We start from the raw sequence: 72,089 nt of genomic DNA, 5'->3' as shown, positions 1-72,089 counted from the left end.
TCATCATCAAAATCATCATTTTTGTTGTGAACTGACATAGTCTAGAACTAAAAGCTTGTTGCCTCGCATTCAATTCCTGGTTATCTTCATCCATTAATGCCAACTTGTCATACATGATGTTGGGGGCCTTCCTCTTCCGAAGGACCTCAAAAACTTAACTAACATGTTTTTCAGTATAACATAGACTATTACAAGAGGCTTCGGCTTTGAGATGAAGGTGTGCGTGATATGAAGGTGTGGTCTGAAGGAAGGACAAACGAGCACCGAAGCTGCGGCTGAAGGAGCTTCGGCTTAGCACGATGACGATGGTGAAAAATTGAACCCACCTAAAGGAGAAAAGACTGCTTAGTCCTCGATAGCTTGCCTTATGGTTAATAGAAAATGTCAGGGACATGAATGTAATTTTGCCTGAGTTGCGTCCTGTGCCTATAAATAGATGAACAGTAACACCGTATTGTTCACGCTGCGTTGTAATTGCTCCCGTGTCTCCTACATTACCACCTTCTGTCAAGCCGAAGGTATCGATGAAATATAAATATTATGAGCACTTGTTCATGTTCATAAAATGAAATGAGAATGTGAATAATCTATTTCTATGTTGCCATTATTTAGATTCTTATATGTTTCATATTTCTTTATTTATTTATATTCATTTATCGAGATGATGAAGGTACGCCCTTCACGGCCTTCGTCGAAAAATCAATATATCTGAAGGGAAATAATGTTTCGAAGGACGAAGGTCCTTATCCATTAACAATTGTGTTGTCTTGTTCTTGGTGCATAACATTTGAGAGCAAGGACCAACATTGGCACCCACCTCCGGTGAACTCATTCGACCACCTTCGGCAAGCTTCGACCTTCGTCATGCCGCTGAAGAAGATAGCAGCACCAGGGGCTGCACTGCAGCCACTGGATACTAATCAGGAGACGCTACACGAAGCTAGGAGCCAGAAGAGGAAGGCTACCAGCCCAACACCTCAGGAGGAGGAACTCGATCAAGAGATCAGGGACCTGGAAGCTATCCATCAACAGGTGCAGAAGAAGAGAGAAAAGATGCTTTGGCTCGCCGATCTCTAGAGGAAGATCGATGAAGCCGCCGGAGAAATGTGTCACCTCACTCAGGATGACCAAGACCGAAGGCCCCAGCATAGGGAGCTTCGCCAGGAAAATCCATACAATGACGATGAATGGTACGATGACTTTCATCATGGCAATTTTGCTTTTGATGATGCTTCTCCCTTGGTAGCAGAATTACAAGCTACCCCATGGCCGCCATCATACAAACCACCTCAGCTTCCTATGTATGATGGGCATTCAGACCTGAAGCAGTTCCTGATGAGCTACGAAGTAACCATATCTTCATATGGGGGCAATACTGCAGTCATGGCAAAATCCTTCATCATGGCAGTCAAAAGCGTAGCTCAAACTTGGTACTATTCTCTTCGGCCAGGGACAATTACATCATGGCAGAAGCTAAAAGACATGTTGGTCACTAGCTTCCAGGGTTTCCAAACGAAGCCAATCACTGCCCAAGCTTTGTTCCAGTGCACACAGGACCAGGAAGAGTACCTCCAGGCATATGTCCGAAGGTTCCTGCGATTGAGAGCCTAGGCGCCTAAAGTGCCCAATGAGATTGTCATTGAGGCCATGATCAAGGGGCTCAGACCAGGACCAACGACACAATATTTTGCAAGGAAGCCGTCGCAAACCTTGGAGAAGCTTCTCCAGAAAATGGATGAATACATCAGAGCTGACAATGATTTTCGGCAAAGAAGGGAAGAAGCTTACAGATACTCTGAAATGGCTAGGGGCTTCGGAGGAAGATTCCACCCCAGGCATGTCAGGTAAATCCATAGTACCAACCCAAATGATGACAGGGGAAGCCAAACACAAAGGCAACAACATACCTCCCAATCATCAGGGGCGCAACAAAGTTCCTTCAGGCCACCAACTCCAAGAGGCAGAGGGGGTAGAAGCTTTGGAGGAAGATATGGAGATCAGCCCAGGAGAGTGTTTTGTTTGTTCTGCGGTGAAAATATAGGCCACACCACAAGAACATGCCAAGTCACGATTCAGAAATAGAAAGAGATTGCTGAAGCTGAAGCACGACAGAATCAGCCGAAGCAGGTTCTGCATACTGCTTCATGCTTTTCTCCCTATGTCCCAGAGTACGTAGGCATTCAGCAGCCTACTGCCTACATTGCTTCGAAAAGCCATTCTCAAGCTTCTTGGGCATAGCTCCCACCACCACTGCTAGCACCTACTCTGGTCCGGAGCCAGCAGCCAGAAGGGCATCAACACCCTTAGCATCAGTAAGATTTTCGGGAGGCGTCCGAAGCTCGCACAGTCAATAGCACTGTGCCCGAGTCCAAGCACATTTACTAAAGAATATCCTACACTGGCGTATCTTTGTTTTTTTGCCATTTTTACTTTCTTGTAAGAAAAACAATTCATGAAGGATTAAATTCCAATTTCATGTAATAATATCGTGGTCACATCATCGAGTGGAATTCATCCCCTTAACAAGATTCTGAAGTAACAATTCCTAAGGGAGCGCAGAGTAAGTGCCGAAGCCACAAAAGTCGTTCCTAAGAGAGCACAGAGTAAGTCCCGAAGCTCAAAAGTTGTTCCTAAGGGAATGCAGCGCCAAAATACCACCTAAATATAAGGTGAAGAAGCTCCAAAGTCGTTCCTAAGGGGATGCAAAGCTTAAATGCCACCGAAATATAAGGTGAAGAGACTCAAAAGACGTCCCTAAGGGGATGCGGAGTCTGGGAATGTTTTCGTGTGGGTGTATGTCTTCGGCGTAAACATCATGCTGCATCATATCATCGCATCATTCTGCATAGCATTACATCATACATGATGTCGCATCAGCAGCAAAATTATGCGGAAGGAAAGTTGCTTCTTTTAAAATATACGATGAATGAAACAGTGCGCTGGAGCACAAAGCACATCGGCAATGATAATCTTACACGACCAGGAAAATTTTCGTCAACAACAATATCATGCATCTGTACTATAGAAGGGTTTTCTCTTTACGAAGCATGAAAAGAAGGGAAGGTGTTTTTTCGCTGAAGGCTCAAAAATGGTATGTGTCACACCCAATTTTAGAAGGCAAACCGAATGCGAACCATGTACGTGTCAGGATCAGCAATTCACGTACACAGCAGTTACATAACTGGACATCATCACATAGTGCTCAAATAATAACATAAAAGATGGTAATAGTCGATTACATCATGATGTCTGAGACATCCACATAGTCATTATCATTTATTGAAGTGCGGAAAAGAAACGTAGATACACACGGCCTTCATAGGCAGCCGACTGGGGGTTTGCCCCTAACCCACGCCTAGAACTCATCGTACTCATGGAACTCCTAGAAGTCCTCCTCCACGACTTCATCTTCTCCTGAGCAGTGGTTGCAACATGGACAACCTGGGGGGTTTGGTGTGTAAAGCAAGGGTGAGTACACATCAACAAACTCAGCAATTGTCCCGTTTGGCTGTAGTGGACTAGCTTTATATGGGGTTAAGTCAAGCAATTGCTTTTAGTTGGGTAGGTTATTATTTACTAGTAGAGAGCCAGGTTTTAGCATTAACCCAAGTTGTTAACCCAAAAGTACCCTTTCCAAACGAAAAGAATACCAGAAACTTTACCATAAGCATAATCAAACCATCATCCTCGCCACCATCTATAAACCAAACAACTCTGATCAAAGTATGTCTAATCAATGGAGCTCCCTTGGCCGCTCATAACCGCGAGCACGACAAATATATCAGTTTCATAACACTCTGCAGAGGTTGCGCACTTTACCCACAAGCCGTGATTCCCTTTTGCCTCGGACTGATCAAACCCTTAAACACTACCAAGGTGAATAGGCAGGGTTTCACTACGTAGCCTTTACAAAGATTCCCCGAGGTTGTAGCCGCCCGTTAGGTTTCCTAAATGTACCGCACTCCTCCCCAAGGGGCAATCCACCCTCGGCAGAGCAGCCGCATACACCGAGCCCCATTGACGGCACGACGGCGAAGCGAACTACACCCTAGCTCCTCTAATTATCTAGCTAAGGGCCTCTCATTCCACCCTCATGGTTGCACTATTTTCCCAGACGGTCATCAACGAACCAGCCCTTACGGAGAGGCACTCGAGAAACCGCTCGAGTCCCCTTAAATTTCACAAGTATATCATCATAATCAAAAAGGGAAAACAGTGTATCATAAATAATCTCATCATGTTAATTGATTAATCTGAAGCACTAGCATAAAGCTAAACTAGAATAATCCAACCAGAATAGGTAAACAAGGACAAGATAAACAAAAGCTAGTCAATCTTTAGGTATAAACTGTGTAAATGCGGGGAGTGAATTATAAGAATGAGTAGAACATGGATGGGTCAAGGGACACTTGCCTTCACCAACCAGCTGCTGCTCAGGGTCTTCACCTGCAACTCCTTCGGACTCCGCCAACTGATCGTTATCTATACGAGTTCAAACATACATTCCACAAATTTAATATAAAAGAACAGCACACCACGCAGTAAAATATAATAAATAAGCAGACGCTCGGCGCAGAGCTCGCACCTATGACTGAGCGAGAAAGAGAGAGTAACGGTCGAGGCTATGGTCGAAGAGCGATCACGTTACGCGATTATAAATCAAAGTACTCGTCTAAACAGAATAGTATTAATTTGGCCATCACGCTATGTATAGGATAAAGTCATGTTCCGTGTTTAATTCATTATAAACAGACCAAAGAAAATTTAAAAGGATTGTCGTGCGGCGAGACGCGCGACACAACACCTAGACTGAATTGAGAATGAAACGACTCGTTGCGCGACGGAGCGCGTAACGAGACACTTGAATTAATTATGAAAATAACGTCAAACGTTGTGCGACGAAGCGCACGACATCACATTAATAAAATTTGAAATTAAATAAATCGCCGCGCGACGCAACCTATTAGATAATCTGAAAATAGATTGAATCATCGCGCGACGAAACGGGCGACACATCACACTAATAAACCTGAAATTAACTAATTTGTTGTGCGACGAAGCGCGTTAATTAATCTAAACTCAAAACTAATTAAACTGAAACTTGATCACCGCGTGCGCTGGGGCTAGCCACGAGGGGCCACGCGCCAGGTAGGGGCCGCGCGCCGAGGGGCCACGCGCTAGGTTCGGGGCGGGCCACCCTGTCACGCGGGCGGGGAGGCCGGGGCGGGGCCGCGCCACCGCGTCGTGGGCCAGGGCGAGCCGCACCGCCGCGCGCGGTGGACGGGGTGGGGCCAGGACAGGGGATGGGGCCGTGCCGCCGCGTAGGGAGGCCAGGGCGGGGCCGCGCCACCGCGCCGGGGCTAAAGCGAGCTGTGCCGCCGCGCAGGGAATGCGGGGTGGGCCGTGCCGCCGCGCCAGAGAGGCCGGGGCGGGCCGCGCCACCGTGCTAGGGGACCGGGGCGAGCCGCGCGCCGCGCGGTGAAGGCTAGGGCGGGCCGCCAGGGGCCGAGGGCCGGGGCCGCGCAGGGAGGGAAGAGGGAAGGGAGAGGGAGAGAGGGAGAGCTCACCTCGGGGATCCAAATCTAGCGATAACCATAACCGAATCACCTAGGGCACAAGGGGGAAGAGAGGTGGAGGAGAGGGAGTTGCTGCGCGGGAAAATTGAATAAGGGAAAAAGGAGAGAGAAGGGGGCGCATGGGGAGGCAGGGCGCCAGGGGCGCGCCGGGCCGGGTCGGACCGGGCTGGGCAAGGTCGGGTCGGGCTGGGCTGGGTTGCGGGCCAGGACAAAAGCCCACAACACACGTGACCACAAATCGGAATCCAATCGTGAATCGAGATCAGAAATGAGACGAACACGCGATTAAACACGACATCAGACAAATGAATTATGCCTCGGCATGATGCAACACCCATGTCAACTTAGGTTTTTGTTTACACACGATACGGACACCAGTCGTTATACTGCTTTCAAATTGGGAAGAAGGAGCAAAACGGGAAGAGAAAAGAGAGTAACGCCTGAATTTGATGAGTATTAAAGAAGAAAAAAATTTACCCCCAAATTCAGGGCATTATAGTATGTACGCAAATTTCATGCATCGCAAATAAATATATTACATTAATACACATACATATATACAATGTTTAACTTGTGCATGAATATTACATTTCCCAAATGTTACAATTCTCAACTACATGAAAATCTAGTCTTCCTTTAAAATTTTCTCCGCAGCTTCATTCAAAAGTTTGTTGACAGCTTCATCAACAGCTTCTTCGGCTATTCTTATGGTTTCTAGCGCCGCCTTCATGGCTAGATCGGCTTCGGGATCATAAGGCTCAGGTGGCGGTGAAAGTTCAGCTACAGTAGAAGTAATAATTTGTTAATCCGAAGCCAGAAAAATACTGAAGCTATGAAACAATTAAAATACCTATGCGCCTTGCGTGCTCAGCAGCCTCTTCGGCTCGCTTGGCTTCTTCTCGGGCTTCGTGGGATTCTTTCTCGTTCTTCTTTATAGCTTCGTCGGCTAATTCTCGGCCGCCTTTCATCCAAACGTTGGAGTAGAATTTCCTGCCCATCAAAGTAGCCTCAGCCGAAGGGTCCTTCGTGTTTTCTATAGTGAAGACGGCCTCCGTCTGGATTGCAGCTTTAACATGTTCACACCCAGATTTTTCTAAAATTGCTGCAACCCCTCTGGCACTGGCGAAGGCGCAAAAATCACCGCGATCGCTAAGTATTTCATCAAAGGCTTCAGCTTCTTTGCCGATCCACTCAATGATTCCTTCGGGATCGCCTCTAATAAATTTTTGCTCAGATGAGTAAGCACCCACCCTTGCAAAACTATCTTTCAGCTTCTTAGCACAATCCAAGGATTTTTCGTAGTATCTTTCCTTCGATTCCCAAAGCTCATCTACATTTTTTTGTAGTCTTGCGCTAGTCCATTCACTTATTTCTTGTTTAGCTTTAGCTACTTCAAAATCCTCGTTCTTTTCCACAAGCTTTTTCTTTAAGTCTTCAATTTCAGTTCTATGAGCTTCGGACTGTGCAGCAAGATTGCTTCGCTGGCCTTTACCCTGTCTACCAAGGAAAGCAGAACTTTATCCTTCTCTGCGGCTTCATTCCTCAATTTGATAACCTCTGACCGAATGTTACCAAGGGCTATTTGGCAACTTTCATCCTAAGCATTTTTTTGTGCTCTTAAAGCATTGCTCAAAATTAAGCCCTACAAAAAAGGGGGACAAAGGATCAGAACAAGAGTAAAAGACACAAAAATAATCTGCTTATAAGTCAACAACTTCTGTACCTTCAAACTATTGTAAGTGAGGCTGTCTGCGAGGTCATCCTTCGACATAGCAGAGAGGCCAACTTCAAGCTTCGGAAATCCTATGTTTCTTGCCATCTCCCGGCAAACAGATATTTCCTTATTATCTGGGAGGCAGTACATGATCTTCGTTGGTGCCATTATACACCAGGGACCCTTTCGAGTACTTCAGTTTCTCAGGCATAGTGTTTGGCTTCCGCAATTTCCTCTTCCGACAATTTTTTACCCGAAGCGTGTCGAATAATAAAGTCTAGCTCTTCAGTAGACGCTTCGGGAGTCAGAGATTCAACCTTCTCGGGCACGTCTTCTTTCTCCAGCACCAGATCGACGTCTGAAGGTCCTTGTTCAATACTCTGTCCAGTTCCAACAGGTTCTGTTTCAATGGGCACTGAGGGCCCAGCTTCGGCTTCAACACGAGCTGTAGCAGCTTCGGCAGTCTCCTTTGCAGGAGCAGGAGTTGATGCCCTTGTCGATTCTAAGACAGCGTCCAGCACCCTAGCCATCCTCCACTTGGGAGCTTCGGCATAACAACAGAAAAGGGGAACTGACTTAAAAGGGAAAAGGCTATTTAGACTTCGGTGGATTACCTTAAAGTTATTAGCAAATGTAAAGGGCCTAGATGTAATTTTACACGGGCTGTGTCCCGTGCCTATAAATAGGTGAACAGTACCCCCGTACTGTTCACGCTGACTGATACTTGCTTTTGCGTTGCTATTATATTTTTTGCCTTCTGTCAAGCCGAAGGTACTTTTGTAATTCAATATTGTTTCTACCTTTCCATGATGATATAATAAAGTTGAATTAATAATTCTATATAATCATTCATGTTGTCTCTTATATTTCACATGCTTCTCCTTTCTTTAACATATGTTGCGATGATGAAGGTACGTCCTTCATGACCTTCGTCTGAAGAACATTATATCCTAAGGGAAATAATGTTTCAAAGGACGAAGGGCATTAACCTTTAACATTTTTGTGTTGCCTTGTTCTTAATTCATAGCATTTGAGAACAAGTCCCCAACAGTTTCACTTGAGTAAGCTATACTAAGACAATCCAAAATGGTAAGTTTGTATCTCATTCATATGGATTGTAATCTTTGTTTTCTAAATAGCTACTCTTGATGCAGTTTAAAGTTCCCTTATCGTTAAACCTAAAAGTGCATAAGAATGCTTTTTGTTGATATTCATCACATACATATGCACTAACATGGATATGATTTTTAAACTGTAAAAGGTACAATTAGTGATCCATACTCTCTAAATTTTGGAAACCCATATTTTGATATCTTAGAAATTTACTTCAATCGGTATCCATATGCTTCACATTGAATTGGATCACTAAGTTGTAAATTCCATGCATAACTTGTCTTTATGATATGAATGCTTGTGCGACTAACCTAGATAAGCTAGGTGCACCAAAGGTCAAGCTAGGTTCATCATCAAGAAGGCAACACAATGATGTATCAAGAAAAGGAGAAAAGGCTCCTATTCTTAACTCTAGTTTTTATCTGTGTGATTAAATATTGACTTAAAACCACGTAAGATGGTTGTCAAGTATGTGTGGGTGCCTACATAAAGAGAAAGGCCACAATAAGGAATGTGTGGGTACCCAAGGCTCTTACTACTAATCTCAAAGGACCCAATTTAAATTGGGTACCAAGATATGAAGCTTAAACTTGTTTTGCAGGATCACTCCTTCAATGGATCAAACTGGGTGCTCGATAATGGATGTATGAAACATATTTGGAGTTAGTAGCAAGGGTGGTAACAATTGAGTCTCAAGTGCATATTATTTTCAAATCTTATCTCTTTTGTGACTTGTGTAGCCACTAAGTAAGAATAAGCACTTGAGGATATACATCAGTTGTTAATTATGAAATAAAGGTCCAATTGGAAGATAAATGAATATTATCATATGGTCAGCAATATAAAACTGTGTGATGTATTCTCTCTCTAGTTAATTTGGATTTGATTCTTCTATATTAGACACTCACCATAATATGGATTAAGTCAACCCTTTAGACTTCACTGAATAACCAAGCATATTATCCATGTCATTCAAAATATATTGTGCATGAGGGCTTAAGGGGAATTTAGTCCATATTATGAGGTTTCTCTATTTTAGCAACTAGCTTGCCTTCCACATATAAAGGGTTGCTAAATAAGAAACTAGTGCTTGTGCTACTAATGCCATCTCTTGTGTTGAGTTTATCCATAGAAAATCTATGTTAAGAGATGGTGCTTATTATTAAATTGGATAAATCACAAGCTTAAAGGATACTATTCAACTAAAGTAAGATGAAGTTGATAAGAGGCCAAGGTATGAAAATTTCCTCTCCTTCAGTTGTTTTAGTATTCTACCCTTAGTAGGATGTACCATAGTATAGGTTAAATTCCTTGCAATGTAAAATGTTCAATAGTGCATAAAACTTTGACATCAACTATATGTGTGCACTAATGTAAAGGAATTTAGTCTATCCTTTTGGGTTTCGAGAATGATGATTTATTTGCCATCCACATATAAGGATCATCATTTGTGAAACCCTCCCTTGTGTTTTAATGCTCTCTTTTCTAAGTGTTTCAACAAGGTCGTTCCAAGTGCTTTCAAGATGGATTCAAAATCTACAAATATAAGAGTCTTGGTTCTTTGAATCATTGAGTTTCAATTGACCTCATATCAAGTATGATCGAATCAAGAAAAGATGAATGAAGTTCTAGATCACTTGGTTGGATGAAATCATAAAGAGAAAAGAAATCACAGTGAATCAAGAAGGAAGTTGAACTATCCTGTAAACCAAATAATGAAGAAGTAGTGACATAATCATATAATATCCTTCATTATGAGGTTTGAGGTTCATATTAGCATGCTTTACCCTTCAGGATTTCAATTGACATACTTTCAGTTCTTAAACCTTCAATTGGTTTAATTTTCATCATCTATGTAAAGCATGTTATGTTAAACCAAGATATAGTGCAAACATCTCCTTTAACCTCGTATTGTTGATCTGCATAAGTGTACTTTGTGTACTCTTACATGCACAAATTGAGGGAGAGTTTAGCCTATATCATGTGAGACTAATGATTTCTTTCAAGTTCATGTTGTGTAGTCTCACCCCTTGGTGAAAGGAGAACATCAAATGAGGATGAGTGGTTCCAAGGAATTGATCAAATATTTACCACATGTCACCCCATGGATTAGTTCTATTGGGGAATGATATGTGTTCTCTAGCATAAATTCAATTGTTTCAAATATATTATGCCTTGACCAAGATATATGATGAACTCCTCTAAGAATCTTAAGTGAATCAAGTGCATGTTACAAGTAATTCAAGTACATGATGCATACATTTAGGGGGAGCTCATTCTATATCTTGTGTCCTTAAAAACTAACATTTTCGTTTAGTGAATTTGTGTAGTTCTTTGAAGAGAATGAGTTCTGTTGATTTTTGAAGAGGATAAGTTTCTCTTTGGCATGCTAAATTTGATGGGTATGAAAGATTCTTTGCTCCAATAAATGTATCTTTTATACATTTCATAAGAGAATGAGTTTCTCTTTTATATGCTACTCCAACATCATCTAAAATTGGTAAACATGTATCATATTCTTTTGGTTTGCAAATGTCTAAAGTAGCATAACTTATAAATTCTCCTGTCTAGAAATTAATTGATTAAATAAGTGCACATGTTCCTTATGTTACATGATTATGTTCACTTGATATATACTCCTTTTATGCCAATGGTACTTTAAGATGCAAATAAGTACTCTCAATAGGTATCAATTGAATTCATATATATGTCCGCGCTAAAACTTGAGGAGAACTAAGTGTAATATGCAGTTAGTGATATGCTTATCTAACAAATTGTATCAATTGGTGGTTTTCAATTGATATTTTTCGTACATGATCACTAGTTGTAGAATCCATACTTGTGAAATTTTCATGTTGCCTCTTGCTGTGATAAGAAAATGCCAAGTGAAATCTAGACTCCAGGTATCAAGTTTCACCTTTAATTTAGTATGACAATCTTCATTTGATATCTTGGACCTATGTCACAATTATGCCAACAAGAGCTTGCAAATGAATTCTAAATCCAACACAAGTCTGGAAACCCTTGAAAAGGTAAAACGCAAAGGTACATCACTTATGACACTTATCCATTACCTTTGTGCCATCTAAGGATCCTTTTCATGATAGTGTGTTCACATCTCGCTTAATCATAATTTCTACTTTTTATACTATTTGTATCCTTTTTGGAGATTTATGACAAAGGGGGAGAAGTTTTGTATTAAATCTTACCTTTAGTCTTATGTAACTAAGTGTTAGAAGACTTTTAAGAAGGGGAGATATAATTAACAAAAAGGGGGAATCATAAAAAACATAAGGTGTAGAAAGTTGATAAGTACATTCTATGCCATTAGCATCACGTTTATTTTATGACTCACTGCACCCCATGAATAGTATGATATAAGTTGTCTCCATACTTTGACCCAAATATGTGCTTTTGGCATTTGAGTACAAAAGTGTTATTTTCTGAAATGCACATATTTAGGGGGAGGAAACTATATCATAGGATTCAAAATCTTATTTATCAAATCTTATGTAAGCTTTAAATGTGTTGTCATCAATCACCAAAAAGGGGGAGATTGAAAGTGCATTCATCCCTTTTGTGAGTTTTGGTGATTTGGATAACAACACATTTAAAGGCCTAACGAGTTTGCTAAGTGTTGAACAGGAAATTCAGTATAATGAATATACTTCAATAGTGTATAATGAACAGTGAACAAAGGTTCAACACGAGGTTAAATAACCAATGAGACAATGCAAATGGATACAATATGATCTCTATATTGGTTTGAATATATGGACAAGACCTGAGAAATCACTACATACATATGATCAGAATAGAGGATGAAGTGATTAAGAGGATTGGTCAAGCCAAAGTGAATAAGATATGAGAAATCATGAAGTGGCTTGACCATATTACTATCAGTCCATATATTATTCTATGAGAATCAAACTAGAGCTTGATTGATATTAACAGTTATATCTAGAAGACATTCACACAAGGTTCACAATATTGAAGAAATGATTCTCTCAATTGATGCTCAATATGATGTGACTCAAGAATGGCTTGATAGGGTGAAGATAGCAAGGAAAGGGCTTTGAGGAACTAAGCAAAGGTGAAGGCCAAGCAACGGCTTGTGAACCGAGGTACCATAACTAAGGTGAAGAAGAGAGTACTTGCACTAAGTCGATGAACTAATCAGCTATGAAGAGTTATAACATGTTGATGCATCTATACGGTGACTTGAAGCCATGATTTGAACTCATATATGGTGATATGGTACAAGTCACAGGGTTTGATTTGTGTTTGCTTCAAAAGGTGAGATAAAGATGTTTGTGATCCTTATGAAGCAACGCCATGGAGAAATCACAAATGAGACACCAATTACTCAAGGAGTTTACTTAATTATATTTTATTTAACTTGAGTATAGGAATCGTCGTACTATCAAGGGGATCCAAAAATAAGGTTGGTGTTTGCCAAAGCTCAAGCCTCTATATTCAAAAGCTATTTTTGAAAACCCAAAATCTCTTGAACATTCTATGGTTGACCGTGGTTAGGTTTGAGAAACCTAGAGTGTTCTTGTTGAAAAGCAGCTGAACTTGGTCAACTGCAGTTGAGCTTTTCAGCTGAACTAAACTTCAGTTGAGTTGAGCTTTTTCGACTACAGTTGAGCTTTTTAGCTGAGCTGAACTTCAGCTGAGTTGAGCTCTCTCAACTATAGTTGAGCTTTCTCAACTCCAGCTGAACATCAACTTCAGTTGTGAATCTTTTTGACCATACACCAGCTGAACTTGCCTCCGGGCAGTTGAACTGGGGTTTTCTCTCCTAAACTCTCTGGTCAAGACCAGTTGAACTGGTTTTGAGGGGCAGTTTAGCTGGTCTCTGACCCCTCTGACTTCTGACCATCAGTCTGCCAGTCAGTCTGGCAAACAGGTCACTAGATATGTTAGGGGCGGTTCAACCGGTCTGGTCAATCTGGTCAGACTGCTGGTCAATCTGCCTGACATGCCAGGGGGGGGTTCAACCGGTTTTAGACCGGGTTTTGGCTCAAAAGGCTAGTTTTGAAGCCCCACTTATATATACTCGCTCCTACTTCTCTCCCCATACAAGAGAGCACGACCCAAACTCCATTTCTAACTTGAGAAACACCTCCCACTCTCTCTCACACATCTCTTGCCTTTCTCATTTCAAATCTTTAGAGAGGAATCTTTGAGTGAGTTTGAGAGCTATGGTTTTTGGTGTTTCATCTCTAAATCCCCCTTGCTCTTCTTGATTTGAGATTTGGTACTACATTGTGTTCTTTGTGGATTCATTACTCTTGGAGCTTCTAGCACCTAGACGACTAGGTGTCTCTTGTGAGTCTCCAAATCTTGTGGAAGACCACAAGAAAGTTTGTATTACCCGCTAGTTTGAGCAAAGATTATTGTGTGGGCTTGACCTTTGTGGTCGGCGAAGGGAGGATTAGGGTTGAAAGAGACCAGGCTCTTTGTGGGCGCCTCAACGAGGAAGTCGGGCACCTTTTGTGGTGTGACCGAACCTCGGGATAAATCTTGTGTCTCTTGTGTTCTTGTTCATTGTGTTTGTTCGTGTTCTTCGTTCTCTCACCCTTCCGTGGAAGATTTGTTCATATCTTTTTGGTGTGTGGATTTTTTAGAAGTGCCATTCTCAGATCTACTACTTTGAACCCTATGGATCATTTAGAACATCTCATTTTCAAAGTTAACTGAGTGAATTTCGAGATCAATTCAGTTTTATATCTCATCGTTTAGTTGAGCTCGTGCAAACCAGTTGAACCAGTTTTGACACCTGTTGAACTGGTTTTACCCAGTTTGTTTCTAGTTTTTGTTGAAAAAGTTTTAACTTGCCTATTCACCCCCTCTAGGCAACTTTCAGGGTACCTTATCTTTGAGGGACCGAGGACTTCGCTGATAAAGTAAACCGAATGTTGCACTGGGTATGCGTGCCCTTCTTCTGCCCGCTCGACTACCAATGTGGTGCTTACCACGTGAGTCGTGGAGGAAATAAATAGCACCAGACCCTCGGTCGACTAATCGGATGTAGCTCGACTTGGTGGCTTGAGCACTAGTGTTGTGGTCAAGAACTTCTTTAGTGCTTCCAAGGCTTCCTGTGCCTCTGTGGTCCACTGAAATTTGTCCACCTTCTTGAGCAACATATAGAACGGCATTCCTTTCTCGCCTAGCCTTGATATGAATCTACTCAGCGCTGCCATGCATCCAGTGAGCCTTTGTACCTTCTTCTGTGATCATGGTGGCTCCATCCTCATAATGGCCTTAATCTTCTCTAGATTTGCTACTATTCCCCGATGACTGACGATAAACCCAAGTAGCTTTCCAGTCAGCACTCCTAATACGCATTTCTCTGGGTTTAGCTTCCATCGGTAGTGTCTCAAGCTGTTGAAGACCTACTGCAAATTCTCGATGAAGTTTTCTGTCTTGATGACCACATCATCAACATAAGCCTCCACTCGCTTGCCCTAGTGGTCGGCTAAGCATGTCTGGATGGCCCTTTGGTAAGTCGCTCCGGCGTACTTGAGGCCGAACGACATGGAGGTGTAGCAAAAGGCTCCGAACTGTGTGATGAATGCAGTCTTCTCCTCGTCTTCCTTCACCAGACTGATCTGATGATATCAGGAGTAGCCATCTAGGAAGGAGAGCATAGAGCAGCCAGCAGTTGAGTCAACTACATGATCTATCCTAGGGAGTCCGAAGGGATCCTTCGTGCAGTGCTTATTGAGATCGGTATAGTCGACGCACATGCTCCAATCAATTTTATTTTTTTTAGTACAAGAACAGGGTTTGCCAGCCACTCTGGATGCAGTACTTCTCTAATGAATCCTGCCGACACTAGGCAAGCTAACCCTGCACGAATGGCTTCTCTCTTGTTAGGCGTGAAACGAGGGAGGTTATGTCGGATTGGTCTTGCCTGAGGATATATTTTGAGTTTGTGCTCCGCCAGTTCTCTCGGGACTCCCAGCATGTCCGCAGGTTGCCATGCGAATACATCCCGATTGTCTTGCAGAAACCGGACGAGCGTGCTTTCCTATTTGTCGTCGAGGCTGGAGCTGATAATTGCAGTCTTGCGTTCATTAGAGAATCCCAGATTGATCCTTTTAGTTTCATCAGTCGGGCGCATAGAAGTTGCAACCTGACTTCGTTCGAAGGGATCGTGAGATTTTCGTCCTCTAGTCTACTATTGGCCTGTGCGGGAAGGGCTACCGAGGGCCCGACAGTGAGAGCCGTTTGGATGGCGCCCCGAAAGCATTCTGCGGCGCCTTGGAAGTCGGCGTGCATGGTGATAATCTCCTGAGGTCCTGGCATCTTGAGTATCATGTAAGGGTAGTGTGGAATAGCCATAAACTTCGCCAGTCCTGGTGTTCCAATGATGGCGTTGTACCCGCAGTCAAAGCGCGCCACCTCAAACCTCAAGAACTCGGTTCTGTAGTTCTCTGGGGTTCCAAAGGTGATGGACAGGTAGATGTGTCCAAGTAGGTACTCCCCTTCGGCCGTCACGATGCCGAAGAAGGGAGTATCCGACTCGGTGAGGTCTTCGATGGCGACCCCCATGGCCTGGAGTATCCGAGGGAAGGTGACGTTGATGCTGCTTCCCCCATCCACCAACACTTTCTTTACCAGGCTTTCTCGGATCACAGGATCAACGTGTAGCGGATATTTGTTGGGGTGATCGAAGTTAAGCCATTGATCAGCTCGGCTGAAGGTGCGTGTTCTGACCATCAGTAAGGGGCCGGAGCACTAATCGTGGCCACCAGGACCTGCCGATCATTGAGCTTTTTTTGCCTTCTGCTTTCTTGTGCCCCATGGCCTCCGAATATGACGTTGACCTCCCTATCAACAAGCGGGAAAGCTCCACCCCTCCCCTCTTCCTGTTGCTGAGGCTGCCTAAGCTCGCCAAGCTCTCCTCGCGGCGGTGGAGGTGGTAGTGGCTGGAACGGTCGGCCATGCCCGACGAAGTGTTTTAAGTCTCTGCAGTTCCACAGGGTGTGGTGCATGTCCTTGTGATACAGACAATGGGAGTCGAGGATCTCATCCAGTGTTCACGCTCCTCTGCAAGGTGCGTCGTGGGCTCAAGCGGCAGGTGGCCCGGCGGTATGCACCTCCTCGCGGGACCTTTTTCCCAGTGCTTGTTCGGCTGCCTGTTTGTATCCCACCGCGGTGCGGGCGACGTGGATTTTGTGCCTCCGATGAGGTCCTAGGCCAGCTCATCTGCAGTGATGTAGATATCCGCCTCCCTAAACAATTGTTCGGAAGTGGCCGGTGCCTTTGAAGTATGGCTCGGACGAAGGTCGAGTCGTTGGATCCTCGATAGAAGTCTTCAATCACAGTCGCCTCAACGACTTCGAGGATGAGGTTCCTCATCGTTCGAAACCTTTTGAGGAACGATAGGAGAGTCTCATCACTCTAGCGCCTAATGGATTTGAGGTCCCATGGATGTGCCGATTTACTGGAGAGAGAGCAGAAGTTCACGATAAATCGGCGACTGAAGCCATCCCAGTCGTCGATGCAGTGTCGAGGTAGGTGTCGGAGCCACTATAGCGCATCCTGCTCCAGGACAATGGGCAAGTACGCTGTCATCATGTTCTCTGTTGCCCCAATAGCCCAGGCGGCGGTCGTATAAACGACCAACTAGCCTCCCGGGTCCTGCTTAGGCTCGTACTTGTCGACGTTGGAGACCTTGAAGTTAGGAGGCCATTGGATTGCCTAGAGACGAGGAGAAAGTGCGGAGACTCCGTACGTATCCTTTTGCCGATGTTCGCCGTCTGTCCTAGGGAGGGAGTCGGTGCTAGGTCGTCTCGACCGTCCCCGGAATGGACTACTGGTCGAAGCTGCCGTCGACTCAATTCGTGTGGCATGGCTTCGCGCTGGTACACCGTGATCTCGGTCGTACTCCTCCTGGTGCCTTATCTTATTTTCATGCCATCGGTCATGTGAAGCGCTGATGGTGCTTCGTGCATCTCGTTGATTGTTGATGGCGTGAGGCAGGTCGTTCGCGGGATGTGCGAGGTGTAGAAGATGATTGGCTGCCTGAGTAAGCAGCCGTCGGTAGCATGTAACACCCCTGGTGTTACTGTCACTAAAACTTGAGCATAACATCATGAGCATTAGCATATCATGTGTTTGTTACACTTAGAGTGCATTCACTGGGCAAAAAGTTCAAACAAGTTGTATTGGTGTAACCCTAGGGTAGGGTACTTAACCCTAAACTAGGCTTAGGAGTGACAATGAAGCCCAAGCATGAGAAAACTTCAAAACCCATTAGAAATGATCATAAGATATCACATTTAATGGACTTGAGTGGCATCCAAACCCTAAAAGTGCCAAAAATCCTAAAGAGACCCCTAGAAAACCCTAGATTAGAACCCTAGGGGGTTATGTGTAAATTTTGTACACTTTTGGACCAAAGTGTAAAAATCAAGATATTAGGGCACCTCAAATCATATGTTTCACACATTTGAGGATTTTCAAATCAAACCATGAGATTTGGGCTTATTTGCAAAAAGTCACACTATACCTCTCATGTGACTAAGTCCAAAATAAGTTGAATAGGGCTGACTTTGGAGGTCTGTATTTCTAAAAATATAAGGAATTTGCCTAGGGTCAACACATCAAACTTATAGAGCTATCATAGGGGTACAACTTTTCTTATGTGATTAAGCCTTGATCACATGAAAAATTTGGAGTAAAGTGAGCACAAAGTCGGGCTATCAGTCAGCCCTAAGTCTGAATTCTCATTAACAATGAAGTTGGATGAACTTAGAGCTCGATTTTGAGTAAGATCCTGTGACTGTTTGATGGTGGACATTAAAACAAAGTTTGAAAGGGATTATAGGGCAACAATTTTCCTACTGGCCGAAGAACAAGTTGTTCCACAAAAGTTGAAGAACGAAGCACTACAAATTGCTCTATCAGGCGTCTGAATGGAGTCTCATTGTACAGTGAACTGAACATGATCCCAGATTCAGCCCCCCTCACCGTTGGTGATTCTGTGCTGTGATCATCGCCACCATTGCAATTCGTGCTCAAGGAAGTGCAGATAACTATGGTGGGTGAAAAATCTGGCGCTGGGGATGAGCTTGGGGTACTGTTGCGCTTAGCCACTCATCAACCGCACTGGCGACGTGGCCAACCGACCGTCGTCGAGGTAAACGTCGTCGCCGTGATCGTGCCACGATCATAACCCTTTAACCACATCGCTACTAGCCGCAACAGCTCACCAATGACCAACATAGCCCCTCCGCCTTTGAGTGCCACGGTAAACCGCGTCGGTGACTCATCCCTTCTTCCCGGCCGCTAGCGCAATCTCTTCGAATTGGACACCACCGCTCACGGACTCTATAAATTGAGCATGCCATAAGCTCCGTGGGATAATTACCCATCCAAAGCACTAGCACTTGCCTTCAATTGTTCACCAGAGCCTCTGAATTGCTCACTTCCCCCAAATCAGTTTCCCGCCGCCGTGAAAGACCCTCACCGTGGCCAGCGCGTTACAGGTCCATTCCCACCCTCTGTTCCTTTGTTTCAGTGCTCTGATATGTTCTTCAAGCTCATCAGCCCATCCAATTGCACTAGACTAGGGTAGATCACAAGGAACGCTTCATGCTGTCCATTGATCGCGATGTCACCATGGGCAGTGTGATTTAGAGCTCAAATGTTGCAATTAAGTGTGGGGAAATGGTCGTTTAGGGTTGAATTTGGTGTCCAGCAAAGGGAAGGGCTAGCCGTTGCTTATTCTGGCCCGTACAAGCTCGCCTGAGCTCAGCCTGCCACCGTTCGCCGTCGGGGATCGCGGGATGTGAAGAATTAGAAAGTGGAGGGCCTCGGTGTAAATGTCAGTGACACATTGAAATAGTGTGCGGCACTATTAACTAGTTTCTCAAACGACCGAGGACCCTTGCGCAAAGTTGACACCGCAGGTGCGCGCGGACGCGCGTTTTCCCCGTTCTCGGGCCGACTTGGGCCGATTACAGTCCGATACTATTCATCTTTTTCCTTTTTCTTTTTCTGCCAGAATTAGAAAATCCATAGAAAATTCCAGGAAAATGCTAAAAATATGAGACCAATTTTGTTAAACTCCTAAATTTCTATAGTATTTAATAAAAATAGTTTTAAGATTTTTGGTCCAAACAAGGAATTATATAGCATTCAAAAAGGCTTAAACCTATACCTTTGGAATTTTAGAAATTAATTAGTAACTCCAAAAATCACACAACTCTTTGGATAAGCTTAAAACAATATTTAGAAACTTTGGGTGAAGTTTGAGTTGATTTGCACAATGTTTGATACCTAAACCCTAAAACCCTGATCTTCTAAGCAGTGCGTGCCCTATGAAATAAAATACTGACTCCAAAAACCCTAGTTTCCTAGAGTACTATGAAGGAAATTGTATTCAAGACCTAATATGATGTACCCTTATTATCATTGCATTTTCATAAGCATTACATGAGCATTCATGATTATATATGATTCTATATAGAAAACGAAGAAGAAGTAGTGGTTGAAGAAGTTGCACCACCACCACCTGAAGACCCACCTGCCGGGAACTGCTTTTATTTCGATATTTGTGGAGCAGAACCCGACTCTCCTATAACACAAGGCAAGCCCCGGTGAATTTGCCACCTCCTTGCTATTTTAAAATCTGTCTCACTTGCTTGATGCATTAGGTGATAGGAGTTGTGTGCTAAACAATTGATGCATTTCCTTCCTTGGAAGATTGATTACCTTTCCTTGATCACCTGTTTTATGAAAAGGTTTTTCTTATGCTTAGTCTTTCTCTAGAAAAACAAATGTTTTGTTTTGACAAAATATGATGCTTCAAGTGGGATGGGATGTTTTCGAAAATAAAACTTGATGGTGGATCCATCATGGCCGTGATGGGTTCAACATCGGAAATGATGTACCTCTGCCAGGTACCAAACTTTGGGTTTGAAATGATAAAGCTGAGACCGGGCGGGTGACTTGCACGAGAAGAGAGTCTCGGTGTAGTGTCTCTGTCTGAGTCGATTAAGGACCGTCTCGATGTAGGCTTGATGATCAAGGACCTTTTAACTGGTCACATGCCTCATCATGGGTAAGCTTTGCCTCGAGCGGACTAATACCAGAATAAGATAATACGCAATGGGAGTGGAGAGATGGCAAGAGTAGCGTGTACCCTCCGTGGCAAGAGGCTAGACGGTGGTGTATCTGTGCTCTTGGTTGGTGTGAACCTGATATGGTATTAAGAACCCCGGTGGCGAGTTGACATATGCAAGGGTTAAGTGCTACATATGTCGTGTGATTGGAGATCCCTAGCTGGGTATTAATCGATTTGGATCGCCGTTACTTCTCGGACATGAAGACTTGGTCACTGCCCTACACGTAGCATTCCGGTGAACAAGAAGGGTTGATAAAAGGATGGCTAGTATAGGCCAAGTGCTTGAACTAGGGTAGAAAGAACTCTAGAATCAGGTAACGACTTAACTTACTAATAAAACTGGATTTTTAAGGATCCACTATTAGTAAGCATTTTTGCAAACAGAGTCTTGATTCTTGATTCAGCCTTACCTTGACTCCCTCAAGCTAGCATATCCTTGAGAGTCTTTTATTTTGACGGGTAAGACTTGCGAAAGTACACTTCGTACTCAGGGTTTTCGAACCCATGTTGTTGTAGGTGAGGAAGCAGCAAAATTTTGTTGCTTTTGCTCTTAGGTGGTGCCAAAGGAAGAAGCTGAAGAGTGATGTCCCAGGAGGATGTTGTCCTCCTTTTAAAAACTTTACTGTTTAGCGGGAGGGGTTTTCGCCTCCCAGGTTTGTAATAATATTACTTTTGCACTCATATATACTACTGGTCTGTGATAATAACACTCTTCTATATTTTAATGTAAATTAAGTTTCTATAATTGCTTCCGCTAACCGTTCCTCCGATGTGTTGTAATATCTGCGTGACGGGTGAAACGCTCTTGGGAAAGGTAAAGGATACAGATACCGAACTTGTCAAGTGATCAGGTGCCTCTATAGGGTTGTCTGAGGTCCAATGGACAAGGACAACTATAGGTGGGCCTAATGACTTGGGAGGTTCCGTCACATAGCCCTCCGTGTCTAGGGTTCGCGGAAGGTCGTCGGCTATCTGTGCCAGCACCCCTCCAACTTCACTCGGCGTGTTCAGTGCTCGAGCGAAATCAGGGTACAGGTTTCTAGCGAGGAGAGGGTTCTCTCACTGGAGCCTAGCGTCTTGCTCAGCCAGCTCGCGCTCTCGCTCCTGAGCTTATCGGCGATCGTGACGGCGAGAGTTGCGTCTTTCTCGGTGTACTCGTTCGTTGGGAGTTTCCCCCACTTCTGAGGCTTCGTCCCGGGACACGGGCTGCGCCAGATCCCGTTCCCCAGCTTCATGATGTCGTCGGACATTTCGGCGTTTGTTTCTTTGTCGTCGGGCATCACGCTGGGGAGGTTCCTCCCCTTGCATGGTAGGCTCATCGTCGGTGATGGACGCTGACTCCAATCTCCCCTGGATGAAGAGGACGTCAGGGTAGAAAGGAGTCAGCATGATGGTGTTCTTCTTCCCATATTCTTTTGAGGGTGGATGTATTGGAAAGGTGGCTCGGTGTGTTCTCCTTCCCCGACTTGGGACGTTTACTTCCTTCTTCCAAGTGATCCGTGTCCACTCCTTAGTGGGCGAGGTGGACAATGGAGTTCTTCGGGTTAGTGAAGCCCCGACTAATTAGTCTTCCTTCTCCCGAGGGTTCCTAAATCCCGGCTTGCAAGGGACCATCTTCCCCTGAGCTGTGAGCGGGGGCGCTGTCTACAGTCTTGTTTTGGCTTCTCTCGAGATTCCCAAGGAAGGTTTCTTCTCGGGTGGATCCGCTATGTGGTGCAGAGTCCCTTCTACGTACGCTATGCATGAGATGGTTCCGAAGCGAAACATAGCCCCTGGGCTGAGAGTGATCTTGTTCTTGAAGGTGACAACCATTGAGCTAACTTTGATCAACGACACACCCCCTACTTGGCGCGCCAGCTGTCGGTGTCTAATGTCCGACCGCACACCCGGGGTACCCTCGTGGTGCTTTTGGGTAGGACAGTGTCGCTGATTGTAGCTCAATGGTTCGTGTCAAGGGCACGAGAGAGAGAGAAATAGAGTCAGGCGATTTTCTACAGGTTTGGGTCGCTTTGATAGGCGTAATACCCTACTTCCTGGGTTGGCTTTGTATGTGTGGTGTGTTTACAAGTGGTGTTTCTCGGATGGAGAGGTTCTAATGTGATGAAAATGATGGGGGTTCCCCCTAGGCCTTATATACACGACCGCAGGGCACTCCCTATGCACGCGCTGATCACACTCTTCCAGCTTATCTCCTTGCTAATAGTGAACAAACTTTGCTTATCTTAAGGAAAACCTGATGGCTCTGTCCCAATCTATCTCCAGCGTTTGAGGGCATTAGGTGTGAGAAGGACGGATGGCTCCCTCAAGACTACGCCTAATTCGCAAACGATCCGGGCGCGAGCCCATTGCCTTCTTGGGTTAGCCCATCTCAATTGTAGTCTTTGCCCGGCCCACGATGAGATGACCTTGTGGGGCGACTGGTTTGTGGCCCCATGCAAGGGTTTTCACCTTCTAGTGGACCCGGGGGATATCTGTCCCCCACAGCCACCACCAAGCAAAGCCTAACCGTCGATTTCGCCTCACCCGAGGTGAATTTCCCCGTCGGACTTCTCCTTCTCTCTCCCTCATTTTCTCTGTTCCGTCAATTAGCCACCGATGATCACCGGTATCGATACCGCGACGTTGTACCGAGACCTCCCGGCCAACTGCAACTGCCCCGTGCCTTCTCTGCCCGCGTGGAGTCGCTGGCTCTGGCCATGGCGCTCGCGCCGAGCGCGCAGCCGAGGAAGATGGCAACCCTGACAAGGAGGACTCGCTCGTCATCCTCACTTCTTCCCCCCTCTTCTTTCCCCTCTCGTGGCCGCTGACCAGTGGACCCTAGATCCCATGCGTCAGCGCAACACCTAACCCCTCCCCTCTCACTCTGTGTCGTCGCCTGGTGGGCCCCGCCTGTGCTTGCCCCGCGTCGCTGACCAGAGGGCCCGGCCTTGCCGTGGCCCTGCCCGTCAGGCGCTAGCGCCCTGGCACCCAGTCGTCCGCCCGTCCGAGTCGCTGGCCCGTGGACCCCGCATGATAGGCATCTGCACCCGCACGTCCACACGCTCACCCCGCCAGTTCTAATCATGGTCGTCTATCTAAGATCTGACGGTTGGGAACGCCCAATACCTTTTCGGGTTTCCGTTTTGTAAAAAGAACCCCTAGTTCTCGGGTAATAGAACCCGTCATCCCTCAATTTTGCATGCAGGCCCCTGTAATCTTGCAGATTGAACCCTGCACTTCTATTTAATCATAGATTTAGGCCTAATTTTGTATTTTAAACTTCAAAATTTGTTTATTTCATATCTTTTGCATATGAATTATAAATTGAGTGATTCAAATTGCAAAATGTTCATAGGATTATTATCTGTCCAAATAAATTATGATCATTCACTGTCTATACATTCTAATTTTATGCCTAGACTATAGGTTGGTTTATGTAATAATTTATTTACTTAATAAAATAAATAAAAAGGAAACCCTAATGGTAATTAGATGTTTAACCTTGTGAGACTAATAATATGTAATGTATGGATTTATCTCTGGTATAACTTTTGTGTCTCATTAAAATAAGTGGAATTAAAATTATGTAATCATGGAAATAGACAACACTTAGAGAATAACAAACTTCTAAATGTGTTAGTTCACCCTATAACCTACACTATCTCTTAAGTTTATGTTGTTCTTGTGAGATATGTTCACTTGTTTGTACATGATTGGTGTGTTGTTCATTTGTATTTATCCAAATGTATTGAATGCATGATCGCTTTATTTAGACGACAAGCACCCCGTGGTTCCTGAGTGTGTTGCCGAAGATCTTCCGGAGCAGCAACCTGGTGAAGGCAAGTGTCCTCTGACCTACTATGTCATACTTACTTTATAATTCACCGTCCCACATTACATTACTGAAACCTAAGGATTGACTAGTCTGTATTTACTTTATCCTTGTTACCTTTTTGGGTTACTATGGTTAGCCTTATGCTATTGCTTTAACTTAATCAACGAACATGATGTGGATATTTATGATACGATGATGTTATCCCAATGATGATATTGTGATACTTTAGGGGACTCAAGCTGTTTCCTGAGTACCTCTCCGTAAGGACCAGTTCATTGAGTGACCACCCGGGATAACAGTGCAACCATGAGGGTGGAATGGGATGCCCATAGCTGAATAATGAGATGAACCTAGGGGTGTAGTTGGCTTTGCCGGAGGGTCGTCAATGGGAGCCGGGGCATAGTGCCCGCTCTGCTAAGGGTGGGTGTCGAGGTTCATTCGATTTGGTTTTGTTAGTCACCCACCTTAGGAAGGGGTACTGTGTTTGTATGACTCGCGAAACCTAATGAGCAGCTATGCACCAGGGGAGTCTTTGTAAAGGCTACGTAGTGAGACCCTGCCAGGTCACCTTGGTAGTGATCAATGGGGAGTCAAGATCTCCAGGTAGAACGGGAATCACGACTTGTGGGTAAAGTGTGCGACCTCTATAGAGTGTTAGAAACTGGTATATCAGTCGTGCTTACACTTAAGAGCTGCCTTGGGATCCTCTTTGATTAGAAGAACTTTGGATACTTTTATGATGATGTTTAATGATGGTGGTTATAATTATGATCTCTAGTATTTCCTCTTGAAGGGAGTACATTTGGGTAATAACTGAGTTTATTACTAAAATTTGGCTCTAGTATTAGTAATAAATACTTAACCAACTAAAAGCAACTGCTTAACCTTAACTCCACATACAGCTAGTCCACTTTAGCTAAATGGAACATTTGCTAAGTACGTTGATGTGTACTCACCCTTGCTTTAAAAACCACCCCACCCCAGGTTGTTCCCACTGTATTCAGTGCTCATGAGGAGATGCAGGCAACATAGAGGACTTTGAGGAGTTCCAGGACTACGACGGTTTCTAGTTATGTTAGTGGCAAACCCCCAGTCAGCTGCATGTGAAGGCCTTATCTGCTACGTTCTCTTTTTCGCACTTTGATTACGTTAATGATAATGTTATGTTAAAGACTCTGTGGATGTCTTGGACATCTTGATGTAATAAAGTATTATTTCTGCTATTTATTTTGAGCAATGTGTGATGATGTCCAATTATGTAATCGCTGTGTACGTGAGATTCTGATCCTGGCACGTACATGGTTCGCATTCGGTTTGCCTTCTAAAACCGGGTGTGACGGACCTAAACCTAACTCTTAGAAGCTCCTCCTTCTAGCAACATCAAGCTCCTTCATCAGAGGTCCTCCTTCCATGCAATGTCATCGAGAGGGGAGAAGAAGCTAGTGGTCGAGGTGGATCTCGGTGTAGATCCTGCAGCTCATGTCACCGTCGCCTTCGATCGACTCTGGGTTTCCGTTGTCAACAAGCCACCACGAGCTGCCGCCGTTGGTAAGGATTCATTGTCCTCTGCCATGGTCAACAATGTAGCCTTTGGTAAGGATTCTTCCTCCTCCGCTCGATATCCTCTGATCAGGTCCACCGAACAGCCTCACTCATCAACTATAGTGTCAGCAACATCAACTGTACCGGTAACAAACACACTACTTCTTTAAGGACCAAATTTAGTTGTAATGAAAGCTTGTAGAACCTTAGCTGAACTGAATCAAGTATGGTGGGATGAACTAAATTTAGTATTGAAATGGTTGCTCTTTTTCTTATGTTTTGTAGTATTCCAGGTAAAAAAGGTCTATACTGGCCTTAATGTTGCCATTAAAGAGATGCAAAAAGTAGCGATGAATTTGAAGGTATTGTCTACTGAGTACATTGTTCTTGACCCTTGTTCGAGTAAATAGATCTTGGCGAACCATTTAATGTGGTGCGTTCATGAGCTTGCTTAGTCACTAGATGATGCATCATATCAATCTCTACTCATTCAGGTCGGTCCTTCACCACCCTTGTCTGAGTATTTTGACAACGACATATCAGACGATGAAGCCCACATGATTAGTGGTGGGGATTGGGCTCTAGAAGATGTCAATTTTGAAGAGATTCAGTATCGTATGAGGAACTAGAATTTGGGAGGTAGTGCTTAGCCCATCACTGGTTGTAGTTATTTGTGATGTAATATTTGTGTTGTAAGTCATCTAGTAAGTCTTTTGTGATGTAGTCAGTCTATTGTAAGACATGAGCTAGCTATTAAGCTATGTGACATTGTGTTGCTTTTATCTATGGAATACTTCATCATGTGCTTGTATCATTGCTTTTATCTATTGAAGACATGAGCTTCAAATTAGTGAACCTATGCTTGTATCATTGTTGTTTCCACTACAAGATCAAACTCAATCACTGAATCTAGCATAACCTCCAAGACACCTTCCTTCGAGCTAAACAATAGTCTAAAGCTATCCTCCAAGGTGACATATAACTCTGTCAGGGCCTTTTCTTTCCCTTTCATGACGGTATCATAAGCAATAGTGCAATTGTCCTGCTCTTGTAATAGGGTCTACAATTCTATAGCTCCCATATGTGGTTTCTTGGTAAGGATGGGAAGCGCTAAGGAGGCAACCCATGAGTTGGTGTTGTGGTCTTCCTTCAACCATTAGAAGTGCAAGTGTGGTGGTCAACAATGACTGAAACCTACATACCATAAATCATTTACACCGTTTTAGTATCACAACATGGTCCAAAGAAGTTCAATGATCAACAAAACAAGTATTAAAAAATACTCACAAATATAGTGGGGGAACCAGCAACTTCGAGTTTCACATTAATTATCCAAGAGCAATGACCACCTTTACAGTAACCATGATATCTGAATGGAGTGCTTGAATCAATTCCTAACTCAAATTCATTGTTAATCGTGTATTGCCTCATAGCCAGTCTAAATTCATTCATATCCTTGTATAAACTACCAACCTTCATGATAGGGTTCGATCGCTTACAAACTAATATTCGCTCTCCTAGTATAGCATCCTTTTAGGGTAATGCACCTATTTCATCATCAAAATAATCATTTTTGTTGTGAACTGACATAGTCTAGAACTAAAAGCTTGTTGCCTCGCATTCAATTCCTGGTTATCTTCATCCATTAATGCCAACTTGTCATACATGATGTTGGGGGCCTTCCTCTTCCGAAGGACCTCAAAAACTTAACTAACATGTTTTTCAGTATAACATAGACTATTACAGGAGGCTTCGGCTTTGAGATGAAGGTGTGCGTGATATGAAGGTGCGGTCTGAAGGAAGGACAAACGAGCACCGAAGCTGCGGCTGAAGGAGCTTCGGCTTAGCACGATGACGATGGTGAAAAATGGAACCCACCTAAAGGAGAAAAGACTGCTTAGTCCTCGATAGCTTGCCTTATGGTTAATAGAAAATGTCAGGGACATGAATGTAATTTTGCCTGAGATGCGTCCTGTGCCTATAAATAGATGAACAGTAACACCGTATTGTTCACGCTGCGTTGTAATTGCTCCCGTGTCTCCTACATTACCACCTTCTGTCAAGCCGAAGGTATCGATGAAATATAAATATTATGAGCACTTGTTCATGTTCATAAAATGAAATGAGAATGTGAATAATCTATTTCTATGTTGCCATTATTTAGATTCTTATATGTTTCATATTTCTTTATTTATTTATATTCATTTATCGAGATGATGAAGGTACGCCCTTCACGGCCTTCGTCGAAAAATCAATATATCCGAAGGGAAATAATGTTTCGAAGGACGAAGGTCCTTATCCATTAACAATTGTGTTGTCTTGTTCTTGGTGCATAACATTTGAGAGCAAGGACCAACATTGTCACCCACCTCCGGTGAACTCATTCGACCACCTTCGGCAAGCTTCGACCTTCGTCATGCCGCTGAAGAAGATAGCAGCACCAGGGGCTGCACTGCAGCCACTGGATACTAATCAGGAGAAGCTACACGAAGCTAGGAGCCAGAAGAGGAAGGCTACCAGCCCAACACCTCAGGAGGAGGAACTCGATCAAGAGATCAGGGACCTGGAAGCTATCCATCAACAGGTGCAGAAGAAGATAGAAAAGACGCTTTGGCTCGCCGATCTCTAGAGGAAGATCGATGAAGCCGCCGGAGAAATGTGTCACCTTACTCAGGATGACCAAGACCGAAGGCCCCAGCATAGGGAGCTTCGCCAGGAAAATCCATACAATGACGATGAATGGTACGATGACTTTCATCATGGCAATTTTGCTTTTGATGATGCTTCTCCCTTGGCAGCAGAATTACAAGCTACCCCATGGCCGCCATCATACAAACCACCTCAGCTTCCTATGTATGATGGGCATTCAGACCTGAAGCAGTTCCTGATGAGCTACGAAGTAACCATATCTTCATATGGGGGCAATACTGCAGTCATGGCAAAATCCTTCGTCATGGCAATCAAAAGCGTAGCTCAAACTTGGTACTATTCTCTTCGGCCAGGGACAATTACGTCATGGCAGAAGCTAAAAGACATGTTGGTCACTAGCTTCCAGGGTTTCCAAACGAAGCCAATCACTGCCCAAGCTTTGTTCCAGTGCACACAGGACCAGGAAGAGTACCTCCAGGCATATGTCCGAAGGTTCCTGCGATTGAGAGCCTAGGCGCCTACAGTGCCCAATGAGATTGTCATTGAGGCCATGATCAAGGGGCTCAGACCAGGACCAACGACACAATATTTTGCAAGGAAGCCGTCGCAAACCTTGGAGAAGCTTCTCCAGAAAATGGATGAATACATCAGAGCTGACAATGATTTTCGGTAAAGAAGGGAAGAAGCTTACAGATACTCTGAAATGGCTAGGGGCTTCGGAGGAAGATTCCACCCCAGGCATGTCAGGTCAATCCATAGTACCAACCCAAATGATGACAGGGGAAGCCAAACACAAAGGCAACAACATACCTCCCAATCATCAGGGGTGCAACAAAGTTCCTTCAGGCCACCAACTCCAAGAGGCAGAGGGGGTAGAAGCTTTGGAGGAAGATATGGAGATCAGCCCAGGAGACTGTTTTGTTTGTTCTGCGGTGAAGATAAAGGCCACACCACAAGAACGTGCCAAGTCACGATTCAGAAATAGAAAGAGATTGCTGAAGCTGAAGCACGACAGAATCAGCAGAAGCAGGTTCTGCATACCGCTTCATGCTATTCTCCCTATGTCCCAGAGTACGTAGGCATTCAGCAGCCTACTGCCTACATTGCTTTGACAAGCCATTCTCAAGCTTCTTGGGCATAGCTCCCACCACCACTGCTAGCACCTACTCTGGTCCGGAGCCAGCAGCCAGAAGGGCATCAACCCCCTTAGCAGCAGTAAGATTTTCGGGAGGCGTCCGAAGCTCGCACAGTCAATAGCACTGTGCCCGAGTCCAAGCACATTTACTAAAGAATATCCTACACTGGCGTATCTTTGTTTTTTCGCCATTTTTACTTTCTTGTAAGAAAAACAATTCATGAAGGATTAAATTCCAATTTCATGTAATAATATCGTGGTCACATCATCGAGTGGAATTCATCCCCTTAACAAGATTCTGAAGTAACAATTCCTAAGGGAGCGCAGAGTAAGTGTCGAAGCCACAAAAGTCGTTCATAAGAGAGCACAGAGTAAGTCCCGAAGCTCAAAAGTTGTTCCTAAGGGAATGCAGCGCCAAAATACCACCTAAATATAAGGTGAAGAAGCTCCAAAGTCGTTCCTAAGGGGATGCAAAGCATAAATGCCACTGAAATATAAGGTGAAGAGACTCAAAAGACGTCCCTAAGGGGATGCGGAGTCTGGGAATGTTTCCGTGTGGGTGTATGTCTTCGGCATAAACATCATGCTGCATCATATCATCGCATCATTCTGCATAGCATTACATCATACATGATGTCGCATCAGCAGTAAAATTGTGCAGAAGGAAAGTTGCTTCTTTTAAAATATACGATGAATGAAACAGTGCGCTGGAGCACAAAGCACATCGGCAATGATAATCTTACACGACCAGGAAAATTTTCGTCGACAACAATATCATGCATCTGTACTATAGAAGGGTTTTCTCTTTACGAAGCATGAAAAGAAGGGAAGGTGTTTATTCGCCGAAGGCTCAAAAATGGTATGTGTCACACCCAATTTTAGAAGGCAAACCGAATGCGAACCATGTACGTGTCAGGATCAGCAATTCACGTACACAGCAGTTACATAACTGGACATCATCACACAGTGCTCAAATAATAACATAAAAGATGGTAATAGTCGATTACATCATGATGTCCGAGACATCCACATAGTCATTATCATTTATCGAAGTGCGGAAAAGAAACGTAGATACACACGGCCTTCATAGGCAGCCGACTGGGGGTTTGCCCCTAACCCACGCCTAGAACTCATCGTACTCATGGAACTCCTAGAAGTCCTCCTCCACGACTTCATCTTCTCCTGAGCAGTGGTTGCAACATGTACAACCTGGGGGGTTTGGTGTGTAAAGAAAGGGTGAGTACACATCAACAAACTCAGCAATTGTCCCGTTTGGCTGTAGTGGACTAGCTTTATGTGGGGTTAAGTCAAGCAATTGCTTTTAGTTGGGTAGGTTATTATTTACTAGTAGAGAGCCAGGTTTTAGCATTAACCCAAGTTGTTAACCCAAAAGTACCCTTTCCAAACGAAAAGAATACCAGAAACTTTACCATAAGCATAATCAAACCATCATCCTCGCCACCATCTATAAACCAAACAACTCTGATCAAAGTATCTCTAATCAATGGAGCTCCCTTGGCCGCTCATAACCGCGAGCACGACAAATATATCAGTTTCATAACACTCTGTAGAGGTTGCGCACTTTACCCACAAGCCGTGATTCCCTTTTGCCTCGGACTGATCAAACCCTTAAACACTACCAAGGTGAATAGGCAGGGTTTCACTACGTAGCCTTTACAAAGATTCCCTGAGGTTGTAGTCGCCCGTTAGGTTTCCTAAATGTACCGCACTCCTCCCCAAGGGGCAATCCACCCTCGGCAGAGCAGTCGCATACACCGAGCCCCATTGACGGCACGACGGCGAAGCGAACTACACCCTAGCTCCTCTAATTATCTAGCTAAGGGCCTCCCATTCCACCCTCATGGTTGCACTATTTTCCCAGACGGTCATCAACGAACCAGCCCTTACGGAGAGGCACTCGAGAAACCGCTCGAGTCCCCTTAAATTTCACAAGTATATCATCATAATCAAAAAGGGAAAACTGTGTATCATAAATAATCTCATCATGTTAATTGATTAATCTGAAGCACTAGCATAAAGCTAAACTAGAATAATCCAACCAGAATAGGTAAACAAGGACAAGATAAACAAAAGCTAGTCAATCTTTAGGTATAAACTGTGTAAATGCGGGGAGTGAATTATAAGAATGAGTAGGACATGGATGGGTCAAGGGACACTTGCCTTCACCAACCAGCTGCTGCTCAGGGTCTTCACCTGCAACTCCTTCGGACTCCGCCAACTGATCGTTATCTATACGAGTTCAAACATACATTCCACAAATTTAATATAAAAGAACAGTACACCATGCAGTAAAATATAATAAATAAGCAGACGCTCGGCGCAGAGCTCGCACCTACGACTGAGCGAGAAAGAGAGAGTAACGGTCGAGGCTATGGTCGAAGAGCGATCACGTTACGCGATTATAAATCAAAGTACTCGTCTAAACAGAATAGTATTAATTTGGCCATCACGCTATGTATAGGATAAAGTCATGTTTCGTGTTTAATTCATTATAAACAGACCAAAGAAAATTTAAAAGGATTGTCGTGCGGCGAGACGCGCGACACAACACCTAGACCGAATTGAGAATGAAACGACTCGTTGCGCGACGGAGCGCGTAACGAGACACTTGAATTAATTATGAAAATAACGTCAAACGTTGTGCGACGAAGCGCACGACATCACATTAATAAAATTTGAAATTAAATAAATCGCCGCGCGACGCAACCTATTAGATAATCTGAAAATAGATTGAATCATCGCGCGACGAAACGGGCGACACATCACACTAATAAACCTGAAATTAACTAATTTGTTGCGCGACGAAGCGCGCGACGCAGCACGTTAATTAATCTAAACTCAAAACTAATTAAACTGAAACTTGATCACCGCGTGCGCTGGGGCTAGCCACGAGGGGCCACGCGCCAGGTAGGGGCCGCGCGCCGAGGGGCCACGCGCTAGGGTCGGGGCGGGCCACCCTGTCACGCGGGCGGGGAGGCCGGGGCGGGGCCGCGCCACCGCGCCGTGGGCCAGGGCGAGCCGCACCGCCGCGCGGGGTGGACGGGGTGGGGCCGGGACAGGGGATGGGGCCGTGCCGCCGCGTAGGGAGGCCGGGGCGGGGCCGCGCCACCGCGCCGGGGGCTAAAGCGAGCTGTGCCGCCGCGCAGGGAATGCGGGGTGGGCCGTGCCGCCGCGCCAGAGAGGCCGGGGCGGGCCGCGCCACCGTGCTAGGGGACCGGGGCGAGCCGCGCGGTTAAGGCTAGGGCGGGCCGCCAGGGGCCGAGGGCCGGGGCCGCGCAGGGAGGGAAGAGGGAAGGGAGAGGGAGAGAGGGAGAGCTCACCTCAGGGATCCAAATCTGGCGATAACCATAACCGAATCACCTAGGGCACAAGGGGGAAGAGAGAGGTGGAGGAGAGGGAGTTGCTGCGCGGGAAAATTGAATAAGGGAAAAAGGAGAGAGAAGGGGGCGCATGGGGAGGCAGGGCGCCAGGGGCGCGTCGGGCCGGGTCGGACCGGGCTGGGCAAGGTCGGGTCGGGCTGGGCTGGGTTGCGGGCCAGGACAAAAGCCCACAACACACGTGACCACAAATCGGAATCCAATCGTGAATCGAGATCAGAAATGAGACGAACACGCGATTAAACACGACATCAGACAAATGAATTATGCCTCGGCATGATGCAACACCCATGTCAACTTAGGTTTTTGTTTACACACGATACGGACACCAGTCGTTATACTGCTTTCAAATTGGGAATAAGGAGCAAAACGGGAAGAGAAAAGAGAGTAACGCCTGAATTTGATGAGTATTAAAGAAGAAAAAATTTTACCCCCAAATTCAGGGCATTATAGTATGTACGCAAATTTCATGCATCGCAAATAAATATATTACATTAATACACATACATATATACAATGTTTAACTTGTGCATGAATATTACATTTCCCAAATGTTACAATTCTCAACTACATGAAAATCTAGTCTTCCTTTAAAATTTTCTCCGCAGCTTCATTCAAAAGTTTGTTGACAGCTTCATCAACAGCTTCTTCGGCTATTCTTATGGTTTCTAGCGCCACCTTCATGGCTAGATCGGCTTCGGGATCATAAGGCTCAGGTGGCGGTGAAAGTTCAGCTACAGTAGAAGTAATAAGTTGTTAATCCGAAACCAGAAAAATACTGAAGCTATGAAACAATTAAAATACATATGCGCCTTGCGCGCTCAGCAACCTCTTCGGCTCGCTTGGCTTCTTCTCGGGCTTCGTGGGATTCTTTCTCGTTCTTCTTTATAGCTTCGTCGGCTAATTCTCGGCCGCCTTTCATCCAAACGTTGGAGTAGAATTTCCCGCCCATCAAAGTAGCCTCAGCTGAAGGGTCCTTCGTGTTTTCTATAGTGAAGACGGCCTCCGTCTGGATTGCAGCTTTAACATGTTCACACCCAGATTTTTCTAAAATTGCTGCAACCCCTCTGGCACTGGCAAAGGCGCAAAAATCACCGCGATTGCTAAGTATTTCATCAAAGGCTTTAGCTTCTTCGCCGATCCACTCGATGATTCCTTCGGGATCGCCTCTAATAAATTTTTGCTCAGATGAGTAAGCACCCACCCTTGCAAAACTATCTTTCAGCTTCTTAGCACAATCCAAGGATTTTTCGTAGTATCTTTCCTTCGATTCCCAAAGCTCATCTACATTCTTTTGTAGTCTTGCGCTAGTCCATTCACTTATTTCTTGTTTAGCTTTAGCTACTTCAAAATCCTCGTTCTTTTCCGCAAGCTTTTTCTTTAAGTCTTCAATTTCAGTTCTATGAGCTTCGGACTGTGCAGTAAGATTGCTTCGCTGGCCTTTACCCTGTCTACCAAGGAAAGCAGAACTTTATCCTTCTCTGCGGCTTCATTCCTCAATTTGATAACCTCTGACCGAATGTTACCAAGGGCTATTTGGCAACTTTCATCCTAAGCATTTTTTGTGCTCTTAAAGCATTGCTCAAAATTAAGCCCTACAAAAAAGGGGGACAAAGGATCAGAACAAGAGTAAAAGACACAAAAATAATCTGATTATAAGTCAACAACTTCTGTACCTTCAAACTATTGTAAGTGAGGCTGTCTGCGAGGTCATCCTTCGACATAGCAGAGAGGCCAACTTCAAGCTTCGGAAATCCTATGTTTCTTGCCATCTCCCGGCAAACAGATATTTCCTTATTATCCGGGAGGCAGTACATGATCTTCGTTGGTGCCATTATACACCAGGGACCCTTTCGAGTACTTTAGTTTCTCAGGCATAGTGTTTGGCTTCCATAATTTCCTCTTCCGACAATTTTTTACCCGAAGCGTGTCGAATAATAAAGTCTAGCTCTTCAGTAGACGCTTCGGGAGTCAGAGATTCAACCTTCTCGGGCACGTCTTCTTTCTCCAGCACCAGATCGACGTCTGAAGGTCCTTGTTCAATACTCTGTCCAGTTCCAACAGGTTCTGTTTCAATGGGCACTGAGGGCCCAGCTTCGGCTTCAACACGAGCTGTAGCAGCTTCGGCAGTCTCCTTTGCAGGAGCAGGAGTTGATGCCCTTGTCGATTCTAAGACAGCGTCCAGCACCCTAGCCATCCTCCACTTTGGAGTTATTGCAGGAGCTCTGGGCACCTTCGGCAACTCCGGTTCTAGTGGCGGGCTCAGGATTGTTCATAATCCTGTCGATTCTTCTAGCTCTGGCTCTTCATCCGCTTTTTCTTTTGCTTCGGCAGGATGCTTCAGCGCTCCAGCCGATTCGGTTTTCTCCTGCCCTATTACTTCTAGCACTTCAGCCGATTCCCCCTTGGAACCGACAATAGTGAGGTATCTTGGATCAGTGGTGGAAGATGTTCCCTCACCAAGCCTCGGCACCCTGGCTGTTTCAATGTATCTAGGTCGGTGCGTCAAAACCTTAATTTTCTTACCCTTCGGCACAGCAGAGATGGCCGAAGTAGGAGCTTTCCTTTTCTTTCCCTGCTTTCACGAGGGATAGCTATAATCTGGGTACACGAAACCAATAACATCAAAAACTCTATTTAACCTTTTCTTGCCTCGTCCTCCGAAGGCTAAGGCCATGGCATCATCTTCGGCCCTTGTGTAGGCCCCAAGCAGCTCATCGCTAGTTGCCTCAACACAGTTCAGCCAGTCATCATTCGGCTCATCAAATTGATCTCTGTATCTGAAGGTATATTTCAGGTAAACCAAGCCGCCTTGACTGGACCCAGTAGCATCTTCCTTCGGCATCTCCCAGTCACTCACAAGAAGCCATACTCTATAAGCAATGTGCTCTTGGACCAAGTCTCTCGTGCAATAAAAGTGCACACAGTGTTAAAAGTTCTCTGGCATGTTTCTATTTCATTCCCAAGAGTAATGGCTGGCCTTCTGATGCCGCAGCGAGACCAAATAGGGCGTTGAATAATCCCCCTTATATCTTCCCTCTCAACCAAGTTGTTCTTTACATAAAACCATTCTTCCATCCAGGCTCCTGGCCACCTCTTCCGAAACGTTGGAACTGGATAGCTTACATCAACGCGGGGCACGAAGCCATAACAACCAAAATTATTATGATACTGCTCCTTGCTAGTAGCCTTCGTCTCATACAACAGCTCGTGCATGTTGCAGAAGCATTTTGCACTCGGCTCAAGTCCTTGGCTCTTCACTGCCCAAATAAAAACCCCCATCTTGATATGACTTCGGGGGTAATCTGATGAAGAAAAATCTCAAAGGTCTTTAGCACTTCAACCAGAAATTTACTTAACGGAAACCAAAGCCCTGCCTTCATGAAGCTCCTGTAAACAACCACTTCATCTATCTTAGGCGCAGGGGCGGCGCTGTCCCCTCCAGCTCTCACAATGGATATATCGCGTAAATATCTCCTTTTCATAGCATCAATCTGACTCTTTTTGATGGATGACTTTCCGAAGATTGTGTGACTCAGCTGCCAAGGCTGATCTTCGGCATCTTCGTTCCCACTTTCCACATCAAAGCTTTCGCTATCACCAGAATCTTCAAACAACCTAGCTAACATTTCATTAGTAATCTTCTATGTGTTTGTCTTTTCCATAGCCTCGTAAAACCCAGCTAGAGCAGGGTCAACAACCCTCTTCTCTTCAGCCATCTAGTAGGCACTTGTTCAAATGCCGAAGCACACAAATCAATCAAAATCTAACAGAGCAGGAAAATCCAAGCTTGAGAAAATAGCGCAAGTGATTGAGATGGCACATCAAATGCTATCAATGACGGTCCCTATTTATATGCCCAGCGCATTGCAACTTGGTGGGCCCTACATGTCATTGACTTTTGCTATTCTAGCGAAGGGAAGGTGTTTTTTTGGACCTTCGGCTGAAGGCCTTCGTTCACGTCGCAGTCTGAATTTGATAAATACAAAAACAAATTAATGTTGCGAGGGGCTACTATTGGGGGGCCTTCCTCTTCGGAAGGTCCTTAAAAACTTAACTTACATGTTTTTCAGTATAACCATAGACTGTTACAGGAGGCTTCGGCTTTGAGATGAAGGTGTGCGTGATATGAAGGTGCGGTCTGAAGGAAGGACAAACGAGTACCGAAGCTACGGCTGAAGGAGCTTCGGCTTAGCACGATGACGATGGTGAAAAATGGAACCGACCTAAAGGAGAAAAGACTGCTTAGTCCTCGGCAGCTTGCCTTATCGTTAATAGAAAATGTCAGTGACATGAATGTAATTTTGCCCTAGTTGTGTCTCGTGCCTATAAATAGATGAACAGTAACACCGTACTATTCACGTTGCGTTGTAATTGCTCCCGCGTCTCCTACATTACCACCTTCTGTCAAGCCAAAGGTATCGATGAAATATAAATATTATGAGCACTTGTTCATGTTCATAAAATGAAATGAGAATGTGAATAATCTATTTCTATGTTACCATTATTTAGATTCCTATATGTTTCATATTTCTTTATTTATTTATATTCATTTATCGAGATGATGAAGGTACGCCCTTCACGACCTTCGTCCAAAAATCATTATATCTGAAGGGAAATAATGTTTCGAATGACGAAGGTCCTTATCCATTAACAATTGTGTTGTCTTGTTCTTGGTGCATAGCATTTGAGAGCAAGGACCAACACATGACAACCTCTAACACAACCTCTTGTGCTCCTTCTTCCTCCCATCTTTCCTCAATTTCTATGGAGCCCCAATCAATTTGTAAACCTTAAACTGACATACTAGTCACTCACTGCAAACAAAATGAAATATACATAAACAAAGTGGCATAACCTTACATATGCATATGATGGATCCGGAGGTGGAAGAAGGGGCCTCTGAGAAGGGGGGATCGGCTGGTATGTCAATCCCTAAGCCGGCGCAACTCCATTCCTCTGACTCACGATCCTCTTCGTCCATGGCGCACTCAGTTGCTACTGCAGGACTCAATGAATGAAGGGAATGCAGGGGTACCAGGGCGCTACATGGTGGGGGATGCGCCTTCCTCCATGGCAGCTAACAGAACCTTCGTTCGTCCTTGGCGTCTGGACTGGTGAAAATGGGCAGCACGGGTGAAGAAGAAGCAAGAGATGGAAGGGGGATGGGTAGGTCAGTCACAGAATGACTTTTACCAAGGGTGTGCGCTGATAGCGGGAGCTCAAAGGAAAATCTCACCTTAACAGCGAGTTGGCGAGCTCGAGATTACCAAAGTAGCAACGACGCAATGTGGAGTACCAGAGGAGTGAAGCCCCAGTAGGTGGCGGGATCATAGTCCCAAAAAGCTCGAGAGAGATAGCATGTGGTGAGAGGGAGGAGTAAGGGGAGGCGTGCAGATAAGGGCATAAGGTCGGTCAGCAAAACGAGAAACATGATCTTTCTTCTCTTTTTTTACAAAACATCCACATATATCCAATTTTTAGGGTTAGGGTTTGGGCGAGGTCAAAATGGACCGGACTAAAGCATTATCGGATTACAATTTTTCAATCAAATTTTTATCTGATATCTATTCAAGCGTTAATCTCTCTGCCTCGAATAATTCAATGGAAAAACATTCCAACTATTGACCTCACATATATTTTTTCTTGGATAACGACCAGAGTCCAAATTATAGACATCAAATGTTTTCCAAAATCACATTCGCTCATCACTCGAGTGATTCAAATAGCACAGGACTCGTCATCTCACACTACAATTTAATTCCAAATTTTGAAGAATATTTTAAGTAGTCTAAATAGACAGAGATGAATATGACATCGAGATCAATATCCCCACAAGCATTCCTTGCCCAGGTCCATACTTATTGTTTAAGTTGTGACAAACACCTAGGGTGTTACATTCCTGATCCCTTATGCATCTTTTGATTCGTGCATTACATAATCAGAGCTCGATATTTTTATACTTACTGCTTATAATTAGTCCAACACTAGCTAAGCTCGGTGTGACAATCTGAATATAACCATGTTTAGTTACACTGAGATGTGACTATGTAAAGTGCAAACCATTGTCGAGGGTAAAATCAGGTGCAATGATCCAACTTCAACATGTCTAACGACCAACAAAGGAGTAGTAGCATGGGAGGCTATGGTATGAGTGGAAGCCAATGATCGAGATATTGAGATGCTCCTTGTCGCTGCTGGCTTGTTTTCTTGATTGATGCATGCCACTGTAGTTGGGCGCTAGCTTTTTTCACTATCAACGAGGAGAGAGAATCGCCACCTGAATTTCATTAATTCTGGTATGACTAGACCACACCTCAACGACCTCATTTTTATGGGGAAATGAGGCAGACCCTTACATGATGTTATGGCAGACCACGGTTTATAAATAGCTGCTTGCATGACGTAGCAAGTACTTCAACAATAAAGAGGGAACAAAGAAAGCAAACACAACATGACATAGGTTTAGCGGGCCGAAACGACGATTGTCGTACGACGACTAGCAACCTCACTATTGGCACACCTTAGCCATTGCACATCTAGACCTCCTCTCGTACTACGCATGTCCCATTGCCTTATGGCCATCTGCCATACAAATGTGAATGGGGACTAAAGGAGACACGCCAGCCACAAAATACCAAAATCGACGACCTCCCTTCGAGCAAACAGAAACACTCGATGGCGTATCTAGGCTCCGCTTGCCACCATCCAACGTTACACGACCTTGTGGGGGAATGGCAGGAGAGGCGGATATTCACCACCCGGCATAAGATTTATGTGCTCTTGTTAACAAGGAGAGTCCTATGGAGCAGAGGTATCGAAGGGAGGCACTTATAGATGTCCAAACGGGCCGCCCGGCCCGGTCCGGCCCGGGCTCGGTGAAGCCCGGCCCGTTTTGGGCCCGGCCCGCCAGGCACGATTAAAAAACCGGGACGGGCCGGCTAAGCACGCGGGCTCAATTCCTTGTCCGAGCCCGGCCCGCAACGGGCCTAAACGGGCCGGGCCGGCCCGTTTAGCACGAAAAAAGCGGGCCGAAAAGCGGGCTATGCGGGCCGAAAAGCACGTTTTAGTGTAAAAAAAGCGGGCTTAACGGACTTAGAGCTAAACGGGCCGTGCCGGGCTAGCCCACCGTGCCTAATTTCCTGCCCGAGCCCGGCCCGCTTATTCGTGCCGGGCCGGCCCGGGCCAGCATATAACCGGGTCGTGCCGGGCTCGGACCGGGCCCAAAAAACGGGCTTCGTGCCGTGCTCGCGGGCTTTGTGCTTATTGGACATCTATAGAGGCACTTGTCACATCATGGCAGAGTCAGAGACGCCAGTGTCACGCACAATTACATAAGAGATCTACAAGAATATAACGACGGTAATTCACGGCATAGCATGATCCCTCCAAGACGATGCGTGGAGGATTGGGGGAAGGGGCTTCCTGACGACGCCTCCAAGGAGGCTAGTGGCGCCGAGGGCGTCGTCGCCTACACAGACTTCGTATGGCATGGCTTTCGCCTGGGACCCCAAAACCCCTGCTCAAGCTACCGGTTATACCACAACGAACACAACAACATACAACAGGAGTGGGGGTTATAGGAGTGGCTCCGAACTTCTAACGTCGATGATGGAGACACAGGTTGTGCTTCACCTAGGGGCTCGAGGCCAGCTATGCAACCAATGGTGGTGGCGCTGCCTTCAAAGGGAGGGGTGCGAGGGCCCAAGGTGAGCCTGATCCAATGAACCCGATGACCGCCGCACGCTACTGCCAAGGTCAAGCCGCGCACCGCGGGCGCACTACGAGACGCAGACGTTGTCCCTTAGTGGTTAGCTGCGGCCACCATTGGGAGCCAGCGTCGGAAACCGCCCAAGCGTGAAAGGGGCGCCAAATCCGATCGTGCCTAGGGTAGTGGAGCCAAATCCCCTCGCGGCACAAGTACAGCGCGTTGAGGTGGGCTCAAAGGGAAGGCACAAAGAAGAGTGTGGTGATACCTCTACATCTAAGGCCATCGAATGAGGAAAGTCAATATGAGCCCGGGTAGCCACATCCGGTCGCACTGTCACTGGTCGACTACCGGCGGACGCTCCGGCGAAAGAACACACGTCCGGTGGGAGAGAGATGAGGGAGGAAGAAGAAAGCAATCGAGAGAGAGAGGGAGGAGGAAGAAGAAGAACCTAGCTGTCGCCTTCTTTGCCCTCCACCTGACCACCGATGTCGTGCTTCGGTGACGGCTGGGCAGCGAATGCGTGAGGGAAGGGGCTGGGGGCGGCGACGGTGGAGTGCCGCTCGAGGCGCTAGCTTAATGGTGAGTCCCTTGTCCTTGCCCATCCCTAGCAATCATGCCGGCGACAGCCTCTAGGGGCTTATGATATCGGCAAGGCTCCACCGCTGGTAAGACCCGAGTACGAACAAACAGAGAAGAAGAGAGGATAATGATTCATTTTGAGATCTTGATTGATTTGTTGGGAGGGTATCCACAAGAATAACATAAGACAAAACTAGGTAAGTCACTTTTTTGATTTCACCATTCCAATATAAAGGGGAAAAGTGTTTTTTTAGCAAAACTCATTTCCCAAACTACTGTTTGATACGACTTAAGGAAAAAACGAAACCAAAGTAAAAGCCGATGCTAAAAAGCCATACCAAAGGACCCCTAACTCCTGTCGGTAAACTTGGCAGCCAACGAAAGTTAGTTAATTACCGTTGACAAAGCTAGGTTAGCTGACGAAAGTTAATGGAATTTTTATGGGCTTGGAGTTAATTAATTCTTGTTGGCTTGATCAAAGTCCGATGAGAATTATCGAAGCCAACGGAAATGGCCCCGGGAATTATCCAAACCTATGGGAATGTCTCCGATTCCTTTAGTGTTTAGAAATAAATATTCTTAAAAAAACATGCTGAAATATATAATCTGGATTAAATTGTTAGAAAATGGTAGAAACAGACATGCACATATAGCAATTAAACACACCAGTGAAGCTTGTTTTATTTATTGGATAACACGTACAATAACAAGATGCAAGCGAGCAGGGTAAACTCAAAAAAGGGAAACATACATACGTAGGCTGCTTTCGTTATCTGCTTATCCATCATCAACCAGGCAGTTCTTATTGTATATATGATCGCAGTCGCAGCCAAATCCGGAGACTCTGCAGTGCAGAAGTTCAAGGGATGGGTTCAGGTTCAGGTTCAGGTTCAGGGACCTTGTATTCGTTGAGGTAGGGCATGGTGGTGAGCGCTTTGGTCATGAGTGGCTCCACCATCTCCCACGCCCACACACGTTCTTCTTCTTCTGTCCCCTTGGCTTTCTTCTCGATGACGGTGATAATGTCTTCCTCGACGCTGTACCTCATGCTGCCGATGATCTCATCCGCAGCTGGGCCCAGGTCAACGCGTTCAATCTCGAAGCCGCCATCTTTTGTAGTGCTACTATTGACACGAACGAGGGTTGGGCCACTGAACAGGTTGTGCTTGCCAGCAATGGCCTCCTGGTACGCCCCGGAGACGAGTACGGCCACGTAGTAGCCACCGAGGCTCGGCTCGAACAGGTGCAGCGGCAATGTGTTTTCGCGGCTGATGAAGTTCTCGATCTTCCCGTCACTGTCGCAGGTGATGTCCACCAGCGTGCCCTTGAGAGTCGGCTCCTCGTTGAGGCGGCTCACCGGCATCATCGGGAAGAGCTGCCCTATGCCCCAGAAGTCAGGCAACAGCGAGAAGACGGAGAGGTTCATGTGGTAGTTATAGACGGTGTTGGCATCGGCGACGACCCTCTTGCCGAGCTTCTTGCCAAGCTTGTACATCTCGATGCCGTGCTTCTTGAGGTCTGCGGCGTGAGAGTAAACGGCCGCCGTGGCGCCGCCAACCGGAGCTCTCGGCTGCTTGTAAGATAGGTCCTGGATCCTGTTCAACAGCTGCTCGGAGGTGTCCTCGTCCTGCGGCTCCGGGATCGCCGAGAGCGTCTCGAGGATGATCATGGAGTGGTGCGACGCCATGGCGCGCCCGCTCTCGGTGCACACGACCGGGTGCGCGACGCCGTTGTAGTCGCACTTGAGCCGCACCGCCTGCACGACGGCGGAGGCGTACTCCTGTATCCCGTACGCCACCGACATGTCGGAGTCGCCTGAACGGGTCCCGTCGTAGTCGACCCCGAGCCCGCCGCCGCAGTCCAGCGTGGCCAACCACTTGGCGCCGTGCTCGTTCACCAGGTTGCAGTAGATGCCAGCGGCCTCGCTCACCGCGTCGTACACTTTCCCCGTCGTCGGGATCATGGAGCCGATGTGGAAGTGCAGCAGCTGGAGCCAGTGCAACTTGCCCTCCTTGCCGAGCGTCTCGGCCACCTCGTAGATCTGGTCGGCGAGCATCCCGAACTTGCCGTGCTTGCCGGCCGTCGAACCGAAGTGGCCTGGTAGCTTGGTGAGAAGCTTGGCGCGGATGCCGATGATCGGCTCGAACTTCTTGCGCACGGCATCGTCGTCTGGCAGCTTCTGCTGCAGCTTCCTGTACTGGTCGAGGACGATGGCAAGCTCCTCCTCCATCTCGAGCACGATGATGGGGTTCAGGCCCATGGCCCGCGCCGAGAGCGCGAGCGCGATGTAGTCCGCGTCCTTGTAGCCGTTGCAGATCAAGTACGGCTTGGGCTCGGCTTCGGTGACGGGGAGGCAGCTCATGGCGATGAGCAGTTCTGGCTTGGAGCCAGCCTCGAGCCCATAGTTCCATTGCTGGCCGAACCTAACCATGTCCTGCACGACGTGCTTGTTCTGGTTCACCTTGATCGGGAACACGCCTTGGTACCTGGACGTGTACCCGGTGGACTCCATGGCGCTGTTGAATGCGTTATGGAGCGTCTCGATACGGTTCTTGAGCACGTCGGGGAAGCGAAGGATCATGGGGAACTGAGATTTGCTGGTGCTGTCGTTGGGTTGGGTCGCTAGAGCTTCCACGATGACCGAGTGCACGTCGATCTCCTGCCCGGGCTCCGTCCAGCGGCCGAAAGGCTTCACGCTGAGGTGCCCCTCCGTGTTCACCGCGAAGTACTCCTCACCCCATCCGAGGATGTTGTAGAGTTCACCGTAGTTCTTATCCATGATGGGAAAAAGTGCTCTCCTATATCCAAACAATATAATGCGATATAATATGGGGAAAAGTGTCTACAGTGAAAAACGTTTTTTTTAAAAAAAATGTCCGACCGGATCCATAAATATGCATGCATGAGATGTTGTCTGCTAGTTTTAAGCTAGTTACGATGTTCAATATATAATGAAGCTTGTTAAACTATATAGTGAATGTCGTAGTAATGGTATGTTACGTACTTTCATTTTTTGAGAAGTGAATGGCCTCACAAAAGCTGCTCTTTTTGAAGCAATATTAGTGGTCATCTTAGATTTTAATCCTAAATATGAATAGTTATCTATGTAGTGTTTAATATGCACATCATACTACATTGTCAAGCAGTAATAATGTTATTTACTTATGTAGAGATCACTATTGGTGCGATGGCAGCTTGATCGATATGAAGTAGGGTCTGTGCCTATCTAATGACAAGCTTCTTAAATACTCTCTCCGTCCAAAAATATTAATCATTTTAACTCTTGATTTTTATGTTTATATTTAAATAAATAATGATAAATCTAGACACATATATAAAAAAATAAATTAATTATTGTATGAATCAACTAAAATGGATAAAACAAATTTTATTTTGGGACTAGTATGTCTCAACATTTTAACGTGTGGTGTCATAGCCATATTCCATATTGCACACACAATTAAACTTTGCAAAGCTTCACCATGCATGTGTTCATAATATCGGTAAGAATTATGTGAACATAATACTAGAGTATGCAGCATATTTTCATTTAGGAAAAATATTTGGATATCATAATATTATTAAAATCAGCTAGTCCAGTTGGGTGTATAGCCGAGTGGTGAAGGCGGCGTGAGCTAGGTCAGAGGTCGAAACCCCCGGTTCTACACAAAAACATTTCTCTCGCTGTGCTCTGCCCGCTTTTGGATTACGTCCTGCGTGCCATCCTTCAGATGGACCGTTGCAGAGTGATTGGTGATGACCCGCTAGTGATGGGGGCTAGCGTTCGAGGCTTTTCTCGACCGAGACTTGGTTTCGGTCCTTCTTAGACATGCGGGTGTCGTGTGCGCCTTGATTGCCAGCCCCAAAAATATCGAGATAGCTGTCTTTCTCCGCCGGGTTTTTTTCATTAAAATCAGGTAGTGCAAAGTCACAACAATAAATGATTAAATTGCATTTCGACAATCTGTGAAAGTTATAGTTATTACATTAGTCCCAAGAAAAACTCTTACTTTCAAAAGTATGTTATTAATTACAGTTTTACTTCTTACGTTAATATGTTATATTAGTTACACAAACTTCGAATTCATATAGAGACCCCAATTTGCCATGGCCCCATTTAGAATAACAAGGTTCCTGCATGTATAAATGAGTTTGCAGCAAAAAAAATGCAAAATTCATATATATTTTAGACACATTGTAACTAGTGAAGCCAACGTCCGTGCAATAATAATCGAAATATTCCATGGCAATTAGTTATCGGTAATCAAGATGAATAGACATGACTTTGAAGTCCAAAAAAGAACATGCGAAAAGGTCATGTAACAATGCATAAGGGATTGAATTCTTATCATCTTGGTGGCCTATGAGACTTGGAAGCAGCATCAGGATTCATGTGTGTTATAGGATTATTGTAAACCGTTAAGGATGAGTGGTGGCAAGAGCATCGTCGTCTAAGGCTCTAAGCTTAGCTTTTTTCTCTCTCTTGGTCGCTATCTCTTGCATCTTAGGTGCTAAGATCTTGGATCTTTGAGTGTTTATGTGTGTTTACTTTGGCTGATTTTTTCCTAGCCTTTTGTACTCTTATTCTTTTTCTCTTAATAAAATGACAACACGACTCTCCTGTGTCTTTCGAGAAACAAAATGATATACTCTTTCCATTTCACAAATTTATCATTCTAACTAATCTCATACAAAATAGAGAGCATTAAAGTGAAAACTATTTTCCTCGTCACAATCATTGATGTCTTGCATCCCTATTCACTAGTGTACTCATTTTGTCCCTGGATAAATAGATTCCTAGCAAGTTCATATGACAAAAAAATCTTTATTATCCTTCATTAGCTAGAGCAGTTGCAATAATCAATAATTGTTTCAATATCATACTAATTATAGCATTTACTACACACATCCAAATGTAGAAACTCAGCGCTAGAATGAGAGATGTGAGGGGTGTAGTAATCGAGGCGTTCTCATGAAAAATAAATAGACTGGTGAACTATTGAACCTCTTTTAGAGATTAACTTATTTGTAGACAAATTTTTAAGCTTGCAATCTATTTATTTGGAGGTCAGGGACGGATGCAGCGGTGAGCGAGCGAGGCTCGAGAACCCCCTACCGCTCCTGAGCCCATGGAGCTTCACTGGATAGCCTCCCCTAAAATTTAAAATATACATAGTATGATATAGAAGGGACTACTATATTGTATCAGTTTAATTTAATCCATCTTAAAAAAATTCTGGTTCCTTCCTTGTTCGAGGCGGAAGGAGGATTTGGCAAGGGAAATATAACCGGGTGCTGTGGCTATATATGTTGTTGATAGGCGTGGAGTTAATAATGCTTTGGAATGCTCAGTGTAACAGGTATTCCAAGAAAATTTTGAATCCTACAACGACAAAACAAGTAGTTCGGGGAATCTTATTAGGGAGAGAAATATTAACCTATGTCATCAAGGATCAAGCTATATATACGCTTGCAAGTATATATAAAAAGCAAGTAGTAATGATTTCTTTAGTACATGAGATATTCAAAGAAAAGAGACCAAATAGAGAGATTTGGGGCCTATTTGGTTCGTGGCTAACTATGCCACACTTTGCCTAAGGTTAGTCGTCCGAATTGAAGAACTAACCTTAGGCACAAAAGTTAGGCAAAGTGTGGCAACTTAAGGCATGTTTGGTTTGTGGCTAAATGTGCCACACTTTGCCTAAGGTTAGTCATCCAAATTGAATAACTAACCTTAGGCAAAAAAGTTAGGCAAAGTGTGGCAATTGAGGCAACGAACCAAACATGCCTTTAGTCATCAAACCAAACATGCCTTTGATCATAGAATACTAGAATTGTCGTACCAGCTGAATTTGGGGAGCCAGAGATGAATAGACTTTAGTGCTGTGGTGTGTGTGGTTTGTACACTACACCTCGTCATCTCCTTATATAGAGGTCTGGCAAGAGTAAAATATCGTATTTGCCCATAGTAGAGGACGAAACATGCATTATTCGTTGGAAGAAAATGACATGTCTGCGTCTCTGATATTATGTCGTACTTTATCTATAGATCTGCAATAATGTAGATGTTACTCGCTCCTGACAAAAATTATTAATGTTTTGGACATTGAAACATAATTTTCAATACTACCTTTTTCCCTAATATCTGCATATATCCGCCAAACTGCTTCATGGGGCATATCTCTCCGTTCCAAAATAGTTTGGCTTCATTTGTCTTCTTGAATTGATGCGTGCCATTCCATTCTAGTTCCTTCTCTCTCTCTCTCTCTCTCTTTGTTTTCGATCTACCCAATGATTCAAGAAATACGTGACTTGCATTCCTAATTGCTGGATTTAAAGGAGGCTCCAGAGATGGGTTGGATGGTAGGCATATGTCGAGCAAACCCAACCGTGGCGTTGATGGGAGAGGAGAGGGAGAAGCAATTGAGGCCGGAGGTATTATTATGAGGAGAATTTTGTGATTTGCTGGAGTAAACAGCTGGAGTTTTGCAGTTGAGGTATATGCACAGCACGCGAATGGTTTGCTGTTTTTGAGCTGTTCTTCACTCCATGATTTCTCTAGGGCTCCGTAGCTCCATGGCGACGGAGTGATGGGACGGGAGAGAGGATAGCAATGGAGAGAGCGACATGGGGAGGGAGAGAGAGAGAAAAAATTAGAGATTTTTTTTACTATTCCTATATTTGATGTCTAAATTTTAATATAATTTGAGGCGACACTCATGTAACACTATTAACTAGAATAAAATATTTTTATACTTTATTATTTACCTTTATTGAGATTTTTATCTCAAAACTAAAAATTACAGTTTGTGCATACCTAAATTGCAATAAATTAAAGCTATACTTTTAACACAAAATATACGCAATAACGGTCATACGAAAGAAGCTAGAGCTGTATTTTTTGTGCAAAAGATGCAAACCATGCACTATTATATTCCCGTGTTGAAAAACACGTTTGGTTGGTTAGAAGTGGATTGATAGAGATTGGAGCAAATTTAATGTCTTTTTGATTCCTTCTGGTCAGCTTCTGGCTAGTAAAATCGGATTTTGGCTGCTAAACACTTCACTTCTATAAGAATCGCTTAAATCAACGTAAATGCAGAATTTATCGAGTCATCGTGTCCGGAGGAATCTACCGCTTTCGCGTCCCAATACCTTACGGGCCCATTAATCTTCCTCCGCACGTTTATACCTTTGTTTGGTTGCATGGAGACCCCTTGATTTTGTGACAGCTAGATTATTAAAGAATCCAGATTTTTTGAAACGCTCTTCAAAATAAATATACCAAAAACACTAAATCCCTTGCTAGTCGAAATTAAATTAGAAAAAGTTTTAATCCATCTTAATTCTCTTCGATCTCCGTGCAACCGAACAAGGTATAAGCGACTCTTACAAAATCTGAACGGTATGATTCCAAGCCCCCCTCAAGTATGTTTTGTAGGAAATTCAAGGTTGCGCCCGTGCTGTTTCAAGCAAAACCTGCGACATTAATACACGTACGGCCACATGGGATCATGGCATCGTGCAAGATCATATCATCCCACATGTGGACCTCGACCTAAATAATTGCACCACTGGGATATAGCAAACGTGTGCGTTCACCAATCCCTTTCTAGGATCGGGGCGTATCAAACGTGTCGTAATTTCGCCTCGCACATGCATGCATGCAGATCAGATATAAGTAGCTACTCGTACGTACTCGGCACCGCTGATTCGTATATATGGTCACCGTCACGCACGTCTACGTTAAGATATTAAATTTACGTGAAAAAAAATCGAAGAATCTGAAGCGTACTGGCGCCCCTCCGAAAGACACCAGTCAGAAACGGCTTGCAATCTGGTCCATCGTCTCGTCGTTTGTATGCGTGTACAAATCGATGCGATGGCATTATTGATTCGTATAATTCAGTATAGTACGAAGAATCACTAGTATCGTATAGTTTATTTTTAAATAAAAAAGTTAAATAAAAATACGAACATATAAGGTTGATTTATCCCTTATGCATGGTTCGAATTGATGATGAGTAATTGTCAATAAATACCACTATGGGATACACTACCGGAATCGCGTTCTTTGCCGAGTGTCTAAGACACTCGGCAAAGGCTATTTTACACTCGGCAAAGGCTTTGCCGAGTGTAACACTCGGCAAAGAATACTCGGCAAAGATTTCATCGGCAAAGGGTTCTTTGTCAAGTGCTTTTTTTCGGACACTCGGCAAAGACTTTGCCGAGTGCTTTTTTTCGGACACTCGGCAAAGACTTTGCCGAGTGTCAAAAAGCACTCGGCAAAGAAAAACACTCGGCAAATTAGGAATCGAAAAAATTAAAAAAATAGTAAAACATTTTTTAAATTCTAGGAACAACTCTCCAACCCTCCCCTATTACCTTACCCGTTGCCCTATCATTTTTCACTATTATTTTGAATCAAACTTATATGTTTTGTAACACTCGGCAAATTAGGAATCGAAAAAATTAAAAAAATAGTAAAACATTTTTTAAATTCTAGGAACAACTCTCCAACCCTCCCCTATTACCTTACCCGTTGCCCTATCATTTTTCACTATTATTTTGAATCAAACTTATATGTTTTGTAAATGGTGAGATTCGAACTCGCAACCTCTCTCTCGCGCATACCATCCTATACCACTACACTACTACACCAATTATGTTTATATTACGTTTCCATTCCCCACATACTATAACAAATAGAGAGTAATTTGATTATTTAAGGCACTAAATGAGTTCATTTGAAAATGTGACCAACTATAAAGTTGCATAACTTTTTGAGATCTAAAAGTTTTATTTTAATAGTTTCTACATCCGAGACTGTTTATAAAATTTGAATTTTAAATTTAAAAACTTCACACGAAATTTTCAATGATAAGATGATTTTAAATCAAAAAATTGTCAACTACAAAGTTTCATTATATTTCAAGACCTACAACTTTTATTTTGGTGGTTTTTCCATCCGAGACAGTTTGAAAAATTCAAATTTCAAAATTCAAACATAGTTTTGCATAACAAGATGATTTCAAACTAAAACATTGTCAACTACAAAGTTTCATAACTCTTCAATACCTACAACTTTCATGTTGGTGGTTTTTCCTTTCGAAGTCGTTTTCAAAATTCAAATTTTAAATTTTTTAAATTCAGACATAGTTTTCGTTGACAATATGACTTCAAATGAAAAAGTTGTTAACTATAAACTTCTATAACTTCTCAAGATCTACAAAGTTTATTTTGGTTGTTTGGTAATTTATTTATCTCAAATGATGGTTCTAACAATATGCACAAATTCTATACGTCTCTCTCGTAGTTTCATAAACTACGAGAGAGATATAGGTTTTATGAACAATTTTTTTTTATTTTGTCATATGAAGAAATGTTCAATATATAAATTGTACATCATGATGAGTTATACAAATTTGTAGTTGAAAACTTTTTCATTTGAATTAATTTACTACTTTAAAATGTGATTTTTAAATTGTCTTTGCCTAGTGTTGGAGAAAAAACACTCGGCAAAGAGCTCTTTGCCGAGTGTTGTATTTGTGACACTCGGCAAAGAGCCCTTTGCCGAGTGTCAAAAAAAGACACTCGGCAAAGAAACTCTTTGCCGAGTGTCAAAAATAAAACACTTGGCAAAGAGTTTCTTCGCCGAGTGTTTTCTTTTACCGAGGGTTTTTTGCGTGGCACTCGGCAAAGAGCTCTTTGCCGAGTGCCCGAAATAAAACACTCGTCAAAGAATATGACACTCGGCAAAGAGCCAAATTCCGGTAGTGATAGTCAGTGAGCTGACCAGAGTGTGAGATTAATTATGTATGTGCAACCATATTGATCCGCTTGTGGTGTGCATGTGTGGAGCACAGGGACGGTGGTCGACGACTGAGGTGAAAGTCATACGTGCTCGTGCTGATGAATCGGGAACAATGAAGGACGAGTGTTGGGTTTTGGCTGACGGACCGGAGCAGCCGGATGACCAGCAGTCGTGGTGGCTGACACCTGGGACACGCACTCACGTGAGGACGTGAAGGAGCGGGTCATGTTGCCGGCGCGATCGAGGACTTGCGGGACACGTGTCCAGGACGCACTACCGGAATCAGCGTCTTTTCCGTGTGTCTCAGACACACGGCAAAGGCTATTGTGCACTCGGCGAAGCCTTTGCCGAGTGTCACACTCGGCAAAGAACGCTCGGCGAACTGTACATCGGCAACAGCCTCTTTGCCGAGTACCTTTTGTCGGGCACTCGGCAAAGACTTTGCCGAGTGCCATTTGGCACTCGGCAAAGAAAAGTCACCGTCACGGCGCCAAGTGACGGTGACAGATCCTTTGCCGAGTGCGTTCTGTGGCACTCGGCAAAGAGGCCAATTTTGCCGAGTGTGAGGCCCTCGGCAAAGACTGGTCCAGTGGGCCCCACCGCCAGTCCCTGTGCCGAGAGCTCTAGTAGACACTCGGCACAAGAAGCTTCTTTGCCGAGTGCCGAATGCACTGGCACTCGGCAAAGAACCCTCCAGTGGGCCCCTTTGCCAGTATCTTTGCCGAGTGCCTTGGCATCAGCACTCGGCAAAGATGTCTTTGCCGGTTCCCAGGTTACCTTCTTTGCCGAGTGCCATGGTCAGCACTCGGCAAAGATGGCTTTACCGGTTCCCAGGTTACCTTCTTTGCCGAGTGCCATGGTCATGGCACTCGGCAAAGCGACCCTTTGCCGAGTGTTACACTCGGCAAAGTGACCAGAATGTCCCTTTTCTATTTGCTTTTGTTGTTCCATCCAAACAAACAAAAGATATATATCATTCACATCACATTATATATCAATCACATCACAGAATGAACACATTTATCATCAACACCATATATATCACAAAGTCTCACTAAAGTCTCACAAATATAAGTAAGGATCATCACAAAACAGATATAAGTCTGCATCATCACTAACATCACCAAGTATCTCACAAGATAAAGTCTAACTACTCATAAAGGTAAGTCTGGATCATCACAAAACAGATCATCAACGAGGTGGGCATCTGGACTGGTTCGGCGAAGGGCTAGACGAAGCATGAGGGTTGTTCGACGCCGCCGATTGACCCTGCACAGAGAAGAGATTGTATGTGTGAGAACATATGAATAAATATCATGCAGTACTAAAATTTTGATACTCACAGGAGTAGTGAACTCTGTAGGGTCAGCTGCAGGGAACAACGGAGGTGGTGGAGCATGACCCTGTGCGGCGCCAAGGCTCTGCATGTACGCGAACATCTCCGCCATCCTCTTCTCCAGCTCCTCACGTTGCCTCCTCTCATCATCTAGCTGAGTCTGTAATATTTCGCCCTAATGTTACGATAATGCAAAGAGAAGATATATAAAAATCAATGAACGATGAATAGATAAGGTATAACCTGGAGTTGCTGGATACGATGCTGTGAGGTGTCCTACCGAGGTCGTATGGCTGGGCTCGCGCTCGTGCTCCTTGCTCGCACCTGAGAGAGAGTGGGAGTGGAGGACGAGTCGATTGCCCCGTCGACAATCCAGTACCGCCCATGCCTCTTGCCTCCTCCGACCCTCATGAGGACATCTCCGTCGATGTCCTCGGTCCTCGGATCGTAATCTGGCCCATGGACCTCCTTGGCCATGGCGGTGTACTCACTGAGTCGGCTGTGGATGGCGGGGTTGGTGTACGCCTCGGGCCCGTCATCCGGGTTGTAGGTGACGTCGGACGTCGCCTTCCCCTTGTGGGCCATGGCATATGCCGAGAACGTGGAGCAAGGCGCGCCACCATGTGCCGCCGACTGCGAGAAAACCAACGATATGGTTAGAAATCATGTCTAATCGAAAGTTATATACCTAAATAAAAAAGAGCGCGTACCCATGCTTCCGCGTATTTGCCCAGGCTGCGGCTGCCTTGATGGTGGGAGGGACCTTGCATCAGCAAACGCCGTTCCCGGCTAGCGTTGTGCGCCTCGTCCCACTCAGCCGAGCACCACCTCTGCACCATCTTCTCCCAGCACTCAGGATGCGCGGCGCACCAATGAGGAATCATCTAAAAAATATAAGTACACCGCATATCAGAAGATAAACATAAGCATATTTAGTACCAATAATAAAGTTTTGTATTTACCTGCAAATACTGGTCCGGAGTCAACGACATGGTTCGGGCGTCCTTCTTGTTCACCTTCTCCCCAAGGACGGAGCCGTGGTAAGTGACGATGGCCTGGATGCGCGCCTCGTAGTGCATGTCCACGACGAGCTTCTTACAGCACGTAGTAGACACCACATCCGCCCTGGCCTCGTATCCAGCATCGCATCTGAAGAAATCCTACATACAAAGACGATGTATCCATACATTATTTCAAGAATATGCAACAAATGCGACTTATTAAACAATATAGTGCGAGGAAGACTTACCCACAGCTCTTGCTTCACCCGCTCCGCCTTGTTGTTGAATTGTCTGTCGTCCCGATCTACTGCATCGGGGGCGACGGCGTAGTGGTCGAAGGTGTATGCTGGGCTCGTCACTCCGGCGTACTCGACAAGTCCAGGGAAGTGTTCCCTGCATAGAAGGCCGAGGATGCCATTTGGGTTGCGGCCGTGACCCCCTGCAGTCTCCAAAATCATCCAAGACATGTCCAAGTGATTAAGATGAAGTATTAGTTTCTATTATTAATTTGAACATATAATATGAAAAAGCAGCAAGAACATCTAAAGTTACCTACCTCTCTCCATCGGGTCGTATCAGCGGACGTCTGTCACGAAGTATGGGTCGCTTAGGGAGACTCGCTGGACCTCGCAGGTAGATACTCCTCGAACCTGAGGAGCTAGAACCTGAGACGTCCTGCTGAGCGGCGTCGTCGTCGTCGTCGTCATGCTGCGCCGCATCGTCGTCGTCCTGCTGTGCCGCATCGACAGCGGCTTGCTGCTCCACCTGCTGCTGTACGGCGTCGTCCTGCTGTGCCTCCTCCTCCGTCCTACGGGTGCTCCTCCTCCCCCTCCCCCTCCCCCTCCTCGTCCTCGTCCCACCGCCCACCATCTTTGTCCAACAACCTGCAATTAAGAGTAAACAATTAAGCACAGATATAAAAAATATGTATTTAGAAACATATGCAAAATAAATGAAATATAGCATTACATCGATTAAAAATAATCTTCATATGTGTCCGGGTTAGCCGGATCATAAGTGTCATCATCACTATCAACCATTTCATAGTCAACACCATCTGAAGGCGCAATTTCGTCATTGGCATTGCCTTCAAGTATTTCTAAGTCATTCTCATTTTGCACCTCATCATCCTCGTCATCAACAACCATTTCAATATCTACTTCCATTCCGATCGCTTCGGTTAAGTCTATCTCAAATCGCCCTTCGAGCCCATCTTCTTGGAAGAACTCGCTGTCATATGTGTCCGGGTCTAAGTTATAATCTTCATCATTTGGAACAGGTAATTTAGCGTGTGGTGATACCTTATACACAACATCCCAACCCTTAAGATGTTGTTTCGTTTGGCACGCATATGGAAGATAATACACTTGTGTGGCCTGTTGGGCCACAATATAGATATCGTGTCCTGGTAAGGTGGAATCCTGTCGAATTTTGACTAGCCCAAGATTAGAATGTGTCCGTCTCGTAACTTCAGGGTCAAACCAATGACATTTGAATATCACTGGAGTAAGAGGTTTGGAACCATAAAAATTGAGTTCATATATTTCTTCAATTCTTCCATAATACTCGACCTCGTCAAGCCCGGGCGTAAAGACTCCAGAACACGTGGTTTTTCGATTGGGCCGACTTTGGTTGTAGCTTGTTGTGCGAAAACGGTATCCATTGACGTCATACCCAGAAAATTTCCTGACCCTATAGGCAAAGCCATTGGCTACTTGTCTCAACTCGGCACTCATAGACGGCTCTCTTTGGCCCTGCAAGTTCAAACACGCTAGATTGTTATATTATTCGCACGTAAGAGCAACTTCAAATGACAAACTAAGCACATACCTTACGTTTAAACCAGGAAATGAAATCGGGCAATCCATTTCCCGCACCCTTTCGAAGAAGGGTATCATATTCCTGTGGAGTTGGGTCCCTTGATGGACGCCAGAATTCATGAAGAAATTGCTCCATGTATGGCATCACCTCTTCAAGGTTGGTCAATACATATAGCATGATATGGCGCCACTCTTCATGTCTCAGGGTCTTGGTGGTCGAACCACTTGCGCTTCCGAGTTGCCCTCAAAAAATGCTGAGGTTCGATTCATTGTCGCCATCATTGTAACGAGGGGGTGGATTATGCACGCTAGGCAGTTTGTCACCATAGTAAGTTGTTGTGAAGTTTGACACCTCCTCCAGTATGTATGCCTCTGCAATGGAAGCCTCGATTTTGCATTTATTTCTACATTTCTTTCGGATAGTCTTTAGACATCTCTCAATTGGATAGCACCAACGTCCCTGCACGGGCCCCCCCATTCGTGCCTCATACGGGAGATGAATAATCAAATGCTGCATCGGATTGAAGAAGCCGGGTGGAAAGATCTTCTCCAGCTTACACAGTAACACGGGTGCCATCCTTTCCAAGTCTGTAATCATGGTCCGAGCTAACTCTTTTGCACAAAGCTGGCGGAAGAAATAGCTCAACTCTGCAAGCGCTAGCCAGACATGCTCAGGGACATAGCCTCGAACCATCGCCGGAAGAATTCGTTCAATCCATATGTGGAAGTCATGACTCTTCATCCCTAAGACTCGCAGAGTAGATAAGTTCACCCCCCTACTAAGGTTAGCTGCATACCCATCAGGGAACATTAACATCTTGATCCACTCTAGTACTTCCTTCCTCTGGGCCCTGCTCAGGACGAAATCGGCCTTAGGCCTTCTCCATGTCTTACCACCACTAGGCGGCTTCATCTCTTGGTTTGGTCTATCACATAACTCTGCCAGATCCACTCTTGCCTTTACGTTATCCTTTGACTTATCAGAAATCTCCATAATTGTTGCCCAAAGTGCCTCGGCGACATTCTTTTCAGTGTGCATCACGTCAATGTTGTGTGGAAGGAGCAGGTCATCATAATAGGGGAGCCGAGTCAAGCCCGACTTATGTGTCCACATATGTTGCTCACCATATCCCACAAAACCACCTTCTGGGTTGGCCACGAGACCATCTATTTGTTCGCGAACTTCGGCACCAGTCATCATTGCAGGTGGGCGGTCTGTCACCACGACACCTTTCGTAAAGTTCTTGATGTCTAGTCGGAATGCATGGTCAGGAGGGAGAAATTGTCGATGTTTATCGAATGACGAATATTTGCCACCCTTCTTCAACCAAATGAACCTAAGAGCTTCCTTGCAAACTGGGCATGGGAACTTACCGTGAACACACCAAGCGCAAAATAGCCCATACGCCGGAAAGTCATGCATGGAGTACTGGTACCAAACATGCATTTTGAAGTTTGTCTTCGTAGCTCGGTCGTACGTCCATACCCCTTCCTCCCAAGCACGGACCAATTCATCAATCAAAGGCTCCATGTACACGCCCATTTTATTCCCCGGGTGTCCAGGAATTATCAACGACACGAATATGTTCTGTCTTTGAAAGCATACGCCGGGGGGGAGATTGATGGGGATAACGAACACGGGCCAACATGTGTATGGGGCAGCGGTCATTCCATAGGGATTGAACCCATTTGTGGCCAGCGCAACACGAACATGTCGAGCCTCTTTGGCTTTCTCATGGTGAATGGCATCAAAGTGGGTCCATGCTTCACCATCGGATGCGTGAACCATCTTGTCAGGATTGTATCGTTTGCCTTTTTTGTGCCATGTCATCTGTTTCGCGGATTCCTCTGTCATGTATAGACGCTGGATCCTCGGTATGAACGGAAGGTGGCGTAGGATTGTCACGGGGATGTCGAGCTGCCTCTTCTGTCCATCACCAGAGTCTACCTCCATGAACCTAGACGATTTACACTTCGGACAGTACTTTGCCTCAGTGTGTTCTTTCCTAAATAGGACACAGCCCTTCGGACAAGCATGTATATGCTCATACGTCATCTTGAGTGCACGAAGGAGTTTCTGTGCCTCGTACATGCTCTTTGGCAGAACGTGATCCTCCGGAAGCAGGCTGCCAATAACTGTCAACAAACCATCGAAGGCGTCTCGACTCATGCTATACTGCGACTTGAACGCCATTATACGCCCAATGGCATCCAGTTGAGAAACCTTTGTCTTGCCGTGAAGGGGTTTCTGTGCTGCGTCAAACATGTCGTAGAATGCCTTTACGGTCGCCTCAGGCTCGTCCTCCGTACGTCCTTCGGCGAACTGTGCCTCGTGATAGTCGTTCAACATGTCCGCTACCCCGGCATCGGCATCGTAATCCTTGACGCGTTGTCTCACCACCTCCTCTCTCGTGCGATGCGCTTCACCATGGAAGATCCACCGAGTATAGTCCGGCGTAAATCCATTCTTCCAAATATGTTCTACCATGGCCTTCTTTGGTTTTCTTTTCCGGTTGTCACATTTGCTGCACGGACAAGGGACTAGGCTAGCTCCTTTAGAAGCTTCGCCATATGCCCGTTCCACAAAAGCATCGGTCTTCCTAATCCATTCTGGGGTGACATCATTACGTCGAACGCGGCCCGTGTACATCCACTCACGGTCCTCCATCCTCTAACATATATAACCGAGTATAGTTTAATATAGACATGTAATGCATGTACACTACGTTCCTACCTTCTAATAGGTGATGATAGGTCCTAATCCCACCCGCGGTTGCGTAGATGGAGTTAGTTTCCATGCTCTACTCCGATCCGAGATAGAATTTCGGCAGCACCTCCCCGCTGTTCTCCGGATACACGTCCTAGCAGGGAGAGTGTACTGTCCGGAGAACAACAGGGAGGTGACGCCGAAACTCTATCTCGGACCGGAGTAGAGCATGAAACTAACACAATCTACGCAACCGCAAGCTGTCCAAAAAACGTGGACAATTCGAAACTGATACATTTGTAGATATGCAAAGATCTGCATATCTACACCGTATCTCTTTCGAACGGGAGACGCCTAACAGGGTTACGTGATCTACGACCATGATGCGGATGTAGAGGTTATACCTAGGGTGGCGGTGGAGTCAGCCTAGTGGGGCTGTGGCGCGTCGGTGCAGTGGCGACGCGAGGCAGACCCGCAGCGGCTAGGAAGACCTCTGCAAAAAAAATAAACAAGTCTGTCAACAAAAAAAATTGGCAGCACCTCCCCTGCACGGGGAGGTTTCCAAAACCTGCAAATAAAAGTAACAGCACGATGGCTGACATTCACACGTATACCAGGAGCACATAAAAGCTTTGATAATACCGTTGAAGGCGACAAAGCATTTATAGGCATATGTTTTGAGCACATAAAAGCTTTGATAATACAAGAATATATATACTAACGAAGATAATTCAGTATCAATCATTGGGTGAAGCTTCACCTAGGGTTTCTAGAATCCATCACATAAATCATTTTTATCATTTTTACCGTGGAGGCGCGGCGTCGTCGAGGCCGAGGGCGGACATGGGACGCGGCGGCGTCGGGGCCGAGGTCGAGGGCAGCCGTGGGGGCGCGGCGGCGTGGGGAGGCGTGCGCGGGCACAGGCGCGGCGGCGTGGGGGCAGGGCTGCGGCGGCCGGCGGCGTGGAGAGGCAGGGGCTGCGGCGGCCGGCGGCATGGGGGCAGGGGCGCCGCGGCCGGCGGCGTGGAGAGGCACGCGGGCGCGGCGTGGAGACGGCAACGGAGTGAGAGAGAGAGTGAGAAGAAGAAGTTACCAGGTGCTATTTACACGTTCTTTGCCGAGTGTCCGCGATCTGGCACTCGGCAAAGATTTTTTAAAAATATTAAAATATTCTTTGCCGAGTGCCAGATCGCTGGCACTCGGCAAAGTGTTATTTGCCGAGTGCCGGATCGCAGGCACTCGGCAAAGAACATTTTGCCAAGTGCCAGATGGATGACACTCGGCAAAGAATCTTTTACAATCCTTTGCCGAGTGCTGTACAGCTGGCACTCGGCAAACAATTTCTTTGCCGAGTGTCCTATGTAGACACTCGGCAAATCATATTTTTATTTTTTTTATTTTCCCTACCAAACTTTTTGTGGTATGTTCCTACACTATGTAGACCAACATGTACCATTTTGGGACAATTATAACAGTGTTTTCTATACCTAGTACATTTAGTTTGTTTATTTGAATTTCTTCGGAAAATTCAGATTTGAACTGCAGGTTACTCGAAACTTGGAAAACCGTGCATGCAAAAATGATATCCATGCTACTTAGCACAAGTTACGACCGATTTCAGGAGCGGACCGGAAACTTCGAGCACCATGCTCACTCAACATGACCGTAAACTTGCCATCCAGGTGTTTAAAAATTGTATAAAACATAAACAAAGTCAGAAAATCATGAAACCTGTCCACGTGTCATGATATCATATGTAGAGGCTGTGATAAAAAATTTAGAATGTTTGGAGAAAGTTATGAGACATTATGTGTAGAAACCTAAGAGAACCACACATGAAATCATAGAGTTTCAATGTGGATCTCTTAGGTTTGTACACATAGTGCGTTACAGCTTTCTCGAAACTTTTTCAATTTTTTATCACAGCCTCTACATATGATATCATGACACGTGGACAGGTTTCATGATTTTCTGACTTTGTTTATGTTTTATACAATTTTTAAACACCTGGATGGCAAGTTTACAGTCATGTTGAGTGAGCATGGTGCTCGAAGTTTCTGGTCCGCTCCTGAAATCGATCGTAACTTGTGCTAAGTAGCATGGATATCATTTTTGCATGCACGGTTTTCCAAGTTTCGAGTAACCTGCAGTTCAAATCTGAATTTTCCGAAGAAATTCAAATAAACAAACTAAATGTACTAGGTATAGAAAACACTGTTATAATTGTCCCAAAATGGTACATGTTGGTCTACATAGTGTAGGAACATACCACAAAAAGTTTGGTAGGGAAAATAAAAAAAATAAAAATATGATTTGCCGAGTGTCTACATAGGACACTCGGCAAAGAAATTGTTTGCCGAGTGCTAGATATTTGACACTCGGCAAAGACTGACGGCCGTCAGTTGTAGACGGCCGCTAACGGCCCTTTGCCGAGAGCCGTATTTGTCGAGTGCTTGACGCTCGACAAAGAAGTCTTTGCCGAGTGCTTGGATGGGCCGAGTGTACTACACTCGGTAAACCAGCTCTTTACCGAGCGCAGAACTTTGCCGAGGGCGGTACTCGGCAAAGTCTGCTTTGCCGAGTGCCCGATAAAAAGCACTCGGCAAAGCCTTCGGCACTCGGCAAAGGCGCGGATTCCGGTAGTGACGTGGGGGAACGCACGCGGTGTGATACTCACGGTGGTTTGGTGGTAGGCCCCGTTTGGTTTGGTAGGACTAAAGTTTAGTGACTAAAGTTTAGTCACTAAAGAAGCAAACATGATGACTAAAATGGGTGACTAAACTTTAGTTCTTTAGTCACAAGGGGCTGACTAAAAGGGACTAAAGTAGTATTTTTATCCTATTTGCCCTCTCCACTTTCTTCTTATAGCAAACATCCATTAATTAATAGGGATAAAACAGTCTTTATTCACAGCAATTAATGCTCTTTAGTCTGGTTTAGTCATTGGAAACAAACGGGGTACTTTAGTGACTAAACTTTAGTCACTAAAATTAGTCTAGTGACTAAAGGAACCAAACAGGGTCGTAGTTTAGGAAATGAAAACAACCCTCTATAAATAGAAAATGAGGGTTGATTAGTTCAGCATCTCTTGGCTGCCATTTTTGTTGAGACTTCCATTTTAGAGCTCCTAGTTTTCTCTCGAGGTAGACACCTGTTGAGCCGAGGGATCCATAGCGATTTTATAATCGACGACTGTGTTTTTTATCTACAAGGTTAATCAGAGGAAGAGTCGCCAGTATGGCCCACAACGTTCGTTCCCTTCTCCATCTCAGTTTTGCATCCTTGCTGAAATTTGGAGTTGTTTTCGTCTCTTGTTCTTCCTTTGTCCTCTCTTGTGTTTTGTGCAAAACCCTTGAATCTCTTGAGAGAATTTGGTTTGGGGATTTGTTGGAGGGTGAGATATACTCTTAGGATCACTATTTATGCCATGTTGGTGCAGTTTGTGGTTGTGATCTTAGTTGTTCTCATTTTGAGTTCATTCTAGAAAACCCTAACAAAACCCCAATTCTGTTTGTATTTTTAGATCTGCGGTTGATTCACAAATCCTATTGGATTCAAAATTTGTGGAGATCTTGGAAACATATTTGTATAGGTGTGTGTAAAATTTCATCTCAATCGGAGTTCGTTTGCTTCAGTTTCGCATCTCAGAACAGACTTTGCTGAAAATCAACACTTGTTCGCGACATGGTTTTGGACCGATTGGAACTTTTCAGTGTTTGATTCGTGATCCATTTGTTTTGCTGCTATTGTGTGTGTATTAGAAACATTTTGAAATCATGAGACCAGTGGTTTGATAATGTGAGTTTGGTTTGAGCGCTTCATTTTGATTGAAGTGAAGTGCTCATTTTCAGTGTTTGGAAGTAAAAATTTGATTGGCTCCCATTCACCCCCATTGGTCGCCTCATCGAACCTTCAATTGGTATTGGAATCGGTTATCAATTTCTCTTCCCTAATCGGTTCGAAATCCACAAAGGCGAGATGGAACATGGTGTTGGCATGCCAACGTTCTTCGATGGGACGAACTACGAAGCTCCGCATGTCGGCATATCTTCAGAGTATAGGGTACAAAGTTTGGGAGACTTGCCTCGATGTTGCGTTCAATGTTGCAAGTCAACGAATCACTCCAATTCAAGTGGAGTTCCATGTTTCAAACAACAAAGCTCGCAACGCTTTGTTCTCGTGCCTCTCGCTGGGTGAGTTTGAGCGAGTTGGACATTTGGCTACGGCTCACGAGAACTGGTCCACCCTCGAGAAATTCTATGAGGAAAATGATCATTTGAAGACTAGACTATTTGAGACGTACTAGTGAGAGTACGAGAACTTTGTTCAGTTGGCTGGAGGGACCATAGACACTATGTTTTCTTAGTTCCAGTTCATCGTGAACAAGATTCGTGCCAACAAGGCACAATTACCCTATGATGATCATGAGAGAGCGCTCAAGCTATTTTATGCTCTGGATCGGAGGGTTTGGGAGGTGAAGGTATCGGCAATAATCGAGTCGCCTAACTATGAGAATCTTACTGTAGATGAGCTGTTCAGCAAGCTCAAGTCCACTAAGATTGACCACCAGACCCGGGCCAAGATTGAGAACCCTGGTGCACCCACCGTGGCCCTGGTCTCTATAGGTGGTGCTTCCTCTAACCCCTCATCTGCTATGGTTGCTTTGTCCTCTTTGTTGACCATCATAGAGGAGCAGGTGGAGAGCCTTGGGGATGAGGAGCTGACGCTTGTGACCAGTCGGTTCACGCGGTTCCACAATAATCATATGAGTCGGTGGCATGGCAGGCCGAAGGATGGACGCTACAACCGTGGCGACCCTGACCACATTGTTGCCAGTTGCCCTAAGAAGGGCAAGCAGGAGGCTGGCCCACACAACCACCACTCTGGTCGATGCAAGGGCAAGCGAGAGTACACCTCCGGCAAGCACAAGTCCAAGAGAGGATTCGACAAGGAGGCGCTCAAGAAGATGTGCCTCTAGAAGGCCAAGATCAAGGAGTGTGCCTTCCTTGCCTCCCTTAGCGACCTCGACCACGACTCCAACGACGTAGTGTCTTCCTCGAGCGATGAGGAGACCAACAGGCGAGTCGAGGACAAGCTGAACAGACTCTACTTTCTCGCCGACACGCATGTAGCCTTTGCACCATGGCCCTTAGTGATGATGCGGTGGGCGGCGACGGCTCTGCTTCTGAGGTATCACACTCCGTCGATGATCTCGCTATTGAGGTAAAAGAGCTAACGGTTCCTCTGTCTAGTCAGGACAAAATGCTTAGGCTTGCTGCTCGTGAGAGGAAAGATTTTAAATTCAAGTATGAGAGCATGCTTAAGGAGCTTAAGTCTGCTAGAGCTTCGGTTGTGGTGTCTGGCGAGACTGAATGTGACGAGCACGATGAGTTAAGATCTAGGCCTAGCTTGTTAGGTTTGTGTACTGTTTGTCCTGGCTTGCAGACTGAGCTAGGAAAGAGAGACGCTAGCCTTGCTTGAGAAGGCTAGCTCAGTGAGTGCCCTTGCACCTACACAATGTGCACTTTGTGTGGGTTTGTAGTTTTCTTTTGAGTCCTACAGACACGACAAGGCCCAGATCGAGGAAGAAAACACATACCTTTGGTTGGTCTTGAGCTAGGTGTCTAGCAGTGAGCCCTAGTTGGGCATGATGGTCTGTCAGTTCAAGAGGGGAACTAGCAGATCGAGGCTAGGCTTTGCTGCTAAGGATGGGAATGTTGCTTGCTTTGGAAAGGTTGGTGAGTGGAGTGGATTGAAACCATCAGAGAAACCTTTTGCCACTCCCAAGCTTATCAAAAGCACCCCACCTAAACCTATCACCCTGTGAGAGATGGTGTGATTGAGGAGCCTGTGAGAGTCCCTCCTAAGAAACAAGTGTGGATTCCAAAACCTAACCACCTAAGGAACACACTTGATACCCTTTTCGACATCTCTAGTGATCCCCTTCCTAGAGCCCCTAAGCCATCCAAAAAGAAAGCCCCCTCCCACAAACAAAATCCATATGAGAGATGAGGTTCCATTGTGATTATTGTGAGAGGGATGGGCATCTGGCTGATTTTTGCTTTAGGAGGAAGAAAGATGAGCGTTGGGTTTCTGAGTCAAGCAGGAAGAACATGAACCACCCTTCTCATGGTGTTCATGCTCATCCTGTTCAGAGACACATGCGACGCCAAGAGTTTCTTTGCCTCTTACTGCTAGGCCTTGGGAGGAGATACCATGTGGTGGTCATGCTCGATGAGGTGCTAGTCATGTGCCATATGGCAAAGGACCCCGTGGCAGTAGCTTTTATTCTTACTTCCCCAACGGAGAGTAGTTTCCTTCTTGTGACGATCGCTTCCCTTCTGGACCAAGGATGTGTGGTGTTTTTCCTAAAACTTTTTATGGGCAGATGTTGCAACACTGGTATTATGCTCAGTATCCTAACCTAGTGTTGTGTTGTTTGCTCACCCCATGTCTTTCTACTGATGCAGGAAAGAGGCCTGGACAACATATGGCTCAAGGATTCTGTCTGTTCGTGCCACATGATCGGAAGCAAAAAATGGTTTTCTAGCATTGACCCGGTGATTGGTAACGAATACATCACATTTGGGGATAAGTTGAGAGGTCAGGTTGTCTCTTGTGGCTCCATTCGAGTGAACGAGAGTTTTGTCCTCAGGGATGTTGCTTTGGTTTCAAATTTGCATTTCAATCTGCTTTCTGCTTCGCAATTTCTTGAGATAGGACTATGAAGTGCACTTTAAAAAGGACTTATCTCGGGTTTTGGATGCCTAGGGGGATCTTGTTTGTCGGATTTCCCCTTTTGGTCGAGTTTTCAATTCTGATTTTCACATTCTTCTGGCCATTCTCGATGTTTGCTAGCAGGATCCTCTTCTTTGATTTGGAAATGGCATAGGATACTATGACACTTGAGCTTTGATATTTTGTGTAGACTGAGCTCACTTGGCCTGATCCAAGGATTGTCCAAGTTGAAATTTGAGAAGGATCTTGTTTATCACCCTTGTCATCATGACAAGATGGTTGCTGCTTCCCATTCCCCGGTGGATTGCTTCATATGGACATTATTGGTCTAGCTCGGTTTGCTCTTTCGGGGGTATGTGGTATGTGCTTGTGGCCGTTGATGATTTTTCTTGCTATTCTTGAGTATTCTTCATGAAGGCGAAGGATCATACTTTTACTCATGCTCGAGATTTGATTCTTAGGTCGCAAAATGAGTCCCCCAAAAATGCCATGAGAGCGATTCATGGTGACAATGGCATAGAATTCAAAATACTCATTTCGAGACCTTATGTGCTTCTTTGGGACTCGAGCATCAGTTTTCCTCTCCGTATGTGCCTCAACAGAATGACATTGTTGAACACAAGAACTGAACCCTTATTGAGATGGCTAGGACGATGCTTGATGAGCATAAGACTCATAAGCGTTTTTGGGCCGAAGCGATCGACACTGCATGTCATGTGTCGATCCGCATCTTTCTTAGAGCTTTCTTGAACAAGAATTCTTATGAGCTGCGGTTTGGATGGCCACCAAAGGTTAGCCATTTTAGGGTGTTCGGCTGCAGAACCTTTATGCTGAAACAGGGAAACTTGGACAAATTTGAGTCTCGGTATTCTAATGGGGTTTTCCTGGGTTATGCATTACATTCTCATGCTTATTGTGTTCTTAACCTAGAGACTAACCGCATTATGGAGACTTGTGAGGTTACATTCGATGGGACTACACCTTGTCCATCCCCTGTCTTTAAGCCTACATGTCTAGACCAGATGGGACAGACCATCTTTGTGGAGGAGCATGACGATGATGATCGGGGTGATCCCAAGCTGACTCCACTGGCTGCCCCAGTCGAGCCTGCTTCCACTACTTTGGCTGACGGACCCGACCCTACTTCCTCCACTACTTGGGGTCTAGTCGAGCCTGGGCTTGCTGAGCCTAGAGGCGGTCAGACTGCTGTTGAGGGGGAGGCCACTTCCTCAAGGAAGCCTCCATAGCACATTCAATGTTGGCACCCACCTCGGCAGATGATTAGGGAGCTTCATGAGCGAGTCACTCGCTCCAGGTCACAACAAATTTCTCATTTTGCTCACTTAGCTTATGTTGGTACTTTTGAGCCCTAGAATGTTGGTCACGCTTTGTTTGGTCCTAACTGGGTCAATGCTATGCATGATGAGCTTGAAAATTTTGAGAGGAATCAAGTTTGGGTTTTGGTGCCACCACCTTCATACTGCTATCCCATACTTACAAAATGGGATTTCAAAAACAAAGAGAGTGAGGATGGGTTATTAGTGAGAAACAAGGCGAGGTTGGTTGCCTAAGGGTATTGCCAGAAAGAGGGTATTGATTATGAGGAGACCTTTGCCCCTGTTGCTCGTTTAGAGGCCATTATGATCCTTTTAACCTTTGCTACTTCAAAGGGTTTTAAGCTTTTTCAAATGGATGTCAAAAGTGCCTTTTTGAATGGGTATATAGAGGAAGAGGTCTATGTGAGGCAGCCCCCTGGTTTTGAGAGTTCCAAGCTTTCAAGCCATGTTTTTAAACTCCAAAAACTTTGTATGGTTTGAAACAAGCCCCTAGAGCCTGGTATGAGTGTTTGAAATCTTTCTTGCTTTCAAGGGGTTTAAAATGAGCTCTACGGACAAAACTGGTTTTCTTCTTAGGCATGGTAGTGATACTCTTTTAGTCCAGATATATGTGGATGATATTATCTTTGGTGGCTCTTCTCATGCTCTTGTTTCCAAGTTTTTAGATCTTATAAGCAGGGAATTTGAGATGAGCAAGATGCACGAGTTGAACATCTTTCTTGGGCTACAAATCCTGAAGAAATTCAGCATGGGCGAGGCCAAGCCTCTTTCAATGCCCATGTCCACCATGACAACGCTTGATGCTGATGAGGACATCGAGCTCGAGAACTAGAAGGAGTACATGAGCATGATTGGCTCCCTCCTATACTTGACTGCGACGAGGCCGGATATACACTTTGTAATGTGTCTGTGTGCTCGCTTCTAAGCTTCCCATGCACTTCTCACAGACAGACACTTCTCACAGACAGGCGGTGAAACGGATTATGAGGTATCTACACTTCACTCTTGAGTTATGTTTATTCTACTCTTCTTACGTTGTCTTTCTGCGGTTATTCTGATGTTGATTTTGTCGGATGTCACTTGGAGCGCAAGTCTACTTCTGGGACTTGTCAGTTTTTGGGGACTTTGTTGGTTTCCTGGTCTTTGCACAAATAGACTAGTGTTGTCCACTCTACCATAGAGGCTGATTATATCGCTGTCGCTAGCTGTTGCTCGTAGTTATTATGGATGATGGCTACTTTACGAGATTTTGGCTTAGATTTTCATCATGTGCCTCCATTTTGTGATAGCACGAGTTCCATAAGTGTTGCCAAGAATCTTGGATATGGTTTTGTGTAGTTCATCAACTTTTGTATTAGGATTATGCCAAATTAATCCTTCATGAAGTCCACCACCAGCTCCTATATACCAACAGTGTTGGTACGTCCAAAAAATGAGGCCTGGCTACAGAGAGTCGGCTTGATGTTGTATTTAGTTTACCACTCAAGCAGCTCCTGCTCGCTAGCTTTACTTTTGTCTGATACATCGTGTCCTAGCTGCTAAGGTGGCTGCTCCCCCCTCATGTAGCGGTTTGTACTGCAACTTGAACACGAAGGCCCAGTATATATGTTAGTGGTTGACTATAGATAGATGATGCTTAGTGTGGCATCTAGGGGCAGTAGATGAGGAACTCTGCCTTGAATTCCTCAGGGGCACTAATCTGCATCAACTCTAATGACCGAGTGTAGAATTGCTTCTTGCCTTGATTGGACCAAAACATGGGCCCTTGAATGATGTAGTTACTGGCCAAAACAGATTTGGTCACTCATTGTGAATCATCTAGGCCCCTTAGTGATGTTTTGGTAATTAATGACAACTACTTGTGGACTAACGGTTCTTGGAGAAATAAGAATGCAGGTTGGACCACATAGAACAGAAAATCTTGGAGACTTATAAGCATTGGTTGTGGATCAAGTGAAGGCAAAGGTATAACATAGGTTTTTGTTTTTGCCGGTCTCCAGGAGTTTAGAGAAGATATTTGACCGGATTAGTAGGCTAGATGGTCATACTATTAAGAGGGGTCAATGACTTTGGTTTGTGTAAAACTTAGTGCCTCATAGAGCATCTAGTGGTTGCATTTGCATGAGGACTAACAACACTTCCAATTTCGAGAGTTAAAAATCTTTTCAAAAGCGTGTTTGAAAAGTTACTAAGTCATGGGATAGGCGGACCATCCGGGCCATGTGGGCAGACCGTCCGCGAGTGCCAAATGGATTTGGCAGGGACTGTGTATTTTTGGGTGTTTGTACTACGGACTGACCGGGGCCTAATCCTGGACAGTACTAACTCCCAGGTCGCGGACCGTTTGGCCATGTATGGTAGACAGTCCGCGTGTGTTAATCCTTCATGGTCAGAGCTCTGGTGCTCCAAGTTGCCAGGTCCCGGACGGTCCGGCCAAGGTTGGCGGACTGTCCGGACCTCGCTTTTCTGACAGCTCTAACATAATTCAAATGGGAAAAATAGTCGTTACTTGTACGGCGGACCGTCCGGCCTCAGGGCGCGGACCGTCCGCGTGTGCGCAGAAAGTGTGCTAGTTGCACATAACGGTTGGATTTTTGAGGTGGGCTATAAATAGAAGGGGAGCTCGTGTGTGAGGGCTCTCTTGGCCATTCCTTGCACACATTGAGCTCATTTGTGATCCTCCCACTCACTCTCTCATACTCCTTGCTTGAGATTGCATTCTAGTGAGAGATTGAGAGTTACTAGTGCATTCGCATCCATTGGTGATTCTTGAGGCACTAGGTGGTACACCGAGCAAGCGTCATCGGCTTGTTACTCTTGGAGGTTGTCGCCTCCTAGACGGCTCGGGTGTTGTCTCCGTCGAGCTCTCCAAGAAGATTGTGGAGGAGCCGCGGTGTCGATTGTGAGGGGTTCGCGCCTACCTCGACGGAGCGGAAAAGGTGACATTAGTGGAAATGAGGTATTGAGTGATTTCTTGTCCACTTGGCTCAAAGATCAAGCCGCGTCTTGATAGAGGAGCAAGTGAGAGATTGAAGTCCACCTCAATGTGGATTACGGGTGATCGGCAAATCACCGATACTACGGGATAAAATCCGGTGTCTTTCTTTTCTTGCATTACTTATTGCCGTGCAAGTGATTAGTATTTCACATATTGTTCTTCGTGTATACAATCACCATAGTTGATTCTCATAGATTGTTTACTTGTTGTCACTATAGAATTTATACCTCTTGTCATATTGATAAAATTTCTCTAGTGTTTTTCATTTTAGTCAAAACCGTCTATTCGCCCCCCTCTAGCCGGTGTCCTAGATCCTACAAGTGGTATCGGAGCCAAGGACTCCATTGTTTGTGGATCTAATCATCTCGGAGTGGGACAAAATGGCTAGTAACAACAATGTGCACATTGGGAATGTGGCGGAACTGCCCGAATTATTCCAACTTAAGTGCCTAAGTCCCGCCTTAGAGGCTAGACCACACTTAATTAGGAATAACACGTCAATCCCTCGGATCGAGTCCGACGAGGCCACTAACAGGATCAAGTACCACATACTCACTCGATGGTAAGGCACAGAGCAAATACAATAAAGCATAAAACCATACATTGAGGAGTATTTAAAGTTATTACATCATCATCGGAGTTTTAGCAAAAGTAGTCATCATTGTTCGGAATGCAGCGGAATAAAACTAACGATAAATAAACAGAGAGATGGGGAAGCCTGTCCCATCACTCCTCATGCTCCTCCTCAGCCGAGGCAGGGTCCCACTCGACTGTCCATCCCGGTGGCAAGATGGACGGCCAAGTCACTCCAGCAACCATGTCCTCCAGAGAACCTGTAAAATTATGCCACAAGCAACGCTGAGTATACTAATACTCAGCTAGACTTACCCGGTGTGAGGAGTCTACTCCTCTACCTCTAGACATGCAGCTGTTTGGCTGAGGGGTTTGGTTGCCAAAAGCACTAGCTGAGTCTATAAATCAAGTTTTAGCTTTGTCAAGTTTTAGTGTGACTCTCTTAAGACTAAATGTATACCTATCTAATCATACATGGTATCAAACATTTAGCAATCAACAACTTTTGCCAAGTCATCACATGTCCACTTTTTACTCAATGTAGCAGCATGGATCAAGCAGTCTCATTAGCTGCGAGAAGCAGACGATTCGAATTGAGTTTTTATCCTTACAAGGTAAACCTAAACACACGACGTGGCGAGGCACTCTGTCCCCACACACGTCAACCGTCCCCGTCGATTCCTTGGCAACAGATCAGGGCTCACCGCCTTGGCGTACAATGCCTCACTGACCCCGACTGCCGTCGTGCAGTGACCGCACTTGTACCCACCATAACCGGAATGGGAGACCACGTCTCAGGTCGCGTGAGGGGATATGTCTGCTGGCAGGTTCAATCAGGTACTAGGCTTACCGATTTACCATATTTCTCGGCATGTGCTTAGTACATTCAAACGCTTGACACACGGTACCACACTTTAATCCTTATTCCAATTTTCGTCTCGTAGACAACGCATCCCCGTGGACTGTTGTCCACAGACCACCATCATTACGATATCAAAAATGGATACAACCAATTTCCTGACCTTGTGCGAGTGCTAGAAAAATCACTCGACTTCTACGAGATCCCTAATTAATAAAGCAGCTACTCGACCTAGCATACTAGTATCCATCTCAAAAGGTATCCTAAGTTCATGCAACTAAGGTTTCAGTCAACTCCTACACTTAAGTGCACAGTACAAGCCTACAAACATTAAGTGTAGTAAAATAGCATAATAAATAGGTTATGCATAAAACCGGGGCTTGCCTTCCAAAGCTGGGGCACGCAGATCCTCTGGGGCAGGCTCTAGTGCTGGATCCGGGGCTACCTCCTGAGCAACTCCTTGCTCCGACACGAGGATGTATTCTCCGTCAGCGAGGTTGCAATCTATCGAATGCAATGAGTAAGAAACATGTATGCTATGATTATGCAGGATTTAGAAATTATTATGCTAATGAAGAAAACAAAGTTAGTGAATAACTTAGGGTTTCCTGGTTATAAGAGGTTCTTAGTGGTTTATGCTTACCAATTTTGGTTTGAGATTTTGCCCAAGCATAATGGATTAAGACTTGGATTGCCTCTTAAATGTTTTAGTAGGCACTCAAGGGGTTTGCTGGTTTGGTTAAGGTAACATTAGTCTCCACTATTAATTTCCCTTTTCTTTTTCTATTTATGCTTTTTAGGGTGAGTTTGAACTATAATAGTGATTTAAGTTTTTCCAAAAATTCTGTAAAACTTACAGTGGGTTACTATTTGTCACTGTAGTCTTCCCTATAAGTTTGAGGTCCAGAAAAAATAGAATATGCCCTGGACAAAAATAACAAAAGTTGGGGCAAAGGGGTCACTTTGCACTACAACTCTTATCTAGGGGTGGGTTCTGTACTAAGAGTCATTTTTGCTGGTATCTATAGGTAATAGCATGCTTCGATGCCAAAAATCATAGAAGGTTACTTAGTGGTTATTTAGTTATGATTTTTTAAAGTTTAATGCTAAAAGGTCACTTACAATTAACTTGTTATTTGAAAAATGTCAAACAACAGAACTCATAATTTTTCCATGTTTATAATAACAAAACATTAGTTATCCTAAGGTTTGGGGTGTTTTCTCTTCAGGGTTATTTTTCTAGGATTTTTCTAAGTTTACCTTATTTTCCTAAAATAAAAGGTGTCTCATTTCTTTTGTACTAAACAAAGGTATAATAAAATTTTCTAGTAAATTACACTGAATGAGAGCCAACAAAAATGTGGGTGCTCCCTAGTTCTTATTTTAAATTACCTTTTATATTTTCTTTAACCTTAAGCTGAAAATGATTAAAAGGGAAAACCCTACCTTAATTGGGTGTACAGAGGAGTTTATTATTTTTAACCAGGTTAGGAAGTGTTTAAGTACTTCTATAAATTTTCTTAATCCCAG

At 45.0% G+C, this 72,089-nt stretch overlaps 1 protein-coding gene across 2 annotated transcripts; it reads right to left on the bottom strand.

Annotated features, from left to right (window-relative positions):
- Nucleotides 1–42,026: 42,026 nt before the first annotated feature.
- LOC100193626 (uncharacterized) lies at nt 42,027–47,277 on the bottom strand. 2 transcript variants are annotated; one of them, XM_035966671.1, is made up of 2 exons: nt 47,220–47,277; nt 42,027–44,171 (listed from the first exon to the last, which is right to left on the bottom strand). In XM_035966671.1, the coding sequence occupies exon 2, from the start codon at nt 44,153–44,155 to the stop codon at nt 42,236–42,238; it is 1,920 nt and encodes a 639-aa protein (XP_035822564.1). In that variant the 5' UTR covers nt 44,156–44,171; nt 47,220–47,277; the 3' UTR covers nt 42,027–42,235. The 2 variants fall into 2 exon arrangements, with proteins under 2 accessions (XP_035822564.1, NP_001132198.2); NM_001138726.2 differs by having other exon boundaries at nt 42,035–44,174.
- Between the last annotated feature and the right edge of the window lie 24,812 nt (nt 47,278–72,089).

The sequence above is a fragment of the Zea mays genome, chromosome 4, assembly GCF_902167145.1.
Source record: "Zea mays cultivar B73 chromosome 4, Zm-B73-REFERENCE-NAM-5.0, whole genome shotgun sequence".
NCBI lineage: Eukaryota > Viridiplantae > Streptophyta > Magnoliopsida > Poales > Poaceae > Zea > Zea mays.
Note: the sequence above shows the minus strand (reverse complement) of the source record. Positions and strands in the feature narration are given on the sequence as shown.

What these genes read in the sequence shown, in the direction of transcription:
- LOC100193626 (XM_035966671.1), bottom strand. Translation starts at nt 44,155, where the DNA reads ATGGATAAGAACTACGGTGAACTCTACAACATCCTCGGATGGGGTGAG.